Source organism: Oncorhynchus nerka, linkage group LG18, assembly GCF_034236695.1.
Source record: "Oncorhynchus nerka isolate Pitt River linkage group LG18, Oner_Uvic_2.0, whole genome shotgun sequence".
NCBI classification, from domain to species: domain Eukaryota; kingdom Metazoa; phylum Chordata; class Actinopteri; order Salmoniformes; family Salmonidae; genus Oncorhynchus; species Oncorhynchus nerka.
This window is the reverse complement of record NC_088413.1, coordinates 31,067,397-31,119,142: the sequence shown is the minus strand read 5'-3', so window position 1 is coordinate 31,119,142 and position 51,746 is coordinate 31,067,397. Positions and strand designations below refer to the sequence as shown.

The following is a 51,746-nucleotide window of genomic DNA, read 5'->3' as shown; positions in this document are numbered from 1 at the left end:
AATGAATTTGGTTCAATTTCAAATTGATCACAGAATGTAGGATAACCAGATGGAATTCAGTTATATCTAACAATATGCTGTTCAGGCAATCAAATAATGTTTGATCATATGAATTTGGAGCGTACACATTCATATTTTTATGGGGGAGGGTACACATTAATAAGAAGGCAGAATCACTTTCCATAAATGTATCCATAATGGAAAGAAACTATTTATTAAGTCTGGGTCTTTACCCAAGATGGTGATTTTGAGTTTGCATCATTATGATTACACCTTTAGATTTGTTTGGGGCTGATGGAAAAAGCAGACAGTTTGTACAAATGGTTCTGCATTCTATGTGAGTCCTTATAGAGCAGGTGTGTTTCTGGGAGCGTTGCTATATCAATATGGTTTCTTGCTAGAATATCAAAGACGGCGAGACCATTTGATAGGAAAATGTATCCGTTTCAAATTCCATGAGAGAATAGCTAGCGTTGACATTTGTTTTTCAGAAAGGAATGTTTTATTGATGATAAAATGGTTCTTTAGTGTTGATAAGCCCATGGATGTGTAACAAAAAGCAGGATCCACAGGGAAACTCACCCATTGGTCGTTCCCCACACAGAAGAAGCACTACACAGCTGATTCAAATGAGCAACTCATCGTCAAGCTTCAATGGGAATTTATGTATTCATTTGTGACGCTATCCTTGATATGATCCTGCTGTTGTCACATACTACACGTGTGTGCACATGCAGCTATCTATCTGATGTTATCAAATAAAATAAAATGTCACATGCTTATTTACAAGCCCTTAAACAACAATGCAGTTTTAAGTAAATAGAGTTAAGAAAATATTTACTAAATAAACAAACATTTTTGTTTAAAATAACACAATAAAATAACAATAATGAGGCTATATACAGGGGGTACCGGTACCAAGTCAATGTGCGGGTTACAGGTTAGTCAAGGTCATTTGTACATGTAGGTAGAGGTCAAGTGACTATGCATAGATAATAAACAGCGAGTAGCAGCAGTGTAAAAAAACGGCAGGGGGGTGTCAATGCAAATAGTCCAGGTGGCCATTTGATGAATTGTTCAGCAGTCTTATGGCTTGAGAGTAGAAGCTGTTAAGGAGCCCTTTGGACCTAGACTTGGCGCTCCTGTACCGCTTGCTGTACGGTGGCAGAGAGAACAGTCTATGACTTGGATAACTGGAGTATTTGACCATTTTTGGGGCCTTCCTCTGACACCGCCTGGTATATATTTCCTGGATGGCAGGAAGCTTGGCCCAGTGATGTACTGGGCTGTACGCACTACCCTCTGTAGTACCTTACGGTCTGATGCTGAGCAGTTGCCATACCAGGCGGTGATGCAACCGGTCAGGATGCTCTTGATTGTGCAGCTGTAGAACCTTTTGAGGATCTGGGGACCCATGCCAAATCTTTTTAGTCTCCTGAGGGGGAAAAGGTGTTGTCGTGCCCTCTTCACAACTTTCTTGGTGTGTTTAGACCATGATAGTTTGTAGAGGATCAGTGTGGCAGATATGTTGTTGCCTAACCTTACCACCCGACTGACAGCCAGGAGCCAATATTATTATCCCTTACGACATGCATTTGTCAGCTAAATTGAACTTTCATTCTGTGCCACTCAACTCCCATTTATAATGAGTCTCATTTGTAATAAGAGGGATATAGCTGGATATTGGCCTATGTATTGTTGATGTGTTGCTATAGTCGTGGATGGATCAGTGATAGAGATACAACATGCACAATTTCAAAGTGGACAAAAAAATTCACTTTTTTTTCAACATTAATGAAAAATAAAACACTAATATTAGGGATGTCCCGATATGACATTTTGGGCCGATATCCAATATTTTCCGTGCCCAAAAAAACAATACCTATAACCAATATTTTTTAAGCATTCTAGTACAATTAAATAGTTAACACACACATGGACCCAGCGGTCTAAGGCACTGCATCTCAGTGCAAGAGGTGTCTCTACAGTCCCTGGTTCGAATCCAGGCTGTATCACATCCGGCCGTGATTGGGAGTCCCATAGGGCGGCGCATAATTGGCCCAGTGTCTTCCAGGTTTTGTCGGGTTAGGCCGTCATTGTACATAAGAATTTGTTCTTAACTGAATTGCCTAGTTAAGTAAAGGATACACACACACAACACCACTCTGACCAAAAAGTTATTTTGTTGGTATTTACATTAGAGGTCGACCGATTAATCGAAATGGCCGATTAATTGGGGCCGATTTCAAGTTTTCATAACAATCGGAAATCGGTATTTTTGGATGCCGATTTTAGCCAATTATTTTTTAATTTAATTTTTTTAAATAAAAAAATATATATTATTACACCTTTTATTTAACTAGGCAAGTCAGTTAAGAACACATTCTTATTTTCAGTGATGGCCTAGGAACGGTGGGTTAACTGCCTTGTTCAGGGGCAGAACGACAGATTTATACCTTGTCAGCTCGGGGATTCAATCTTGCAACCTTACAGTTAACTAGTCCAACGCTCTAACCACCTGCCTCATGAGGAGCCTGCCTGTTACAGGAATGCAGTAAGAAGCCAAGGTAAGTTGCTAGCTAGCATTAAACTTATCTTATAAAAAAACAATCAATCATTCATAATCACTAGTTATAACTATACATGGTTGATGATATTACTAGTTTATCTAGCGTGTCCTGCGTTGCATATAATCGATGCGGTGCGCATTCGTTAAAAAGGACTGTCGTTGCTCCAACGTGTACCTAACCATAAACATCAATGCCTTTCTTAAAATCAATACACAGAAGTATATATTTTTAAACCTGCATATTTAGCTAAAAGAAATCCAGGTTAGCAGGCAATATTAACCAGGTGAAATTGTGTCACTTCTCTTGCGTTCATTGCACGCAGAGTCAGGGTATATGCAACAGTTTGGGCCGCCTGGCTCTTTGCGAACTAATTTGCCAGAATTTTACGTAATTATGACATAACATTGAAAGTTGTGCAATGTAACAGGAATATTTAGACTTACGGATGCCACCCATTAGATAAATTACGGAACAGTTCTGTATTTCACTGAAAAAAATAAATGTTTTGTTTTCGAGATGATAGTTTCGCGATTCGACCATATTAATGACCTAAGGCTCGTATTTCTGTGTATTATGTTATAATTAAGTCTATGATTCAATAGAGCAGTCTGACTGAGCGATGGTAGGCACCAGCAGGCTTGTAAGCATTCATTCAAACAGCACTTTCGTGCGTTTTGCCAGCAGCTCTTCGTTGTGCGTCAAGCATTGCGCTGTTTATGACTTCAAGCATATCAACTCCCGAGATGAGGCTGGTGTAACCGATGTGAAATGGCTAGCTAGTTAGCGGGGTGCGCGCTAATAGCGTTTCAAACGTCACTCGCTCTGAGACTTGGAGTAGTTGTTCCCCTTGCTCTGCATGGGTAACGCTGCTTCGAGGGTGGCTGTTGTCGATGTGTTCCTGGTCCGAGCCCAGGTAGGAGCGAGGAGAGGGATGGAAGCAATACTGTTACACTGGCAATACTAAAGTGCCTATAAGAACATCCAATAGTCAAAGGTATATGAAATACAAATCGTATAGAGAGAAATAGTCCTATAATAACTACAACCTAAAACTTCTTACCTGGGAATATTGAAGACTCATGTTAAAAGGAACCACCGAGCAAGGAACTTAAATGTTAGCTTTCTTACATGGCACATATTGCACTTTTACTTTCTTCTCCCCAACACTTTGTTTTTGCATTATTTAAACCAAATTGAACATGTTTTATTATTTATTTGAGGCTAAATTGATTTTATTGGTGTATTATATTAATTTAAAATAAGTGTTCATTCAGTATTGTTGTAATTGTCATTATTACAAATAAATAAAAGAAATCTGCCGATTAATCGGTATCGGCTTTTTTTTGGTCCGCCAATAATCTGTATCGGTATCGGCGTTGAAAAATCATAATCGGTCGACCTCTAATTTACGTGTCCCCATTACCAGTAAAACATAATCAAAACCTATTTCTTTCACTTACTTGCTGTGCTGTTTCGTTGTTCATTTGTTCAGTCGTTTCATTCTCAACCAGTATTTCATCATACATGTCAAGCAGTGACGTTTCAGCTTTGTCTGTCCATGGCATCTCTTCTTCGGTGCACACTGTCACTGTGTCCGTTTCCATCTTGGCCAGCTGTGTATGTAACATTTCACGTAAACCCTGTTTCTTGTCTGCATCGAAGTAGCGGCCTTTGTACCTAGCATCGAGCATGGTGGTGACACCGTAAAGAGGCTCAGAGATAATGCCACCGAATCACTTGTTCACAGCCTCGAGTACTTTTGTAAGTTTTAACCCCACGGTCTGTGTCGGCAGTTTTGTTGAGCAGGCGTTTCAGTGCCATGACAGAGGGTGTCACGTCTGCTGCATACGCAGTTGATGAGCTTATTTCTTGAGTCAGTTGTTCGAATGGACCTAGCTAGTGTGTTTCAAACATGTTCTCAAATGCCATTGAAATGGCAGCAGCGGTATGTGAACTGGCACATTCTTGAGCATGCAATACAGCTTTCCTCAGTATGAAATCCTCGTCGACCCACTGTGCTGTCAGACTCCGCATGCCTATGGGGCTGACATTACTGGTCCAAATGTCAGTCGTGAAGCTAATAGCAGTGACGCCCATAGCAAGTAGCTCATAGATGTACGTTTCAACAATACTGTGTAACTCCGATAGGGCAATATCTGAAAAATAGTGTGTACCGGGGCTCGACCAGTCGGCGAAAGCCAACATCATCCACAACAGAGAACAGTTGATTGTCAAGGGCAATGAATTCCATTATCTTGACGTTAATGGATTTCGCCTTTGAGTTGTCTCGCTGAAATGTTCTTACTCTTTCAAATGACTGCTTGACTTGAACTTGTTTAGTTGTTGGAAGTGTGCGCTGAGTATTTATTTATTTTTTGCTTTTGTTCGGTAGCGCGGTATTTTTCGCGGCGTCATTACATCATCTAGGTATGCACGTCAGCTTTGACATCGGTTTTGCACATCGGCTTTAAACTAGATATCGGGCCCGATGCCGATGTTGGCATTTTTAGCTAATATCGGCTGATTCTGATATGCTCACCGATATATTGTGCATCTCTAACTTTATATATATATACACACACACAGACAGTGGGCTCCAAAATTACTGGCAATACACAAACAATACTTAAAAAAAATATAAACAATATAATTATAGAGAAACTCAAAATAACAACATGTGAAAAATACTATACTTTATTAATGTTTCAATGGAAACCAACAAAATCATTTATTGATTTAATTAAAAATCAATGTCCTCCAAATCAAAGTTTCACAATTAATGGCACCCTTAAATGTTATTGTAAATAACATCTACCAACATTAAACCAGGAATTAAATTCCACTTAAGTTTATCTAATTGAATAACTTAATTGTATTACTTCCGGCCACCCCCCCACACCCCTCATAAATCACAAGGTGTGAACCACATTTTGACAGATTGGACCCTATAGGAACTACTGATGCATCATGGGTGAATAAACTTTATTTAAAAACTGATTGGAGATTTTACAGGAACTTGAAACATTTTTACAGTAATGAGAAATGTGTTTTTCCGTGATAAATATAATGGTTTTATGTCAACTTCAAATAATATATCATTTTTATGATTTAGGGTGAATTCATAATAAGTGGGACACTTTTTGCATTTCCATCTTCTGTAACCTCTTTCGACATCTATCCAACATATTAGCCCAACACATGATACATTTCTGAAATCCTCAAGATGTTTTCTAATCACACAAAAATGACGGATGTTGATATCATATTCACAGGAGGCATGACACACCCATTTGTGTACACTGAGCCAAAACCATATTTTCAGTTTGCATTTGGTAAACTAGGACAGCAGGTTAGATAAACTGGGATAGTTGTAATTGTACCCCAATGACAATTAATTTCAATGTTGTGTGAATAGGAAACATCTTGAGGATTTCAGAAATCTATCGAAAGAGGTGACAGAAGCCTGAGCCAAAACCGGGTATGAAAAAAGTGTCCCACTTTTTCCGAATTTACCCAGCGATAGTTCTACTTGGTGCCAAAAATGAACAGTACAACAAGTACTACAAGAACCAGAGCCCTGCCTAACCAAAGTACAGGTTCCTAATGTAAACTGGATGTCTTTCCTCCATTGGAAAAGCCTATAAAGACTGTCCCACTTTAACTACTCCTTGCTGTACTACTTTAGCTAGCTACAGTTGGTAAAGCAGGACAACTAAACACATGACTGAATTACTCAATTGAAATATAATATTGCAACTTTTATTTATTTTGATGTACCAGTACATAGTATGCACTATAATACATGATTTTGCACGGTGCATTATTTATGACAGTTTTATAACCTCAAAGGGATATTTCAGGATTTTGGCACTGAGACCCTTAATCTATTTCCCCAGAGTCAGATGAACTCGTGGATGCCATTTTTATCTCTTTGTGTCCAGTATGAAGGAAGTTGAAAGTAGTTTCACAAGCCAACTAGCATTAGTGCAACGACTGGAAGTCTATGGGTATCTGCTAGCATGCTAGAAGATACCTGACTTGACCAAAGGGATCTGCTCAAACGTGCACATTAGTTTTGATTTTCACTTGTCAGAACAAGAAATATTCTTCAGGATTAACCCTTTAAAGCCCAATGTTATATATCTGTAACATTGTCTTTAAACACCTGGTTACGCGTCTGTACATGATTAATACATAAAAGGAAACCACTATCTTCCAGAAGGCAATGAGCTTGATGCCTTGATAAGCTCCTTGATGCCTTGATAAGCTCCTTTCCTGAGGACGGCTCACCTCTCACAGTTCTGGGCGACTTTAACCTCCCCACGTCTACCTTTGACTCATTCCTCTCTGCCTCCTTTCCAATCCTCTCCTCTTTTGACCTCACCCTCTCACCTTCCCCCTCTACTCACAAGGCAGGCAATACGCTCGACCTCATCTTTACTAGATGCTGTTCTTCCACTAACCTCATTGCAACTCCCCTCCAAGTCTCCGACCACTACCTTGTATCCTTTTCCCTCTCGCTCTCATCCAACACTTCCCACACTGCCCCTACTCGGATGGTATCGCGCCGTCCCAACCTTCGCTCTCTCTCCCCCGCTACTCTCTCCTCTTCCATCCTATCATCTCTTCCCTCTGCTCAAACCTTCTCCAACCTATCTCCTGATTCTGCCTCCTCAACCCTCCTCTCCTCCCTTTCTGCATCCTTTGACTCTCTATGTCCCCTATCCTCCAGGCCGGCTCGGTCCTCCCTCCCGCTCCGTGGCTCGACGACTCATTGCGAGCTCACAGAACAGGGCTCCGGGCAGCCGAGCGGAAATGGAGGAAAACTCGCCTCCCTGCGGACCTGGCATCCTTTCACTCCCTCCTCTCTACATTTTCCTCTTCTGTCTCTGCTGCTAAAGCCACTTTCTACCACTCTAAATTCCAAGCATCTGCCTCTAACCCTAGGAAGCTCTTTGCCACCTTCTCCTCCCTCCTGAATCCTCCTCCCCCTCCCCCTCCTCCCTCTCTGCAGATGACTTCGTCAACCATTTTGAAAAGAAGGTCGACGACATCCGATCCTCGTTTGCTAAGTCAAACGACACCGCTGGTTCTGCTCACACTGCCCTACCCTGTGCTCTGACCTCTTTCTCCCTCTCTCTCCAGATGAAATCTCGCGTCTTGTGACGGCCGGCCGCCCAACAACCTGCCCGCTTGACCCTATTCCCTCCTCTCTTCTCCAGACCATTTCCGGAGACCTTCTCCCTTACCTCACCTCGCTCATCAACTCATCCCTGACCGCTGGCTACGTCCCTTCCGTCTTCAAGAGAGCGAGAGTTGCACCCCTTCTGAAAAACCTGCACTCGATCCCTCCGATGTCAACAACTACAGACCAGTATCCCTTCTTTCTTTTCTCTCCAAAACTCTTGAACGTGCCGTCCTTGGCCAGCTCTCCCGCTATCTCTCTCAGAATGACCTTCTTGATCCAAATCAGTCAGGTTTCAAGACTAGTCATTCAACTGAGACTGCTCTTCTCTGTATCACGGAGGCGCTCCGCACTGCTAAAGCTAACTCTCTCTCCTCTGCTCTCATCCTTCTAGACCTATCGGCTGCCTTCGATACTGTGAACCATCAGATCCTCCTCTCCACCCTCTCCGAGTTGGGCATCTCCGGCGCGGCCCACGCTTGGATTGCGTCCTACCTGACAGGTCGCTCCTACCAGGTGGCGTGGCGAGAATCTGTCTCCTCACCACGCGCTCTCACCACTGGCGTCCCCCAGGGCTCTGTTCTAGGCCCTCTCCTATTCTCGCTATACACCAAGTCACTTGGCTCTGTCATAACCTCACATGGTCTCTCCTATCATTGCTATGCAGACGACACACAATTAATCTTCTCCTTTCCCCCTTCTGATGACCAGGTGGCGAATCGCATCTCTGCATGTCTGGCAGACATATCAGTGTGGATGACGGATCACCACCTCAAGCTGAACCTCGGCAAGACGGAACTGCTCTTCCTCCCGGGAAGGACTGCCCGTTCCATGATCTCACCATCACGGTTGACAACTCCATTGTGTCCTCCTCCCAGAGCGCTAAGAACCTTGGCGTGATCCTGGACAACACCCTGTCGTTCTCAACTAACATCAAGGCGGTGGCCCGTTCCTGTAGGTTCATGCTCTACAACATCCGCAGAGTACGACCCTGCCTCACACAGGAAGCGGCGCAGGTCCTAATCCAGGCACTTGTCATCTCCCGTCTGGATTACTGCAACTCGCTGTTGGCTGGGCTCCCTGCCTGTGCCATTAAACCCCTACAACTCATCCAGAACGCCGCAGCCCGTCTGGTGTTCAACCTTCCCAAGTTCTCTCACGTCACCCCGCTCCTCCGCTCTCTCCACTGGCTTCCAGTTGAAGCTCGCATCCGCTACAAGACCATGGTGCTTGCCTACGGAGCTGTGAGGGGAACGGCACCTCAGTACCTCCAGGCTCTGATCAGGCCCTACACCCAAACAAAGGCACTGCGTTCATCCACCTCTGGCCTGCTCGCCTCCCTACCACTGAGGAAGTACAGTTCCCGCTCAGCCCAGTCAAAACTGTTCGCTGCTCTGGCCCCCAATGGTGGAACAAACTCCCTCACGACGCCAGGACAGCGGAGTCAATCACCACCTTCCGGAGACACCTGAAACCCCACCTCTTTAAGGAATACCTAGGATAAGATAAAGTAATCCTTCTCACCCCCCCCCCTTAAAATATTTAGATGCACTATTGTAAAGTGGCTGTTCCACTGGATGTCATAAGGTGAACGCACCAATTTGTAAGTCGCTCTGGATAAGAGCGTCTGCTAAATGACTTAAATGTAAATGTAATCCCCATAAACAACTTTGGCACCCGCTGGTGGCCAATCGTTGTAATTACACTATCAGAGATGCGCTGAAAATCCCAAATCCTCCTCCGAATGGTCTCGGACATTGTCAAAAAGTTGAGTTTCTGAAATTCAATGCATGCAAAATGCTTATACAATGTCCAGAGACGGCTGAGTACATTTTCTAAGAATAATGTTAATTTTTAGGAAAGTAAAGCCACTTGAAAGTGTGTTACCTATATGTAACATCGGGGTTTAAGTGATGCAAACCAAACCCCACAGAAATATGTTATTTGGGGTCTCCTTGAGCATTCCTATCACTCTTGATTTTTTTTGTTGCAAGGAAACTGGATCTGGGTACTGAAATGTTAAACTGTCGCAGTTTGTATGATGCCCCATGTTTTTTTCAAGTAACATTGTATAAAATGACTTAATTTTAACGCATTTCGGTAAGAATTTTGGGTGAAAATGTACAACATTCTGGTGAAAATGTAGACACAGTGCCATAAACTAGGCATCTTAGACTTCAGAATGACAGATGATTTTTGCAGATGCATCATGGTTTTGTAACTCAATTTGCTACCATGATTAAAACTGGGCTGCGTTCAGTATTTTTGATGGATAATTGCTGTACTGAATGACCAATTGAAAACGTGGAGGGGGTGAGGTTGTGGTTTGGTGAACACTGTCAGCATGGCCACTGCCCTTTAAATACAGTACCTCGCTTATTGCTTTAAGGCACACCTTGTCACTCCCACCAAACCCGAGCAAACGTATCTCAAAGACTGTTCAAGAACGTTTTGGGTAAACGTGTTGTTCAGTACAAACCCTTCTGCAACGTAGCAAACGTGCAGCAAACTGAACGCTCCTCTGGTTTCATGAGCGTCACCAGCGCAACCCCTTTTAATTTAGCCACAACCTTTGAACTATGACGCCAATCATCCATGTAAACGGAAGTAAACGACCAAGAACAATTTTCACGTTAGCGTTTTTATTTAGACGTTTATTAACACCATGGATCTAAGATTATGACTAATTTAACCGCACAGCATCACATATTTACCCCACGTAGTATTTAATTCGCGTTGGATACCAGTCTTGGTTGATATACGTTATTTAGGTAATGCTAGTTAGCTGCTAACGTTAGCTACAATGGCCAACTCTAACTGTATGGTTTTTCACACTCAAATAGCCTCCATCATGGAGGTGCTAGCGAATGCAGCCGTGGCAGAAATCTGTAAACTCGTAGACGACGACTATGCAGTGTTTGGATTGGAAATCACTCAAAGCCAGAAAGAAAACAGGGGATTGCGGAGGAAACTACAACTACTGGAACTGAAGGTGGCACGGGAGCGCGTCGTTGCCAGTCGTCCCAGTAGTGTCAAGATCCTCGACCGATACAGAGGAATGGCAAGAGGTACATTTTGCAGTAGGCCCGAGGTGCGCGGCCTGCCGCGGTTCATAGATGGCTCAGTGCCTCTCGCCCCATTCCCTCTGCACATGTGTGACTGTAGATGTGTATGTATGTATGCAATAATTTCTTGCACAAAGACACAATATCATATTCTAACTAGATGCATGTTTAATGCATTTCCTATGATTTAATAATTTAATACAATGAGGCATGATATATGAAGTTATGCGAAGTGTTACTTTACATCCTTGCCAATTCTAGACGTGTCAATAGTGTACAATATATAGTTGAGCATTGACAGTCCCTAACCTAAACACTCCCCCCCCCCCCCCCCCCTCCCAATTTACTCTCGCAGGTGAAGGACATTTCACTGGAGGCCACAGGAGTTTTGTGAAGCCAGCGGGACACAATACACGGGGAGATGACCAACCAATCACTGTTGATGAGGGGAGTGGAACCACAACCCAACATGTTATCGTGATAGAGGTTAGTATAATAGTATTTAGATCAAATGTACATCCAATGTAGCCTCTTTATTTCACAATGGCTCCCCTATTCATGAACATCTTTATTTATATGCCATGGGAGCTTGTGAGACTTCCTGACAATATTGTTATCCAATTAAACTCCTGTACCAGTAATAACCTCTTCTCTTCTTGTGTCAGTCTACAGATGCAGAGGCTGCAGGTCCTGGGGTTAAGCAGGAGAGGTCTGAAGGAGAGGATGACTTACGGCACAGCAGAGACATCCAGACTGGAGAGGCGGCTGTAGCCATGGAGGACACCGCCCCAGCGCAGCCCAGGACCCGGCGCAGTATCACGGAGGTCAGTGGAACGCTGAATGCCATCCTCAAGTCACAGACAGACACCAAGACATTAACTGTAACACACAGACACAGACTCTTACACACAGGAGGTTATAATGATGAGGTGACTGTGAAAGTGGAGGGTGACGCTCCTCCTGCATGGAATGCAGATAGTCACCTAGGAGACAGTCACAGGGCACAGATTTCTTAGATTACAGGGAAAGCTTAGAGACAAATCCAAATGTCACTACCCTCTTCCCTTTATACACGCTCAGGGATCACGACCCAGTGTCCACGTCGATGGGGACTTCCGATTCACACGGCCGCGTCCTTTTCGATCAGGTATTGAACTCAAACGACATGGCTAGAGCTCAGGCTCAGGGAGGGGGAGCCACATCAGGCAATAGTAAAGAGAAAAGGTTCCTCCGCGTGTTCTGTAACAAAGGCTTCAGCTGACCCAAAAAGGTGGAGATTCACCAGAGGGTTCACACAGGGGTGAAATCCTTTAGCTGTACCCAGTGGCATATGTGCTTTGCCCAGGCTGGCGACATGAAAAAGCACCAGAGGGTCCACACAGGGGAGAAATCCTACAGCTGTACACAGTGTGAGAAGAGGTTCTCCCGCCAGGACCACATGAAGGTCCACACAGGAGAAAGGCCGTTCGCCTGTACGCACTGCGGAAAGAGGTTCTCTGAGAAGAGATATCTCAGGATACACCAGCAGAAAAACCATTCCACTCTATAACATAGAAAGTAACCATTCCACTCGACAGCTTAGATCTAACCCTGAGACAAAGATTCATTTTCATTGTCAGTAGAGAAGATCCACAGATGCATTTGGAATAATGAGAGTAACAAATTTCAGTGTTGAATATTCCGGGGTAGAAATTGCATCCAGACATTGTGTGATTTATAAGGCATATATAAGCCTAAAAAGTCTGTTACATATTGTGTTTGTACTGTGTAGGATATATTATGTTGTCATATGGTTTATTTAACACTTGTTTATGTTTAATAAACATAAAATGGGACTTTTCATTCCAAGACTGTAATTAACAAGGTTTCAATCCAATCTTTTTATGTGAGAAAAGTACATGCCGGATAAAAAATGTAACAACAGGCCTGATGGAAACAGACACATTTTCGGTAAACTTTCCAAATGTCGACAAAACAAAGTACGCTAAACAAGATGGGATCTTTTTGTGACTGATTAAAGTCAATTATGCGAGAAATGTCGGTGGAAACATTTATGTTGTGTGGTCATCCCGCTACAACTTGTCAGAAACAGTTTAGGCAAAATATGAAATAAATAATGATGGATTTCACAGGGTGGTGAAAGTGCATGGTGATGAACTAGATGGTCCTTTCCGATAAATATTGAGGGTCTTATTCTGGTGACATGATGATGGATGCTTGGCTGCCGTTTGACAAATACAAATAATATCGCTCTTTTGTCCATAATAATAATCTCATCATGTAGGCTATATGTGCGATCTAGCCAACAGTGTTGCTCTGCCAATACCAGAGTGGGCATACTGCCTACATTCCTTTTTGAGAAAAACATCAATAGAGTTGAAAATGTGATGGAAACCCATTTAACTTGTATTTTTTATTCAGTACATGGAATTTAACTGTAAAGGGTATTTTTATGTGCGCTACATCATCACACACAGCCTTCATCCGCAACAAGTCAATTTGATGGAAACGCATCTCTGGTGGGAAAATGCGCATTTTGTTTTTCGGATATTCGCATGAAAATGTGTCTTCAGTTGGATGGAAACATGGCTACGGAGACACTCTTTAATATCTGATCTCACCCTTATTCTGCATACACCCGACGAGGCTTTATAACCAATTTACACTTACTAAATATACCTACACACTAACGTATACCTACTGTACACATCAAAATAGTTTAGTCAGGTTTGTCTGACTTTTGACTTGACTTGTTTTTACCCACATCATATCAATGTCCACCATGATGGGTTTAACAACAATGAAGTCATTCTGTAACTACAGTATAGGACTCAAAAATAGTGGGGATGGGTAAACACTCCATGTTGAAAGTGTGTTTATTATCTGTGTGTACGTAATTGAGGGAGTGTATGTCTGTGTAATCTGTATCACCTCTCTCTTCCTGAGGAGGGTCCAGAGGTGCTGCTGGGGAAGGAGGAGTGTCTGGGAAACCCTGAGGAGAACATGGTCATGGAGGACAACCAGACTACACCTCCTGAACCCACAGAGGAACCAGCTGAGCAGCACAGGACCACACACAGTCTCACTGAGGTAAACCCACTGTGAACTGCTGTCTGAATGGTATTAGGTTAGGGCCTGATTCCACAAAGCCTCTCAGAGTAGGAGTGCTGATCTAGGATCAGTTTTGCCTTTTAGATAATAATGAATAAGACTATATAGACAGGTGGGGACCTGATACACGATCAGCAATCTTACTATTTTACGGGCCCAGGTCTTGACCATGCATTTGAATTATAAAACTATTAAAGAGTGTAAGTAATCAAATTAAGTGACATGTTTGCATAGGTATCAAATCAACTAATATGTTTGCATAGTACTCATAGCAATCCCTCATTGCCCAATCAGAAGATGCTCCATAGCAGGGTGTTCATATCAGATTTCTGTATCCAACATCCTCTCACTCTGTATCTCTTACAGTCAGTAGACATGGAGGATGGGAAGCCTGATCTGCTGCTGGTCAAAGAGGAGACAATAGAAGATGAACCAGAGAGCATTGATCTGCTGAGTGGACTAAAGGTGGGGGAACAAGGTAAGGTAATACATGGGTCTTTCTATAAATAATGGGGCCAATGTGTGACATTAGGATCAACATTTCTAAATGGTTTGAAGCAAAATGAAAATGATTTTCATGCAGTTCCACATACCTGTACTTAGAGGAATATATGCAAATTGTCCCTTAACACCACCTATACAACATAGGCCCAATACTATACATCCTTTAAGCAGGGTTCATACAGACATTGGCAAGCCAAATTGAAGGACTTTCAGGGATATTTTCATGCACGTAATTGTAATTTTCAAGGACCCCATTACCACTTTAAGAATAATGGATTTTTAGGCCTTGTCAATGCATTGATATCCAAATTATTATTAACTTCTGACGCAGCCACACATAATACATCAATGAATAGCAGTAGCATTAATCTCACCATTTGTATCTCACCAGCTCTGTTTTTATGAAGAGAAAGCCACCAAAAACCAGGTTCCTTTTGTACGGGAAGGATTTGTATGGAAAGACAGGTTGAAGCCAACATTAGATGTTGTCGTCCTCATAATAACCACACGTGGTTTTACAGAAACAGAGTAGCACAACACCCTTCAATTGAAGCAGTGGGAAACAAACGAAAGTGGCCACATTTCTCACAGAAACGGGTCAAAAAAGAAATCAGGGATAAATATATGGGAGCAGGTGAACTTATAGATTGGTTACAATAATTACAAGGACATTAGTGCCAAGATGTAGCACCAAATTCAGGTAATGTCTGATTTTCAAGGTAGGCCAATTCCAAGTAGGCTAAACTTCCAGAATAATTCATAGGAATAGCATTGGGTGTTGCGCAATAGTCTATCCTTCACAGTAGACTCGGTGTCGATTCCGAGGCATGAAAACATGAACTCATTACCTAGATGGGTTCTCTGTTAAATCTAACTTGACCTTGCTGAAAATAAAGCAGAAAACAACTTATGATCAACATCAATTTGCCAAGGATATTGGATCCAACTTGGATCCAGGCACAACTGTATTCACCGGTGTATTGAATGAGACATTCTTCGCAAACACCTTTTTTCCAGCACTTGTTTTGTTGTTGCATCGCATATGCTATTACAACAGCTGTTTCTCACTCGACTGTCATTCAGAAAATTTCTCCCTGGATCAGATGATGATGTGTGAAAATATCACAGTGTAATTAAACAACTCGACACCAAAGGCACATCCAACAAGTATTATGTAATTATTGAAGAACCACGTTAATGACAGTATCGACTTAGGTTTTAAGTATCAAGGTGACTCATTCGGTTGGAAGCATTCGATTTTGCAATAGCATCCATTTTTGGGGATTTATGTGTCCATTAAAACGGGTTTCACCCCGTAACATACACTGTGTACAAAACATTAGGAACACCATCCTAATATTGAGTTGCACCCCCTTTTGCCTCAATTCGGGAGGGCATGGACTCTACAAGGTGTTGAAAGCGTTCCACAGGGATGCTGGCCCATGTTGACTCCAATGCTTCCCACAGTTGTTTCAAGTTAGCTGGATGTCCTTTGGGTCGTGGGATCATTGTTGATACACACGGGAAACTTGCAGTTCTTGACACACTCAAACCAGTGTGCCTGGCTAGGGCTGTTACGGTGACCGTATTACCGAGTCATGACCACAGTCAAATTCCATGTGACGGTAACTAGGCTTCTCCAAAACTGCGCTTTGTCGCTGATGGTCATTAGTAGCATACCAAACTTGCTAACTGCCAGTCGCCTATGGCCTGGTACTTAGCGCTCTATTGTCACTCTATTGCAAGGGGTCTCCAACCCTGTTCCTGGAGAGCTACCGTCCTGTAGGTTTTTGCGCCAACCCCAGTTAACTAAACTGGTTCAGTTTATCAACCAGCTAATTATTAGAATCAGTTGTGGTAGATTAGGGTTGGAGTGAAAATCTACAGGACAGTAGCTCTCCAGGAACGGGGTTGAAGTGAAAACCTACAGGACAGTAGCTCTCCAGGAACAGGGTTGGAGTGCCCTGCTCTAATCATTCTGACATCAATGCAATCAAAAATCAAGAGTTTTGATGGCCTCTATTAAAAAGAGGATCCCATCAGCTTTTCTAAAGGCTAGACCTACCATATTTATTTGTCAACTTTCATAATATTAAGCACATTACTTTGCTTTACAACAGGAGTAGCCTACCTGGCTGGCATGAAAATGAACCACAGGAAAAGCGTCTTCCATTTTCTATTTAAGTGAATACGATGACATGTATTTCTTTCTCCCCTTGTTCCAACAGGTGCATGATAGTGGTCCATTCTAAATAAAAACTAATTTCACACATATATATTATTTAGTATATGTAAAGACAAGGTTAAATTGAGAATAGTCCAATGGGTTACAATATTATAACTTGTGAATTATATATTATCACTTGTGAATGAGGCTCAATGTGTGCAGTCTCAAAGTCGTACACATCATGTTAAGTAACAAACACCTTTAGCATCTCCTGGCTTCCACTGATCCATTTAATATAGCCTACACCACAATACATCCATTATTTATTTTAGTCGGGTCTAAATAAACATGATGTGAAGAAAATGTAGCCTATTTCAGAAGAACATATTCTGAGTTGTCTTTGTTAGGTCTATGCCATATGGCTGTGGGCTACACTAGTTAATTTAGCAGACAAGATTTGCTTAGAATTCCATGGCATTATTTCACATCATTTAATAGTATGAAGAATACAATTGAACATAGCTGAATAAAATAGAAAGGATATTTTCCCCAAACGATTTCAGAGGGAGTGCGCACATGCGGCATCTGTGTTGAGTGGTTAATAAAGAAATAGGTCCTCCCATCTGCTTAATTTAGAGACATTTATGCAACTTTAGTGGTGATACAAAAATTAGGCTATACGTTAACATATTTTACACATTTCTAACCGCATGATGTGACTAATGAAGATTTTTAAAAAGTTGCATGAAAAGGCATGAGCTCTGCTCCGTTTCTTGCGCAGGCTGTACACTTCATCATCTCTCATTCACTATTTGACAAGCACTTGATCATATTCTCACCCATCAGACTATTCTTAATTTAATCTGGTCTTTACATATATTGTCGAGTCTGTGAAGAGTAGAGGCCACGCCAGGCATATCTCAATATTTCAAAATACAATCGCGGGAAAACATCGTTTGGAAAGCAAATGGTTATTGCTGTAAAGAGAAGACAATGAAAAGACTAATCTGTCTTTCAGTTATCAAAATTCTCAATTTCATTGAACGAACAACAGTATATCTTATTGGCACCAACCGATAGAATCGGCAATATCCCTGGTGAGTCCTCACTGCGCATATTCACTATTTATCATTGTTGGGTCAGTGCTACTTAAGTTTGTTTTTGGACAATAATTTCCTCTTTTGAGTCTCCCCTTCTCGTATGCCTATTATATGGACAATTCTTTGTTTTTTGATCTGTTTGTCAGTATCAAGCTTTATGTTTCCCGTGCAAAGAAAGAAACGTATCTGATATATCGTATAGTCTAGTCCTACTCTACGCGCTCAGCCATGCATTGAGCGGTCTTTTTTTGAGAACAGTGGTTGAGTTATATTGTTAACCTAAATTATGACTATCCAATCTACTCATCACATAACGAATAGTAGGCTCTCTCACATAAGTCTGCAAATGCGATGATGCATGGATTGCATTTTTATGGTGAAAATTAGCTTCCCCAAACTTGACACTCACGCACCGCCTTTGTGTGCTAGGTAGGCTACACCAGTTGTAAAGAGGATTAATGTGCTTAACTTTAAGAATTTAGCAATAAATCTAGCAGCACAAGAAAGCTGGGATCCTCTTTTGAATAGTTTTCTTCACATCATGTTTATTTAGACCTGACTAAAATAAATAATGGATGTATTGTGGTGTAGGCTATATTAAATGGATCAGTGGAAGCCAGGAGATGCTAAAGGTGTTTGTTACTTAACGGTCAATTGCCGTGAGACCGGCAGGTATTTGCATGACAATCGCAGGCTGACAAATTTTCATGACCGACACAGCCCTAGGCCTGGCACCTGCTACTATACCCTGTTCAAAGGCACTTCAATCTTTTGACTTGCCCATTCACCATCTCAATTGCACACATACACAATCCATGTCCCAATTGTCTCGAGGTTTAAAAATCCTCTCCTCTTTTTCATCTACACTGATTGAAGTGGATTTAGCAAGTGACATCAACAAGGGATCATAGGTCTTTCACCTGGTCAGTCTGTCATGGAAAGAGCAATGTTCCTAACACTATACTCAGTGTAAGGAGGCACAAAATGTTACGTAGTTACACTGAATTTCTAATATCTCTGTACAAAAAAACTGTCCGACAGCTAGATCAAGGTAGATCTTACAGGGTTCAAGTTTAAAGTATAATTGAACTGATTAATGCTTATTATATGATACAACAACTGACACAGCCATAAATGCAAGGACAGAAAAGTAATGTCACCCGATTTTGGACAAATCCATTAAGACACCCACCATGAGAATGGTTAAACAGGTTTTAAATTAACTTGTGAATTGTATTGAATATAGAGCTATGTTCCCCCCTTATCTTAATGTAATGACATGGTCTGATTATTAGCAGGGACTTATCAACAGCTGTAACTTAATAGAAAGACCCACATATAGCCTACATACAGTATTATATATTCAATGGGAATAGTGGCTATTGGTTTTTCTTTAATGAAATCAATATAACTTATGTTTACATACAAAAACACATTGTAATTGACAACAACAACTCCATATGTAGAGTTCTCTGCCGTGTTTGTAAAGTCTATTTTCTAAACTCTTCCTGTAGGTGGTTGGCTGGAGGCTAACAGAGAAGAATGGGTGGCCATTTTGGATTCCCAGACCCAGGCGGGTGCTGCCAAGGGCCCAGTGAACAACATCACCGAGCAGACCTGGCCCAGAGGTGACATAGTGGAGGTCAGGGGATGGGACAGCGTCCTCAACTCTGGGCTGGGGAACAACACTGTTAACCACAACCAGAAACAGACGGTCGAACCCAAAACAACATCTGAACATAGTCTCCATGACAACAGACTGGCTGAGACCAGGGCGAGGCGTAGATTTGGTCTGCGGGGACAGGAAAGGGAACGTATGCGGCGGGAGAGTACAGACTTGGCTTACGATGCTCCGTCCTGCTCCTATAATTGTGATTCGGAGAGACTGATCGCGCCTCATGTTGACCCCCTAACAGGTGCTTCCTTCAGTCTGCCTTTTATAGGATCTATTAACTGTAATATGGATCCTGCGATAACACAGACACTCCCTGGCCTTAATCCTCCTCACACTCTCCTTATGTTAAACCAGACCTCAGACAATGCCAATGCCTCAACACTAAATAGCTACACAAGCCCATTGACAAATGACAGTAGTGGAGATAGAATCAGTAAAGGTGGTGGCGCCAAAGAGAAGCGCTTCCCGTGTTCTTTCTGTGGGAAAGCCTTCAGTTTCCCCCAACAGGTGGAGATACACCAGAGGATGCACACGGGGGAGAAACAATTCAGCTGCCACCTGTGCCAGGCCAGTTTCTCTCACTCCTTCAGCCTGAAGAGGCACCTGAGAGTCCACACAGGGGTGAAACCCTTCAGCTGTACCCAGTGTCACATGCGCTTCGCCCAGGCTGGTCACCTGAAGAGGCACCAGAGGGTCCACACAGGGGAGAAACCCTACAGCTGTACGCAGTGTGAGAAGAGGTTCTCCCGCCAGGACCAGCTGAAGATGCACCTGAAAATCCACACAGGAGAACGGCCCTTCGCCAGTACTCACTGCGGGAAGAGGTTATCAGAGAGGAGCTACCTCAGGATGCACCAGCAGAAAAAACATTCTACTCTAACATAATAGTAACCATTCCCCTGGATAGCTTCTGACATTTAGATCAAACCCAGCATTAAAGACAAATATACATTTTCATTGTTGTCAGCAGAAAAGACCCACAGATGACCCACAGATTTCAGTGTTTAATATTCCTGGGTAGAATATTTCATCCAGACATTGTGTGACATATATGCCTTAAGTCTAAAAAGTATGTTACATATTGAGAGTTTAGGACTATAAGGTTCTATCTGCAAAAAGATGATTCTGAGATAATTGGCTTTATATTTCTGAACCCTCATTGGTTTGAATGGTGTCATCTATTTTTATCTTGTATTCTTTTTAACTAAACATGAATTGGGTTATTAAGAGTACTAAATAGGTAGAGAACAGAACAAGGCTATATCAATAACACAATTTTGAAAAAACATTCAGATAGAACCAAAGTTCGTGATTTTGTTTGTATCCGGGACAAGTCTGGTGCTTTTAGATAGAATGCAAGCTATATTAGATCAAATCCAGCCAGGAACTTTTTTTAGGGCAGGTGACCCACATTACAAGTTCGATAAGATTGACAGACATAGTAATAAAGAGGCTGGAATGAGTCATCGCTACAAATAATTTACAGTACACCTAGAGATTACTATTCCCAACTAAGATTTACTTTTTTTTCTCAAAGTAAGAAAAGCTATTCAAGAATTGACCATTTTTATTCCCATAAATGCACGATATAGTGATATCGGATCGTTGTCCGGTATCATGCCTAATTACATCAACAGAAAATACACTTAGCGACAGAATCTGTAGAATGAACAGAGTGCATCTTCTGGACCCGGAATGTATTAAATACCTAAATGAAACCATTAAAAAAACATTACCAATTTAGAAATAGCAGACAAAGAAAAGCCAACCCCCAATATAATTTGGGATGCCTTTAAGGCGTACATTAGGGGAATGATAATCTCATACTCGGCAAAAGTTAAATCTTATTTAGTGACTTATTTTTCTTTCATTTTAATTTCTATCCTAGAAAAAGCCAATGTAAAGACTCCTAAGTTAAACAAGAAAGACATTTCTGAACTTAATTAGGAATACGATATTTTACTTTTGAAGAGAGCCAACAACTACAGGTTAAACTCAAATAAAGCATACTACTTAATGGCAAATAAATATGGTAACTATCTGGCAGCTCTCACAAAATACTACATTTATGTTTTAAAAGATACAAATGCGGTAATTAGAAACAGTGCGATTAATGACAATTTTAAAAGCTTCCATGAAAATGTATATAAATCCGAATTAAAAAATAGTTGGACGGATCCTCTAGCCTTAGACTCAAGAACCCTGAAGCAATTATCAGCAGTCAAAACAATCACTAAAAACAGATCACCCAAAAATAAATATTGGATACTATTAAAACATTAGCATGGAGAAAAGCACAATTTTAGGGCAAAGTACACCTATTTACACAAATGACAACACTCGTCGCTCAGTACGTCCTAGTTCCATGTACCAAACTGTTATTTCAGATATAATAAAACCAGGAAAATCTGGAGAGTCCCCTGCTGATTATAGACCCAAAAGCTTGATAAATTGTGACAATACAATAAGTGCAAATGCTTATAAGCATTAGCATGGCAAAAGTCTTACCAGACTTGATACATAGCAAACAGGGTTTATTAAAAATAGACAAACAAATACAAGGACATGTTTAATGCAATACGCAAAAAAACTAGATAAATATTTATCAATAATGGCTGTTGAAGCAGAAAAGGCTTTCGACCGTCTTAAATTGCATATTCTATTCAAAACTTTGGAAGCTTTCAATTTTCCAGCTGAGATAATACATTTAAATGAATTATATCAATGTCATGAATCAAAAATACATTACCTGATGAAATTGCTTTAGAAAGGGGCACAATACCCAGATCAGACTGGCTTCATAATTAATAGATTGTCCTCCAATAATCTCAGAAGGTTCTTCGATATAATTCACCTTGCTAACAAAAACAAAATACCTAGTGTCACAGTCTCCTTCGACGCTGAAAAGGCCTTTGATAGGGTTGAATGGCCATACCTCTTTCGCGTCTTGGAAAAGTTTGGTTTAGGTACCGTGTTTGTAAATTTGATAAAATCACTCTACAAATCTCCTAAAGCTAGGATTGCTACCAATGGGATTACTTCCTCCTCTTTCCCTCTTTATAGTGGGAACAGACAAGGTTGCCCAATTAGCCCCCACCTCTTTGCCCTCGTCATCGAACCGTTGGCTGAGGCTATTAGAACGTGCCCTGATATACATGGCTTTGAGGTGGGCCCCCATACCCATAAATTATCACTCTTTGCGGACAAGCTTATCTTATTTCTAACAAACCCAGAACACTCCCTCTCTCACTTGCAGATCCTACTACAGTGTTATAGTTATTTCTCTGGATATAAGGTCAATTTTGATAAAAGCGAAATCTTACCATTGTCTGTCTTTGACCATCATACCATCAAGCACAAGTTTCCTTTTAGATGGTCGCCTATGGGCTTCACATATTTGGGCATAATGGTGGATGGTAATCTAAACAACCTCTATAAACTAAATCTGGCCAGTTTGTTGCAAAAGGTGGAGGGTGACCTTTGTAAATGGATGGACTTACCTCTCACTCTACTGGGTAGAATCAATGTAATTAAAATGAATGTCCTGCCCAGATTTCTATATCTGTTTCAATCTCTCCCTATCCCTGTTCCCGCAGCATTTTTTTCCTCTCTCGACAAGCTGACCAGACGTTTTTTCTGGCACGGCAAAACCCCTAGGGTTGGCCTGGATAAACTGACCCTTAATTACAGTCAAGGGGGCTTAAACCTCCCCAATTTTAGAATGTACTACTGGGCTGCACAGTCTAGGTTTCTGGCTCAGAGGTTTGACAATGGTCCCTCTCCCTCATGGGTGAACATTGAAAAGATTGAGGTAAATGATGACACTGGGGCAGAATTGTTTTACTAATGGGACAGAAAATCTATAAAAAAACATCACAGACAACCCTTTAATCATACATTCTGTCCTGGCATGGTGCAAACTGCATGAGCTGTTTGGACGAGGGGGATTCCTTTCCCCTAAAAACCCCTTTATGGAACAATAGATTGATTCATATGTTTTTCCAGAATAGTAACTTTAGACCATGGTCTGATAAGGGGATCACTCTTTCTGGAACATTGTTACGAGGAGGAAGTTCTTATGTCTTTTGATCAGCTGAAACAGAAATACCACTTGCCTAACAGGGACTTCTTTAGCTACCTACAACTACGAAACTTTATTAGGGTGACTCTCAAGGGACAATGGAACCTACCTAAGATGTCACCTATTGAACAACTCTGCCACGCAGACCAACCACTGTTCAAGACCATTTCCCGTGTATACGATGCTCTTATGTCAGGACTAACATTGCCTGGGCTAGATAAACCCCGACTTAGATGGGGAAAAAGATCTGGGTATTGATCTTGATGAGGGTCTATGGAGTGACCTATGCAGGGATGGTGTTACATCCACATTGAACTCCAGATACAGACTGATCCAGTTTAATTTCCTCCATCAGCTCTATATCACCCCATCTAGACTGCACAAGTTCAACACAGATATCTCCTCCCTATGTTTTAGATGTGGCTCAGATGAAGGAACATTCCTCCATTCCACTTGGCAGTGTTCAAAACTACACGGTTTCTGGCAGGGGGTATGCGATACCATATCCTCAATTCACGGGGTTGTAACTCCCTTTAGACCCGGAGGTCTGTCTACTGGGTAACTTTACTAACACCAATCTTAGGCAAAGCCATACTATAAAGCTAACAGAGATATTGCTAGCGATTGCCAAGAAATGGAAATTGGATTCCTCCCTGGCAGTTGCAATGTGGCTATCGGAAGTTAATAGTTGTATCCCCTTGGAGAAAATCACTTACTGCTTGAGGAATAAGTTGAAGACATTTTACAGAATTTGGCAACCTTTTATTGACTATATGGAGAATCTCCCCCCACATCTCATTGATTGAATCTCTATATAATCCTCACATAATGTTTCACACATAATGTATAATATGTAGCCTACGGCAGGTGATACAATGTCTCATTATTTTTTTTTTCTTATTGTATGTTTGTATATATACTTTTTTTAATCTTTTTGTTACGCTCGTCTGTTACTGTCACTTTGTGCTATCGTTGTCTAATATCTTTTCACTTTTGTTTTGAATGTTCTTAATTGGAAAATGCAAAAAGAAAATATATAAAAAAGAAGAAAAAAAGAAAGGGGCACAATATCTCCCCCATCCTGTTGACGGAATTAAAAAGAAACTTAAGTTACATATCACAATAATGTTTGGGACATCAGAGAAACCTTGGGGGAATCTTATTTGAGTCAGAAAAGCGTGTTCATATGATAAGATACACAAAACCTTGCAGAGAGCATATCCAGCTGACAATCTCTTAGAAACAAATATAAACTATGGGAACCAAGACTTAAAAATAACTGATGTTGGCACAAGATGGAGGGAATGTTGGTGCATAACTAATTAAATTACAGTTAACAAATGTACACTTAATCCAGTATAAACTAATGGATAAAATGTACTATGCAAGAGACAAAATTCACAAATGACTCAATAATCCATGCTTTCTGGGAATACTATGACGTCCAAAAGTTATGGGCTGAGTTAGAAAGTTGGCCGTCAGAAGTATTACAATGGTAATTACATTTTTATCTGTCAAATTTTAAGACATGGGATATGGGGGTGTAGTGAGATACCCAATGGGCTGGACGATTCTCCTCTCATCACTCATCTTGAAAAAATATATACGAAAAAAAACCTGGAAATCAATCAATCCGCCATCATTACACATTGAAATAGCATGGTTGACCTAGAAAAACAAATTGGTACAATTTAAGGCCAATGTAGCAAACAACAATGCCGGCACTAGGGATGGGGGTGTGAGCATGTGCGTCTCGGCAGATGAGCTGTAGTCATTTTTGGGTGCGTCTGTAAGTTGTTGTTAATATGTGTATGTTTGTATTTGGTGTTGGGGAAAATACACAAATATACAGTACCCTCAAAGTATTCACACCCCTTGACTTTTTCCACATTTTTATTGTGTTAAAGCATGAATTAAAAATGGATTACATTGAGATGTTTTTGTCACTGGCCTACACACACAATATGCCATAATGTTATGTTTTTTTAAATGTTACAAATTAATAAAAAATGAAAAGCTAAAATGTTGAGTCAATACGTATTCAAACCCTTTATGGCAAGCCTAAATAAGTTCAGGAGTAAAAATGTGCTTGAGTAACAATACATCGCATGGACTCTGTGTGCAATAATACGATTTAACGTGTTTTTTATGACTGCCTCATCTCTGTATCCCACACATACAATTATCTGTAAGTTCCCTCAATTTTCAAACACAGATTCAACCATAAAAACCAGGGAGGTTTTCCAATGCCTCGTAAAGAAGGGCACCTATTTTACCCATCTATTGGTAGATATATCATATAAATTAAAGCTGACATTAAATATCCCTTTTAGCATGGTAAAGTTATTAATTATACTTTTGATGGTGTATCAATACACCCAGTCAACCTTAATAACTCAGTTGCCAGAGAGGAAGGAACCGCTCAGGGATTTCACCATGAGGCCAATGATGACTTTGAAAGAGTTTAATGGCTTTGATAGAAGAAAACTGAGGATGGATCAACACCATTGTAGTTATTCCACAATACAAACCTAATTGACAGAGCGAAAAGACAGAATTTAACACTGGAATACAAATATCCTAAAACATTCATCCTGTTTGCAACAAGGCACTAAAGTAATTCTACAAAAATGTTGCAAAAACACTTTTTGTCCTAAATACAAAGTGTCATGTTTGGGGCAAATACAACACATTACTGAGTACCACTTTCCATATTTTTAGTCATCGTGGTAACTTCATCATGTTATGGGTATGCTTGTAATCGTTAAGGACTGGGGAGTGGAATGGAGCTAAGTACAGGCAAAATCCTAGAGGGAAAAACCTGGTTCAGTCTGCTTTCCACCAGACACTGGGAGACTGGGAGACCCCCATCCCACCTTCAGCAGGACAATAACCTGAAACACAAGGCCAAATCTGCACTGGAGTTACTTACCAAGAAGACTGAATGTTCCTGAGTGGCCGAGTTACAGTTTTATCTTTCATTTGCTTGAAAATCTATGGCAAGACCTGAAAATGGTTGTCAAGCAATGATCAACAACCAATTTGACAGAGCTTGAAGAATTTTGAGAAGAATAATGTGCAAATGTTGCACAATCCAGGTGTGGAAAACTCTTAGAGACTTACCCAGAAAGACTCACAGCTGGGTTCAATTTTCCACATTCTGTTACGTTACAGCCTTATTCTAAAAGAAAATTTGTCCATTAAAATAACATCAAATTGATCATAACTTGGATTAGCTAACAACGTGCCATTGGAACACAGGAGTGATGGTTGCTGATAATGGGCCTCTGTACGCCTATGTAGATATTCCATTAAAAATCTGTTTCCAGCTACAATATTAATTTACAACATTAACAATGTCTAAACTGTATTTCAAATCAATTTGGTGTTATTTTAATGGACCAAAATGTGCTTTTCTTTCAATAACAAGGATAACAATAACAAGGACATTTCTAAGAGACCCCAAACTTTTGAACGGTAGGTTGTATTGTGTGTAGATCAGTGACAGAAATCTGTAAATTTAGTCAATTTTAAATTCAGGCTGTAACACAACAACATTTCCTGGCTGCAGTTGTCCTTGCAGTGCTTCTGCTGTTAAGTCTTGGAGGCCCAAAATCGTCTTGGCTACAGATATAATGATGTCCAGCTTATTGGACACTTGTGCAGTACAGTTAATAACTGTAGCTATAAATGCTACAAAATACACCTTATTCACAATAAGTGTATCCAGATCACTTGATTGACATATAACATTTGCATCCACTGCCATATCTTCTTCAGAACTGTGGCCTCTTCCCCTTCAACTTTCTTCACCGCCTCCACATAGGAGATTTGCTGTACAGCCCTGATCCTTGACACCTCAACCTCTTTCACCCTAACAGGGCACTCAGGGAATTCGTAAATATGATCCCCACCAGAAAGTGTTTAGCTTGTCTGGGAGCAAGACGTTGGTGTCCGCGACTTGGCTGGTTTTCCCTTTGTAATCCGTGATTGTCTGTAGATCCTGTCACATATGTCTCGTGTCTGAGCCGTTGAATTTCGGGCCCCGCCATCTATCACCGGATATCAGCAAATCCTCATGGACTGCAGACTGTAAACCCAAATTGCACAGAAGAGAATATGAAGGTTTTTATAAGAAATTCTTTGCTGTACACACAGAAACATGATATTATAACCACAGTCAAGCCTATCTATCACAGTGATTTAAGTACCTAACATTATGGAGCCATTGGAGTTTATTTTCAAGTTAGTATTTTTAAACTCGGGAGAAGCGAAGGTCATTCGTCCTCTGAAACACAACCCAGCCAAGCCGCACTGCTTCTTGAGACAATGCCCGCTTAACCAGTCGCACCAATGTGTCAGAGGAAACACCGTACACCTGGCGGGCCGGGCGCACCTGTGGCGGGCCGGGCGCATGTCAGCGTGCATGCACACGGCCCGCCACTGGAGTCGCTAGTGCGCGATGGGACAAGAACGTCCCTGCCGGCCAAACCCTCCCCTAACATGGACGACGCTGGGCCAATTGTGCGCCGCCCCATGGGTCTCCCGGTCGCGGACGGCTGCGACAGAGCCTGGACTTGAACCAGGATCTCTAGTGGCACACTGCTCCATAACCAGGATCTCTTAGACCACTGCGCCACTCAGGAGACCTATTTTTAAGTTTTGATTCAAGAATTAAGTATAATGTTTTGTTTCGACTGTAATAAGTCAAACTCAGTCCCTGCAAAGACAAACAAAAAACTAGTCAGTTAGTACAGTCAATTTTGTATTTAATTTAAACAAAATGGTCAAAGAGTCAACTACATTACTTTTATTGCACAAAACGATAAATTAAAACATTCATTTTAGAATACTTTGGAAAAGGTTCAACATTACATTACACACAGCTTCAAGACTTCAAGTAAACATTAATTAAGGCACTGTCATTATCTCACTATAAAACAGTATCAACCTAAAGGGACAAAGCATTTTTACAGACACCATCACACCAACCATCACCATAATCATCTACTCTGCCTCATCATCCTCAGTTCATCTCATCCACTTTCCTATACATCCAAATCCAACAGAATTCATTACAATCTAACTAGTTCTACATTATACACGCGTAGTGTGTATTTTTTGCATTTTCAGTGCGTACAGGCAAACGGCCTCTCTCTCGTGTGGACCTTCTGGTGCCTCTTCAGGTGGTGCTGGTGGGAGAACCTCTTATCACACTGGGGGCAGCTGTATGGTTTCTCCCCTGTGTGGACTCTCTGGTGCCTCTTCAGCTTGGAGGAGTGGGAGAAACTGGCCCGACACAGGTGGCAGCTGAAAGGTTTCTCCCCTGTGTGCATCATCTGGTGGATCTCCACCTGTTGGGGGAAACTGAAGGCTTTCCCACAGAACGAACACAGGAAGCATTTCTCTTTGCCACAAGATCTGTTGATAGCGTTACTACTACTGTCATTTGTCAATAGGCTTGTGTAGCCATTTAGTGTTGAGGCACTGGCATTGTCTGAGGTTTGGTTTAACATAAGGAGAGTGTGAGGAGGATGAAGACCAGGGAGTGTCTGTGTTGTTGCAGGGTCCATGTTCCAATTGATAGATCCTATAGAAGGCAGGCTGAAGGCAGCATCTGTTAGGGGGTTAACCTGAGGTGCCATCAGTCTCTCTGAATCATAACTATAGGAGCAGGACAGAGCATCGCTAGCCGAGTCTGTGTCTGTTCTCTCCAGCTGCATACGAACACTTCCCCGCAGACCAAATCTAAGTCTCGCCCTCGTCTCAGCCAGTCTGTTGTCATGGAGACTGAGTTTGGATGTTGTTTTGTGTTCAACTGTCTGTTTCTGGTAGTGGTCAACAATGTTGTTCCCCAGCCCAGAGTTGAGGACGCTGTCCCATCCGCTGACCTCCACTATGTCACCTCTGGTCCTTGCCTGCACAGTGATGTTGTCCACTGGGCCCTTGGCTGCACCAGTCTGGGTCTGGGAATCCAAGATGGCTCCCCAGTCTCCTCTGTTAGCCTCCAGCCAACCACCTGCAGGAAGAGTTTAGAAAAATACTTTACAAACATGGCAGAGAACTCGACATATGAAGTATTTGGTCAATTACCTGCTGAAGTTAATACATTATGTTTGTGTGGTTTTTTTTGTATGTAAACACAAGTTGTTTCATTTTATGAATGAAGAAAAAAGTATAGCCAGGCGCATCACTATTCCCATTGAAAATCTATTACTGTATGTAGGCTATATGTATTTCTCCCTTACTTTGCTCCCTCATCTTTAGTCCACTCAGCAGATTAATGCTTTCTGGTCCGTCTTCTACTGTCTCCTCTTTTACCAGCAGCAGATCAGGCTTCCCATCCTCCATGTCTACTGACTGTAAGAGATACAGAGTGAGAGGATGTTGGATCAAGAAATCTGATATGAGCACCCTGCTATGGAGCATCTTCTGATTGGGCAATGAAGGATTGCTATGAGTATTATTAGTTGATTTGATCATTCAAATACATGTTCCCACACTTAAAAAATCAATCAAGACCTTTGAATCAAATTTTCTTGGTTGAGTACACATATTTTGCAGATGTTATCGCAGGTGCAGCGAAATGCTTATGTTTCTAGCTCCAACAATACCTAACAATACACACAAGAAAAAAATAATAATAATTAAGAAGGATCAGAACGTGTAATGTCAGAATCCGGAAAACAGTGTGATGGTTTGGGGATGTTTGCCGCCTCAGGACCTGGACGGCTTGCCTTAATAGAAAGGAACCATGAATTCTGCTCTGTATCAGAGAATTCTACAGGAGAATGTCAGGCTATCCGTCTGTGAGCTGAAGCTGAAGAACAGCTGGGTCATGCAGCAAGACAGTGATCCAAAACATACAATCAAGCCTCGATGAAAATGTTTAAAAAGCAACAAATATGAAGTTTTGGAATGGCCTAGTCAAAGTCCAGACCTAATCCCAATTGAGATGTTGTGGTCGGACTTGAAACGAGCAGTACATGTTTGAAAACCCACAAATGTTGCTGAGTAAAAGCAGTTCTGCATGCAAGAGTGGGCAAAAATTCCTCCACAGCGACATGAGAGACTGATCAACAACTACAGGAACCATTTGGTTGCAGTCATTGCAGCTAAAGGTGGCACAACCAGTTATTGAGTGGAAGGGGGCAATTACTTTTTCACACAGTGGAATTGGGTGTTGCATAACTTTGTTCATTAAATAAAATATATATTTTGGGGGGTTATTTGTAAACTCAGGTTCCCTTTATCTAATATTAGTTTTGGTTGAAGATCTGATGACATTAAATATCAAACATATGTGGAAATAGAAAATCCAAAAAGGGGCACATACTTTTTCACGACAAAAAAATAGGTAAAACATTTTTATAAAAAATAAAAACAGATTAAAATATATATATATATCAGAACGAGCCTATCAGAATGTCCCTTGTTTCATGAGCTGTTATAAAAGTTCCCAGAAATGCTCCATACACACAAAATGTTTATTTCTCTAAAATGTGCAGTTTTGTCACACAACGTCCAACCGGCCTCACAAATGCAGACCATGTGTAACCACGCCAGCCCAGGACCTCCACATCCGGCTTCTTCACCTGCCGGATCGTCTGAGCCACACAGACAGCTGATGAAACTGGGGGTTTGCACAACCAAAGAATTTCTGCACAAACTGTCAGAAACCACCTTGTCGCCCTCAACAGGGTCTTGACCTGCCTGCAGTTTGTCGTTGTAACCGACTTCAGTGGGCAAATGCTCACCTTGGATGGCCACTGGCCCGCTTGGGAAGTGTGCTCTTCACAAATTAATTCCAGTTTCAACTGTACCGGGCAGATGGCAGACAGTGTGTACGGCGTCTTGTCTGCAAGCGGTTTGCTGATGTCAACGTTGTGGAGTTATGGTATGGGCAAGCATAAGCTATAGATAACGAACAGAATTGCATTTTATTGATGGCAATTTGAATGCACAAAGATACCGTGACGAGATCCTGAGTCCCATTGTTGTGCCATTCATCCGCCACCATCACCTCATGTTTCAGCATGATAATGCATAGCCCCATGTCACAAGGATCTGTACACGATTCCTGGAAGCTGAACATTTCCCACTTCTTCCATGGCCTGCATACTCACCAGACACCATTGAGCATGTTTGGGATGCTCTGGATTGATGTGTAAGACCGCGTGTTACAGTTCCCGCCAATATCCAGAAACTTTGCACAGCCATTGAAGAGGAGTGGGACAAAATTCCACAGGCCACAATCAACAGCCTGATCAACTCTATACGAAGATGTGTCGTACTGCATGAGGCAAATGGTGGTTCTCATCCACACACTTACTTTTTTTTAAAAAGGTATCTGTCACCAACATATCCCCGAGCTGACAAGGTACAAATCTGTCGTCCATGTCTCATTTTTCTCAAGGCTTAAAAATCCTTCTTTAACCTGTCTCCTCCCCTTCATCTACACTGATTGAAGTGGATTTAATAAGTGACATCAATAAGGGATCATAGAATTCACCTGGTTAGTCTATTTAATGGAAAGAGCCATGTAAAGGGGAGTGGGTTGCGACATTTGGATGTCTCTAAGCTTCCCTGTTGTTTAAGAAGTCACTGGTGTTGCCCTGCGAGTGTCCTTTTCCTAAGTGACTCTCGTCTGAATTCCATGTCAGAGAAACGTCACCCTCCACTTTCACAGTCACCTCATCTACGACCAGACCCTCCCTACGACCAGGGCCCTTTCTTTCCCCTTCAGAGTATACACTACTACTGTACCGGTTCCAGTCCCCTCTCAATGGATTAGACTACAGTGCCTTCAGAAAGTATTCATACTCCTTGACTTATTCCACATGTTGTTGTGTTACAACCTGAATTCAAAATGTATAAAACATAAAAGCTTACCCATCCACACGCAATACCCCATAATGACAAAGTGAAAACATGTTTTTTAATTTTTTTTATTGAAAATAAAGTACAGAACTGTCTTATTTACAATGGTATTCATACCCAAGACAATACTTTGTAGAAACACTTTTGGCAGTGATTAAACCTGTGAATGTTTCTGGGTAAGTCTCCAAGAGCTTTCTAAACCTGCATGTAAACTGCATCAAATTGTTTGTTAATCAATGCTAGATAACCATTTTCAGGTCTCGCCATAGATTCTCAAGTAGATGTAGGTCAAAACTGTAACTCGGCCACTCAGGAAGATTCACCGTCTTCTTGGTAAGGAACTCTAGTGTAGATTTGGCCTTGTGTTTTAGGTTACTGTCCTGCAAAGGTGAATTCATCTCCCAGTGTCTGGTGGAAAGCAGACTGAACCAGGTTTTATGCTAAGATTTTGCTTAGCTCCATTCCGTTTCTTTTTTATCCTAAAAAACACTGCAATCCTTAACGATTACAAGCATACCCATGACATGATGCAGCCACCACTATGCTTGAAAATGTGGAGAGTTGTACTCAGTAATGTCTTGTATTGTTTTTGCTGCAAACATAACACTTTATATTCTGGACAAAAAGTTAATTGCGTTAAGACATTTCTTGCAGTATTACTTTAGTGTATTGATACACCATCCAAAGTGTAATTTAATAACTTCACCATGCTCAAAGGGATATTCAATGTCTGCTTTTTTTTACCCATCTACCAACAGGTGCCCTTCTTTACGAGGCATTGGAAAACCTCCCTGGTCTTTGTGGTTGAAATTCATCGCTCACATGCGGGACTCTTACAGATAATTGTTTGTGGGGGGGTATTCATTCATAAATCATGTTAAACACTATTGTTGCACACAGAGTGTGTCCATGCAACTTATTATGTGACTTGTTAAGCTCATTTTTACTCCTGAATGTATTTAGGGCTTGAATAGTTATTGACTGCTTTTAATTTTTTTGAAAACATTTCTAAAAACATTATTCCACTTTGACATTATGGGTCATTGTGTGTAGGCCAGTGACAAAAAAAAGAAATTTTAAATTCAGTTAGGAACACAACAAAATTGGGAAAATGTCAAGAGGTGTGAATACTTTCTGAAGGCACTGTATATGCCTGACATATTACTAAATGTCTGGATACAATATAGACTATTCAGGAATATTCAACACATCTGTTACTCTCGTAATTCCAAATGCATCTGTGTAACACTCACCACTGCATAAAAATGTTGGCTGGTCCTCATTAACGTCCCTTTTTGTTTACAAAGCTTTACTACACAAGTTTCCAACTTACCTAACTTTGTTGGTTAACTCAAGGTTCCTCGGGTCTCCACCAAACTAGGTAAATCCACTTTTAGTTATAAATGCACCTCATTGCTGGAACCAACTACATAATACATTACAATTGGATGTTCTGGTGCCGTTTGTGCAATTCTTACTGAGGAATGTAACTGTTTATCTTGGATATTTGTGTTGTGCTGTATTTCTTTGTTTTACATTGTCCTATTCATTGTATATGCAGAGCTCCCTTGTGAAAGAGACCCTGGTCTCATTGTTAACTCCCTGTTTAAATAAAAGTCAAATCAAAAATGTATTTTCTGCTGACAATAATGACCATTCATGTTTGTCTTTAATGCAGGGTTTAATCTAAACCGCAGACGCTATTAAGTGGAATGGTTACTTTCTATGTTATAGAGTGGAATGTTTTTTCTGCAGGTGTATCCTGAGGTAGCTCCTTTCTGAGAACCTCCTCCTGCATTACGAACCACCTCTCTCCAGTGTGGACCTTCAGCTGGTTCTAGCAGGAGAATCTTTTCTCACTCTGGGGTCAGCTGTATTGTTTCTCCCCTGTGTGGACCCTCTGGTGTCTCTTCAGGTTGCCAGCATGGGCAAAGCGCATGTTACACTGGGTACAGCTGAAGGGTTTCTCCCCTGTGTGGACTCTTTGGTGCCTATTCAGGCTGGACGATTGGGAGAAAGTGGCCCGGCACAGGTGGCAGCCGTATGGTTTCTCCCCCGTGTGCATCCTCTGGTGGATCTCCACCTGTTGGGGGAAACTGAAGGCTTTCCCACAGAACGAACACGTGAAGCGCTTCTCTATGGCGCTGCCACCTTTACTGATTCTGTCATTTGTCAATGGTCTTGTGTAGCCATTTAGTGTTGATGAACTGGCATTGTCTGAGGTTTGGTTTAACATAAGGAGATTGTGAGGAGGACGAAGGCCAGGGAGGGTCTGTGATGTCACAGGGTCAATGTTCCAGTTGATAGATCCTATAGAAGGCAAGCTGAAGGCAGCATCTGTTAGGGGGGTAACCTGAGGCGCCATTAGTCTCTCTGAATCACAACTATAGGAGCAGGACGGAGCATCACTAGCCGAGTCTGTGTGTGTTCTCTCCCGCGGCATACTGACACCTCCCCGTCCCCGCAGACCAAAGCTATGCCTCGCCCTGGTCGTAGCCAGTCTGTTGTCATGGAGACTATGTTCAGATGTTGTTTTGGGTTCAACTGTCTGTTTCTGGTTGTGGTTAACAGTGTTGTTCCCCGGCCCAGAGTTGAGGACGCTGTCCCATCCACTGACCTCCACTATGTCACCTCTGGTCCTGGCCTGCTCAGTGATGTTGTCCCTTAGGCCCTTGGCTGCACCCGTCTGGGTCTGGTAATCCAAGATGGTTGCCCAGTCTTCTCTGTTAGCCTCCAGCCAACTAACTGCAGGAAGAGGTTAGAAAATAAACGTTAAGAACATTTTTGAGTCAAGTTCAGACATTATAATGTCTGTTTTTCTATGCAAACATAAGTTCTATTGATTTCATTTGATGTATTGAATGAAGAAAAGAAATAGATACATCACTTCAATGTGCTGTATGTATTACTATTCCCATTGAAGATGTATTACTGTATGGAGGCTATATGTATTACTATTCCCATTGAAGATCTATTACTGTATGGAAGCTATATGTATTACTATTCCCATGGAAGATCTATTACCGTATGGAGGCTACATGCATTTCTCCCTTACCTTGCTCCCCCATCTTTAGTCCACTCAGCAGGTCAATGCTCTCTGGTTCATCTTCTATTGTCTCCTCTTTTACCAGCAGCAGATCAGGCTTCCCATCCTCCATGTCTACTGACTGTAAGAGATACAGAGTGAGAGGATGTTGGATCAAGAAATCTGATATGAGCATCCTGCTATGGAGCATCTTCTGATTGGGCAATGAGGGATTGCTATGAGTACTATGCAAACATGTTAGTTGATTTGATCACTTCATACTATTTAATGGTTTGATAATTCAAAGGCATGGTCCCACACAAAATTAATCAAGACCTGGGCCTGTATCCACAAAGAGTATTAGATTTGAAGTGCTGATCGAAGATCAGGTCCCCATATGTCTGCATAGTCATTCATTATTATCTAAAAGGAAAACTGATCCTAAATCAGCACTCCTACTCTGAGGCTTTGTGGATATAGACCATGATCTAATACCATACAGACAGTAGTTTACAGTGGGCTCACCTCAGTGAGACTGTGTGTGGTCCTGTGCTGCTCAGCTGGTTCCTCTGTGGATTCAGGAGGAGGTGTAGTCTGGTTGTCTTCCATGAACATGGTCCCCTCCGGTTTCCCTAAACCCTCCTCACACCCCTCCTCCTTCACCAGCAGCACCTCTGGACCCTCCTCCTCCTGGAAGAGACAGGTGATACAGATTACACAGACATACACTCCCTCAGGTACGTACACACAGATAATAAACACACTTTCAACATGGAGTGTTTACCCATCTCCACTACGTTTGAGGCCTGTACTGTAGTTACATAATTATTGTTGTTGTTAAGCCCATCATGGTGGACATAAATATGTTGTTGGTAAATATGAGTCGCCTATTATAATTCAAAAGTCGTCATCAGCCAAACCCAGCTAAACTATACTAAACAAAAATAAACGCAACACGCAACATTTTCAAAGATTTCACAGAGCTACAGTTCATTTAAGGAAATCAATCAATTAAAATAAATTCATTAGGCCCTAATCTACAGATTTCAAATGACTGGACAGGGGTGGAGCCATGGGTGGGCCTTGGAGGGCATAGGCCCACCCACTTGGCAGCCAGGCCCATCCAATCATAATGAGTTTTTTCCCCACAAAAGGGCTTTATTACAGACAGAAACACTCCTGGGCTGACGTGGTCTATAGTTGTAAGGCCAATTGGACATACTACCAAGTTCTCTAAAACGAAGTTGGAGTCGGTTTATGGTAAAGAGATTAACATTAGATTCTCTAGCAACAGCTATGGTGGACATTCCTGCAGTCAGCATGCCAATTGCACGCTCCCTCAAAACTTGAGACATCTGTCGCATTGAGACAAAATAGCACATTTTATAGTGGCCTTTTATTGTCCCAAGCACAAGGTGCACCTGTGTAATGACCGTGCTGTTTATTCACCTTCTTGATATGCCACACCTTTCAGGTGGATGGATTATCTTGGCAAATGAGAAATGTTCACGAACAGGGATGTAAACAAATTTGTGCATATGGAAAACATCTGGGATTTTTTTTCAGCTCATGAAAAATGGGACCAACACTTTATATTATATTTTTTTTCAGTGTGTTTTGACTTGTACAGTAGGTGTTTATGAGTGTGTGGGTTTGTGTAGGTATATTTAGTAAGTTTATAATGGTTATAAAGCACTGTTGTATGTATGCAGAACAGGGTGAGATCAGATGTGATGTGAACTAAAGAAAGTCTCAATGAAAGTCTTAAAAACAAAAAGGGACCCTTTTGTTCTATTAAACATAAACAAGTTTTAAAGCTGCAATATGTAACTTTTTGGGCAACCTGACCCATAGAAATGTGAGTTATAGGTCTGTCTATAAGTCTAAAAAGTGGTAGATCTGTTCTATGTGTGGTAGATCTGTTCCATGCTTCCCCTTCTTAAGTTAAATTTTTGCGTCTTTTACTTTCGGTTTTGTACACCAGCTTTAAACAGCTGAAAATACAACATTTGTAAAACATATTTCACAGCGGTTTAGATGGTACAATGATTCTCTACACAATGACTGCTTGTTTTGTCACAAACTGAAAATAGGCTTTTAAAATATAATTTTAGCAACCAGGAAATGGCAGAGTGATTTCTGCATATTGCATCTTTAAAACACACCATATGAAAACCACAAATACAAAAATCTGCATGAACTTGATCAACTGCATGAACTTTATTTTTAAAAGTGTCTTAGAAAAAATGTTAAGTAGTTGAACGGAAGTAATGAAAATAGGCATTTGGGAACATCATATAGCTTACACAGTACAAACACAATAGGTAACAGTATTATTAGGCGTATATATAAAGTGCCTGCTGAAAGTCTCCACACCTCTTGCACAGTGTATACACACAGTATTAAATTGAACGTTTTCCCTAGCGATCTACACAAGCTACTTCACATTTTCAAAGTGAATGAAAGATTATAGATCATAGTGTGACAGCGTTATGTTATGGGTATGCTTGTCACTGGCAGGGACTTTGTCAGGATCAAAATAAATATGAAAGGAGTAAAGCCCAGCTAACAAGTTAAAGGAAATCTCCCCTCAGTCTTCTAAAAACGCTGGGATAGTGTTTTATTTTTCAGCATTACAATTACACACATGTAATGCCAAAGACACACCAGAATAGCTTTCCAAGAGGTGTTGATTATTTGAGTAGTCCAGTCTTGAAAATCAGAGACAAGGTTTGAATATTGCTCACCATCAATGATTCCCAACCAAATTTACTGAGCTAGAGCAATTTTGACAAAAACAATGGATATGTGTTGCCCTAAGAGTTGTGCAAAGTTGGTAGAATCTTATTCAAAATTATTCACAGCTGTACTGACTGCCAAAAGTGCTTCCAAGTATGGGGTGGCACGTTAGCCTAGTGGTTAGAGTGTTGGACTAGTAACCGGAAGGTTGCAAGTTCAAACCCCCCAGCTGACAAGGTACAAATCTGTCGTTCTGCCCCTGAATAGGCAGTTAACCCACTGTTCCTAGGCCATCATTGAAAATAAGAATTTGTTCTTAACTGACTTGCCTAATTAAATAACAGTTAAATAAAAATAAACTCTGGTTTGTGAAGACATTTTTTGATCTATAATTTTTCTTTCACTTTGAAAATGTGGAGTAGGTTGTGTAGATAGGTAGGAAAGAAACTCATTTAATCCCTTTTTAGATTTAATTTGAAGGCAGCAAAATGTGAAGACTGTGCAAAGGGTGTGTATACTTTCATTAGAGACTGCATATCTCATAATGTCTGGATGCAATATTCCACACAGGAATATTCAACAATGAAATCTGTTAAACTCAGTTCACATACATAAGATGAGACATGACGGTCATATCAGCTATTTTGCTGATGTTTATCTGACAAGTTTCTAAGGCCGCGATTTAAGCGTATGTAAATGGAAGTTATGCGCTTTTCTCTCTATTTGTATTCTGACCTTGAACTTAAGCATTTGAATAGCATACTATTCACCCACTAATTTGTTTGAGGTTGAACAGAATAAATGAAGGTGTGGCGGAGCGGTGTCCAGACACGCCGTATTCTAACCTTGACTTAATTCCCATCATAATTCCAACACCTTTACGCACAAGGAAAGGTCGAGGAAACCATTCACAAGGTCGAGGAAACCATGCACAAGGTCGAGCCAACCTGCCATATTCCAAGTGGAAAAAGGATCTACTTTATTTTTACTTATCGAAATCACAGCATTCTCCCTGCACTGTGATTTATAAATTGATAAGAGCTATGTAAATTAGTCATCCGTTTGGAAAAGGGGATTGTAAATACACATGGCAATTGTTTTAGATTATTTTTCCCTTAGGATCCCTGGAGGCGAATGTGAAACCAGCCATATGGAAGCAAACTGAAAATTATATCAACATGACATGTATTGCGGCCCCTTTTCCACAGTGAAATAAGATGTAAATAGCTCTGCCGTTATTCCGAATTTTAATTGTGTGCCCTCATAATTTGCGTGGATGAAATTTGGAGACCCAAACTATAGGCTTCTGTGGGGCTGAACCTGCCGAGTTGATGTACTTTAGAATGTTTTGATTATATGCCCGGGCTTTCCTACATTTTATTTTTAAATTTTTTATCATGTTAAATATTAGCCAATATCGAGAGCCAACGTCAGTAATACCCACATACATTTATTTTGCATCATTCCATTCCGTTTACCTTTCTTTCCTCTCAGATCTGTCACACACTTGTTGTATTCGGCGCACGTGACAAATAAATGTTGATTTGATTAAATTGTTCCTGAGGGTCGCTAGCATTAGTGGCTCATAACAGCCTAACGTGGTGCAATAATTTGGGACATGTAGCCTAATTGAATCATTATGGAACTCAGGCCCCACGTAGCAGTTTAAACTTGGAGCACGGTTCACGATGACTGGACTCTTGTCATACAGCTCCACGATTAGTAAGACATTTGGGTACATTTATAGGATTACTGTTCAATCCCTATTGTACACTTTTTTCCCCACCTTCCAATATTTTATAGATTGAACCTGAATATGACAACTTTCAGGATGAATCGAACAACCGTTTTTTATTTATCAATATATTTTGCGCGTAAAGGCTGTCCAAAACGTTTATTTTTTATTTATACATACTTTCCTAACCCAAAAATGTGCCTAAATAATCTACAAGATTATTTTTAAACAGAAACAGAAACGAATAGGCATAGATGGCTTTCTTTCAATGATCCCTATATTCTGACCCCGTTCTCTCGATGTATTCTATTGATTCTGTCGACATAATAATTCAAAAGGTGCACCGTATTTAAATGGATGGTTTACGCGGAATAAAGTCCTGTGTGGCTCAGTTGGTAGAGCATGGCACTTGCAACGCCAGGGTTGTGAATTCGATTCCCGTGGGGGACCAGTAAGAAAAAGTATCAAAATGTATGCACTCACTACTCACTGTAAGTCGCTCTGGGTAAGAGTGTCTGCTAAAATACATGTAAGATTAATGTTTTGAAAACACCATTGAATGAAAACTCCCACGAGAAAATTTGTTGGGCAGCAAGTGGGAAGGTTTTCAGCAGTTGAATTAAATTTATTCAGAGCGTGCAAGGTAGCCACGCCTGCAGAGAGCATTATGCGACTGAATAAGGTAAGTCTGAATACCAAATACTGAGAAGTGCGTCGGAAAGGCATACATTCCTAAATCGGGATCAGGCCCAAAATGTACCCTGTTTCTGGTGCATGTACAGTTGAAGTCTGAAGTTTACATACACCTTATCCAAATACATTTAAACTCAGTTTTTCACAATTCCTGCCATTTAATCCTAGTAAAAAAGAGGTCAGTTAGATTCACTTTATTTTAAGAATGTGAAATGTCAGAATAATAGTGGAGGGAATTATTTATTTCAGCTTTTATTTCTTTCATCACATTCCCAGTGGGTCAGAAGTTTACATACACTCAATTAGTATTTGGTAGCATTGCCTTTAAATTGTTTAACCTGGGTCAAACGTTTCAGGTAGCCTTCCACAAGCTTCCCACAATAAGTTGGGTGATCTTTGGGCCATTCCTCCTGACAGAGCTGGTGTAACTGAGTCAGGTTTGTAGGCCTCCTTGCTCGCACACACTTTCAGTTCTGCTCACAAATTTTCTATAGGATTGAGGTCAGGGCTTTGTGATGGCCACTCCAATAGCTTGACTCTGTTGTCCTGAAGCCATTTTGCCACAACTTTGGAAGTATGCTTGGGGTCATTGTCCATTTGGAAGACCCATTTGTGATCAAGCATTAACTTCCTGACTGATGTCTTGAGATGTTGCTTCAATATATCCACAATTTTCCATCCTCATGATGCAATCTATTTTGTGAAGTGCACCAGTCCCTCCTGCAGCAAAGCACCCCCACAAAATGATGCTGCCACGTGGAAATGGTCTCAACTGCACGTCTCGTCTTCTTGATCTGAATACCCAGTCTTTGGTCAGCTGTTGTACAACATAACATTCTAAAACGTGTCTTATCTTGTCTCATGTCGGCTGTTGTATCTGAATTGGGCTTAACTCTCGTTATTCCAAATGCATCTGTGGATCTTTTCTGCTAACAACAATACAAAAACAATCTGTCTTTAATGCAGGGTTTTGTTCTATAAGCTATCCAGCGGAAATGGTTAATTTCTATGTTATAGAGTGGAATGGTTTTTCTGCTGGTGTATCCTGAGGTATCTCCTCTCTGAGAACCTCTTCCCGCAGTGCGTACAGGCGAACGGCCTCTCTCCTGTGTGGACCTTCAGGTGCATTTTCAGATGGTCCTGGCGGGAGAACCTCTTCTCACACTGGGGGCAGCTGTAGGGTTTCACCCCTGTGTGGACCCTCTGGTGCCTCTTCAGGTCACGAGCCTGAGCAAAGCGCATATGACACTGGGTACAGCTGAAGGGTTTCACCCCTGTGTGGACCCTCTGGTGGATCTCCACCTTCTGTGGGCAGCTGAAGCCTTTGTTACAGAACATGCAGAAGAACCATTTATCTTTACTACCACCTGATGTGGCTCCCCCTCCCTGAGACTGGGCTCTAGCCCTGTCGTTTGAATTCAATACCGGACTGAAAAGGACGCAGCCGTGTGAATCGGAAGGTGCCATTGATGTGGACACTGGGTCAAGATCCCTGAACACGTGCAAAGGGGAGTGGGTCGCAACATTTACATTTGTCTCTATGCTTTCCCTGTAGTCTAAAAAGTCACTGGTGTTGCCCTGAGAGTGTCCTTCCCCTACGTGAGTCTCGTCTGCATCCCATGTCAGAGGAGCGTCGCTCTCCACTTTCACAGTCACCTCATCTACGACTATAACCTCCCCTTTCTTATCTAGGGACCCTTCAGCGTATAGACTACTACTGTACCGGTTCCAGTCCCCTTTAGACAGATCAGTCTGTGTCTCTAAACCCAAGGGCATGTTGCCAGGGTCCATCTCTGTAGTGTAAGAGCAAGATGGCTCATCACCGCCAGCGTCTAACGCGTCACCATAGCCATCCCCACCGGAATGAACCATCCTCTGGCGAAATACCGGTAAATACTCTGAGCCAGGAGCAGGAGGACAGACCAGTCTTCCCAGCACTAGTCTCTCTGGGTCTGATCTGGGGTCTGATCCTGTGTGTAAGAGCCTGTGTGTTAAAGTTAAAGTCTTGGTGTCTGTCTCTGACTTGAGGTCGGAGTCGGGCCTTCCACTGACCTCCGTGACGCTACGTCGGGTCCTTGTCTGGGACGCAGAGGTGGTGGGGTCCTCCATGGCTTCATAGGGCACTCCAGCCACTCCAGTCTGGATGTCTCCGCTTTGCCTCGGGCCCTCCTCTCCTTCAGACATGTGCTGCTTGACCCCAAGACCTGCAGCCTCTCCATCTGCAGACTGACACAAGCATTGGATAACAATGTTGTAGGGAAGTCTCACAAGCTCCCCTACGGCAGATCAATTAGGATTTAAGCAAATTAATAGCGGAGGGGAACCTTTCTGAAATAAACTGGTCACATTTGATGTACTGTAATTTTAATGTAACACTATTACACTAACCTCTATCACGATAACATGCTGGGTTGACTCTCCATTCCCCTCATCAACAGTATCTGGTTGGTCATCTCTCCATGTATTGTGTCCCACTGGCTTCACAAAGCTCCTATTGCCTCCAGTGAGCTGTCCTTCACCCGAGAGAGTAATTGGGGTAAAAGAGGTGTTTATGTTAGCTACTGTGAATGCTCAAAGCTAGACTGTACACTATTGACAGTTGGAAAAAAGTATAGAATTGACAAGGATGTAAGGTAACAATTTGCATAACTTCTTGATATACTATTTACAGACTGATTGATTATGTTCCGGGCATCACATTGTTTTTACTGAGTAAATAATAGGACATGCAGTAAATCAAGAACATGGTTAGAATATGATAGTGTCATTGTGCAATATAGCTAAGTAATTAGGGGAATTACTGAATATTATCCAAAAACTGACCATGACCCAATTCTGGGTAACACATCAGAACACATGTGCAGAAGGGGCGACAGGCACTTAGCTATATATGAACAGCCACAGGCCGCTCAGCCTCGGCCTTCTGCTAAATGTACCTCTTGCCATTCCTCTGTAACGGTCGAGAATCTTGACACTACTGGGACGACTGGTGAGGACGCGCTCCCGTGCCATCTTCAGTTCGAATAGCTGTAGTTTCCTTCGCAATGCCCTGTTTTCTTTCTGGCTTTGAGAAATTTCCAAACGAAACACTGCATAGTCGTCGTCTACGAGTTTACAGATGTCTGCCACGGCTGCATTCGCTAGCACCTCCATAATGGAGGCTATTTGAGTGTGAAAAACCATACAGTTAGCCATTGTTAGCAACTAGCTAGCGCTACCTAGATAACATCTATCAAACATGCCCTGTCTTCAACGCGAATTAAACACTACCTTGTAAGTATGTGATGCTGTGCAGTTAAATTAGTCATAGTTTGAGTTCCAGGGTTTTAATAAACGTCTAAATAACAACGCTAACGTGGGAATTGTTCTAGGTCACTTTTCATTTCCGTTAACACTGAAGAGAAAGGATGTTATTGGGTGGAGTCATAGGTTGTGGTTAAATAAAAAACTATGTGCGCTGTTTTTTTATTTTTAAATACGGTACTATCAGTCAGTATTTTTTAAATCTGAGAGCAGACTTGTTTAGAAATAAGTGTGATAGCAAAAACAGAGTAGAATCAAATACAATTCCATCTACATCACCTCAGTAAGGTAAATAGTCAACGGTCTTAGCTTTAGATTACCCCCAAATTGCTACATTCCTACACAATCTAATATGACCCTTTTGGTGCCACTTATTGTAAATAAGAATAGACTGTTTCTAAACACTTCTATATGAATGTGGATGCTACCATGATTACGGATAATCCTGAATGAACCGACTATGTACAAAAAGTGCTGTAATTTCTAAATGGTTTACCCAGTATGAATGAAAATACACTCACATTAAAGCTGACAGTCTGCACTTTGACTTTATCAATCATTGTTTGATTTCAAATCCACACTGAGTACAGAGCCAAAAGAAGAAAACATGCCAGAGTGACTAACAACAGTAAGGCAGACCCCCAGGGCCAGGACTGAGCAGCCCAGCATCTAGGGATTGCATAAATATGTATCTCCCCTGACTTGGGCATGTTTTCAATACAGACTCCTTTTATTGTGCAGTATTCCATATAAGGCATCCAGACACTATAAAAGTTGCAGTATACCTTTAAACTTCTAATAAATCAAATCAAGTGATGCATAACTTGACATTTCTGCCATCATTGTGACATTGTGTGAGGATAACCAACCTTCCAAATAATGGCAATGGATTTCTTAGCCGCCATAAATGCTAGGTTACACAGTTTCTTATTAGTAGTATCTACAAAACAGGGAAAAGGGAGAATCTGTAGGCATGCTGAGATAAAAGAACACTCCTTGCCAGAATTCAGCCGGCCTTCACAAGATCATAACATATGCAAATATGTCCCCTTTTGTGTTTTACATGTCTGAGTGCATGATATTCAGTTTCTCTGGCATATAGAACGTTCTATGGAAGGTCTTAAACTGCAGAAGTTTGTCTGGGATTATCTGAACATGACTGGGCATTCTAACATATCTGTATCCACTCATCCTCAATAGTCTCGCAGGTCTTCCTCACATTGTTGTTTACATGTTTTGTGTCATCGGGAAAAGCCAATATCAACCCTTGATACAGTTTGGAAATCAACTAAGGTTTGTCAGTCTGCCTTAAAATATAGTGAACAAAAATAAAAGTGCAATATGCGCCATGTAAAAAAAAGCTAACGTTTAAGTTCCTTGCTCAGAACAAGAGAACATATGAAAGCTGGTGGTTCCTTTTAACATGAGTCTTCAATATTCCCAGTTAAGAAGTTTTAGGTTGTCATTATTATCGGCATTATGACGCGTTGACTATTTCGCTCTATACCATTTGTATTTCACATACCTTGGATATGAATGGATGTTCTTATAGGCACTTTAGTATTGCCAGCCTAATCTCGGGAGTTGACAGGCTTGAAGTCATAAACAGCGCTGTGCTTCAAGCATTGCTATGAGCCGTTGGCAAACCGAGTAAAGTGCTGTTGGAATGAATGCTTACGAGCCTGCTGCTGCCTACCACTGCTCGGTCAGACTGCTCTATCAAATATTAAATCATAGACTTAATTATAATATAATAAACACACAAAAATACGAGCCTTTGGTCATTTACAGTGGGGAGAACAAGTATTTGATAACCTGCAAAATCGGCAGTGTTTCCTACTTACAAAGCATGTAGAGGTCTTTATCATAGGTACACTTCAACTGTGAGAGACGGAATCTAAAACAAAACTCCAGAAAATCACATTGTATGATTAAGTAATTAATTTGCATTTTATTGCATGACATAAGTATTTGACACATCAGAAAAGCAGAACTTAATATTTCTGTTTGAAATCACAGAGATCATTCCTTTCCTGTAGTTCTTGACCAGGTTTGCACACACTGCAGCAGGGATTTTGGCCCACTTCTCCATACAGACGTTCAGGTTTCGGGGCTGTCGCTGGGCAATATGGACTTTCAGCTCCCTCCAAAGATGTTCTATTTGGTTCAGGTCTGGAGACTGGCTAGGCCACTCCAGGACCTTGAGATGCTTCTTACAGAGCCACTCCTTAGTTGCCCTGGCTGTGTCTTTCGGGTCATTGTCATGCTGGAAGACCCAGCCACGACCCATCTTCAATGCTCTTACTGAGGGAAGGAGGTTGTTGGCCAAGATCTCGCGATACATGGCCCCATCCATCCTCCCCTCAATACGGTGAGTCATCCTGTCCCCTTTGCAGAAAAGCATCCCAAAAGAATGATGTTTCCACCTCCATGCTTCACGGTTGGGATGGTGTTCTTGGGGTTGTACTCATACTTCTTCCTCCAAACACGGCGAGTGGAGTTTAAACCAAAAAGCTCTATTTTTGTCTCATCAGACCACATGACCTTCTCCCATTCCTCCTCTGGATTATCCAGATGGTCATTGGTAAACTTCAGACGGGCCTGGACATGCGCTGGCTTGAGCAGGGGGACCTTGCGTGCGCTGCAGGATTTTAATCCATGACGGCGTAGTGTGTTACTAATGGTTTTCTTTGAGACTGTGGTCCCAGCTCGCTTCGGGTCATTGACCAGGTCCTGCCGTGTAGTTCTGGGCTGATCCCTCACCCTCATGATCATTGATGCCCCACGAGGTGAGATCTTGCATGGTGCCCCAGACCGAGGGTGATTGACCGACATCTTGAACTTCTTCCATTTTCTAATAATTGTGCCAACAGTTGTTGCCTTCTCACCAAGCTGCTTGCCTATTGTTCTGTAGCCCATCCCAGCCTTGTGCAGGTCTACAAGTTTATCCCTGAGGTCCTTACACAGCTCTCTGGTCTTGGCCATTGTGGAGAGGTTGGAGTCTGTTTGATTGAGTGTGTGGACAGGTGTCTTTTATACAGGTAATGAGTTCAAAACAGGTGCAGTTAATACAGGTAATGAGTGGAGAACAGGAGGGTTCTTAAAGAAAAACTAACAGGTCTGTGAGAGACAGAATTCTTACTGGTTGGTAGGTGATCAAAAACTTGAAATAAAATGCAAATTACTTAAAAATCTTACAATGTGATTTTCTCTCACAGTTGAAGTGTACCTATGATAAATTACCTCTACATGCTTTGTAAGTTGGTGTTACGAATCCCTTTTGGCCCGACAGTCTAGGGGGGTGGTAATGAGACCCGTAACATAACTCATGCAAATTATAATTGTGACAAAGTGTGAACGAAATAACCAGGACAACTGAAATCTACCGTCAAACTCAAGGTTTATTTGAAAACACACGATAATGGGAGGGGAGGGAGAGGGGGGCAGGAAAAGGGGCTGAGCTGGACCCAAGAAAAGAAACAATAAGTATTCAAAAACACCCCTAAGCTAGACTAGCCTACTTTAACAACAGCTAACTAACTAACCAAAAATACAGTGGGTGGTCCACCCAGTTCTAACTAGTGTATTTAACAAAGTTTACCTACGGGTAGTGTATGCCCATGGGCGACTTGTCTTGGTTTCCCCTTTTCCCACCAGCAAACAAACACCATAACCAAAAACAATACTCACAGGTGAGGACAAAGTGCTATGGAGGTGCTCAAACAAAAGAGAGGTTAATACACAAAGAGCGCGTGATACACAGAAACCTACAGCCATGGCATTTACAGAGAGATTGAGCTCTAGAGCAAACAACTGACACAGGGTTTTTAAACCAAGAGAAAGGAACTGTGATAGGGTAGGAAACAGGAGGAGGTGTGTCTTCTGATTGATGATTGGATTGGTGACTGATTGGGGAGTGATGATTTTCACCTGTGAGGGGAGAAGGAGAGAAAAGAAACACACACACACACAGGATACACACACAGGATACTTGTATCCGTAACAGTTGGAAAACCTGCAAAATCATCAGTGTATCAAATACTTGTTCTCCCCACTGTATATGGTCAAATCTGGAAACTAGCATTTTTAAAAATTGAAATACAGAACCTTTCTGTAACGGGTGGCAACCCAAAGTCTAAATAGTGCTGTTACATTGCACAACCTTGTTGTTATGTCATAATTATGTAAAATTCTGGCAAATTAATTACAGTCTTTGTTAAGAAGAAATGGTCTTCACACAGTTCGCAATGACCCAGTTGGCCAAACTGCTGTATATATCCTGACTCTGCTTGCACTGAATGCAAGAGAAGTGACAATTTCAATAATTAATATTGTCTGCTAACATGCATCTCTTTAACTAAATAGGCAGGCAACTAAAGAGTAGCCAGTTTTTGCTCTGCTTGCTTTTACAACTCTGAGAAAAAGCGTAACACAGACAGCAGCTGCCTCTGATCATCTCTCCCATCCTGGTCCTGTCCGCATGCTCTGTGGTGTCTGTGCGCCCTAAATCCAGCCGGCTGAAACTGAAAAACATTCTGCACGACCGCTCTGAGGTGTCCACATGGTCCTAAAACACACTGGTGCTGCGTTTTGTATCACAGTGTGATTATAAAACTGTGGGGGGGGGACAAAAATGCATTGTCAGAATGTGGGGGGGGGGGTCCCCAGTGAAAGTTGCACCCCTGGTCCTACCCTAGGTTTACGGTCTCTCTAAAAAGGTATTTACAAGCCTTTTTCAAATGACATGTTAAAGGGTCAATGAGGGGTACAGTTGAAGTCAGAGGTTTACATACACTTAGTTTGGAGTCATTAAAACTTGTTTTTCAACCACTCCACAAATTTCTTGTTAACAAACTACAGTTTTGGCAAGTCGGTTAGGACATCTACTTTGTGCATGACAAGTAATTTTTCCAACAATTGTTTTCAGATTATTTCACTTATATTTTACTGTATCACAATTCCAGTGGGTCAGAAGTTTACATACACTAAATTGACTGTGCCTTCAAACAGCATGGAAAATTCCAGAAAATGTCATGGCTTTAGAAGCTTCTGATAGGCTAATTGACATCATGAGTCAATTGGAGGTGTACCTGTGGATGTATTTCAAGGCCTAACTTCAAACTCAGTGCCTCTTTGCTTGACATCATGGGAAAGTCAAAAGAAATCAGCCAAACGCCTGAAGGTACCACGTTCATCTGTACAAACAATAGTCCGCAAGTATAAACACCATGGGACCACACAGCCGTCATACTGCTCAGGAAGGAGACGCATTCTGACTCCTAGAGATGAACATACTTTGGTGCGAAAAGTGCAAATCAATCCCAGAACAACAGCAAAGGGCCTTGTGACGATGCTAGAGGAAACAGGTACAAAAGTATCTATATCCACAGTAAAACTAGTCCTATATTGACATAACCTGAAAGGCTGCTCAGCAAGGAAGAAGCCACTGTTCCAAAACATCCATAAAAGAGTCAGACTATGGTTTGCAACTGCACACGGGGACAAAGATTGTACTTTTTGGAGAACTGTCCTCTGGTCTGATGAAACAAAAATAGAACTGTTTGGCCATAATGGCCATTGTTATGTTTGGAGGAAAAAGGGGGAGGCTTGCAAGCCAAAGAACACCATCCCAACAGTGAAGCACGGGGGTGGCAGCATCATGTTGTGGGGTTGCTTTGCTGCCGGGGGAACTGGTGCACTTAACAATATTGATGGCATCATGAGGAGGAAAATTGTGTGGATATATTGAAGCAAAATCTCAAGACATCGGTCTGGGCGCAAATGGGTCTTCCAAATGGACAATGACCCCAAGCATACTTCCAAAGTTGTGGCAAAATCGCTTAAGGACAATAAAGTCAAGGTATTGGAATGGCCATCACAAAGCCATGACCTCAATCCTATAGAAGATTTGTGGGCAGAACTGAAAAAGCGTGTGCGAGTAGGGAGGCCTACAAACCTGACTCAGTTACACCAGCTCTGTCAGAAGGAATGGGCCAAAATTCACCCAACTTATTGTGGGAAGTTTGTGGAAGGCTACCCAAAACATTTGACCCGGGTTAAACGGGTTAAAGGCAATGCTACCAAATACTAATTGAGTGTATGTAAACTTCTGACCCACTGGGAATGTGAGGAAAGAAATAAAAGCTGAAATAAATAATTCCCTCTACTATTATTCTGACATTTCACATTCTTAAAATAAAGTGGTGATCCTAACTGACCTAAGACAGGGAATTTTTACTTGGATTAAATGTCAAGATTTGTGGAAAAACTGAGTTTAAATGTATTTGGCTAAGATTTATGTAAACCTCTGACTTCAACTGTATTTCATAAACAAAGTTATGCAAGATACAATGCTTCTGTGTAAAAAAGTAATTGCCCCCTTACACTCAATAACTGGTTGTGGCACCTTTAGCTGCAAAGACTCCAACCAAACACTTCCTGTAGTTGTTGATCAGTCTCTCATGTCACTGTAGAGGAATGTTGTCCCATTCTTGCATGCAGAAATACTGTAACTCAGCGACATTTGTGGGTTTTCAAGCATGAACTGCTCGTTTCAAGTCCTGCCTCAACATCTCAGTTGGGATTAGGTCTGGACATTGACTTGGCCATTCCAAAACTTCACATTTGTTGCTTTTTAACCATTTTCATATCAACTTGATTGTGTGTTTTGGATCATTGTATTGCTTTATGACTCAGCTGCGCTTCAGCTCACAGACAGATGCCCTGACATTCTTCTGTAGAATTCTCTGATACAGAGCAGAATTCATGGTTCCTTCTACTATGGCAAGTCGTCCAGATCCTGAGGCAGGAAAGCATCCCCAAACCATCACACTTCCGCCACCATGCTTGACCGTGGGTATGAGGTTCTTACTGTGGAATAAAGTGTTTGGTTTTCGCAAGGCATAATGGGACCTATTTAGTCCAAAACATAATACTTTTGAATCATCTGTCCATAGAACATTCTTCCAAAAGTTCTGATGATCATTCAGGTGCTTTTTGGCAAACTTGAGTACAGTTTTGTCCTGAAAACAAAGTGTTATGTTTGGGGCAAACCCAACACAATACGTCACTGAGTACCACTCTCCACATTTTCAAGCATAGTGGTTGCTGCATCATATTATAGGTATGCTTGTAATCGCTAAGGACTGGGGAGTTTTTCAGGATAAAAAAGAAACAGAATGGAGCTAAGCACAAGCAAAATCCTAGATGAAAACCTGGTTCAGACTGCTTTTCACCAGACACTGGGAGATTAAGTCACCTTTCAGCAGGTCAATAACCAAAAAACAAGGCCAAATCTCCACCGGAGTTGCTGAACAAGATAACAGTGATTGTTTCTGAGTGGCCGAGTTACAGTTTTGACTTAAATCTACGGCAAGACCTGAAAATGGTTGTCTAGCAATGATCAACAACCAATTTGACAGAACTTGAAGAATTTTGAAAATAACAATGGACAAATGTTGAACAATACAGGTGTGAAAAGCTCTTACAGGCTTACCCAGAAAGACTCACAGCTGTAATTGCTGCCAAAGGTGCTGCTACTAAGTATTGACGTTATTTAGATTTTGTGTATTTAATTTTCAATAAATTTGCAAACATTTCTAAAAACATGCTTTCACTTTGTCGTTATGGGCTATTGTGTGTAGATGGGTGAAGAAGGGGGTAGCTGCATCCCAATATGGCGACTGGAGTATGAGCGAGTGGGTGTGTTGAGATTGGGGTCCTTAGTGGTAATTTCCACGACAAAGTCAAGCTTAAATTAATTTGTTTATTCACGCCAGCAAAGCGATTACAGACAAACAGCACTTCACAGTACAAGTTTGTCAGAAGCTCGGAGGGGGTACTTCCCCCTCAGCATATTTATACTATCAGTACGGATCACACAAAGATAGCCAAGTGAATTCTATCTCAGTAAA

General features: G+C 41.5%; 2 protein-coding genes across 4 annotated transcripts; one reads left to right on the top strand and one right to left on the bottom strand.

Moving 5' to 3' along the window:
• The first annotated feature begins 8,964 nt into the window (after window positions 1–8,964).
• On the top strand, window positions 8,965–25,391 carry LOC115146718 (myoneurin-like). 2 transcript variants are annotated; one of them, XM_065003965.1, is made up of 6 exons: window positions 8,965–10,823; window positions 11,176–11,306; window positions 11,486–11,644; window positions 13,770–13,910; window positions 14,298–14,409; window positions 19,217–25,391. In XM_065003965.1, exons 1-6 carry the CDS (start codon window positions 10,559–10,561, stop codon window positions 20,260–20,262), a joined length of 1,854 nt encoding a protein of 617 aa, XP_064860037.1. In that variant the 5' UTR covers window positions 8,965–10,558; the 3' UTR covers window positions 20,263–25,391. The 2 variants fall into 2 exon arrangements, with proteins under 2 accessions (XP_064860037.1, XP_029544636.2); XM_029688776.2 differs by having other exon boundaries at window positions 13,767–13,910.
• A 2,819-nt stretch (window positions 25,392–28,210) lies between these two features.
• On the bottom strand, window positions 28,211–43,942 carry LOC115145644 (Wilms tumor protein homolog A-like). 2 transcript variants are annotated; one of them, XM_065003954.1, is made up of 8 exons: window positions 43,467–43,942; window positions 42,919–43,043; window positions 42,583–42,756; window positions 35,889–36,053; window positions 35,394–35,505; window positions 34,956–35,083; window positions 29,707–29,818; window positions 28,211–29,477 (listed from the first exon to the last, which is right to left on the bottom strand). In XM_065003954.1, the coding sequence occupies exons 1-8, from the start codon at window positions 43,723–43,725 to the stop codon at window positions 28,588–28,590; spliced, it is 1,965 nt and encodes a 654-aa protein (XP_064860026.1). In that variant the 5' UTR covers window positions 43,726–43,942; the 3' UTR covers window positions 28,211–28,587. The 2 variants fall into 2 exon arrangements, with proteins under 2 accessions (XP_064860026.1, XP_064860027.1); XM_065003955.1 differs by lacking the exons at window positions 29,707–29,818; window positions 34,956–35,083.
• Window positions 43,943–51,746: the final 7,804 nt, after the last annotated feature.

Excerpts from the sequence above, each read along its gene's own strand:
- LOC115146718 (XM_029688776.2), top strand. The coding sequence starts at position 10,559 with ATGGCCAACTCTAACTGTATGGTTTTTCACACTCAAATAGCCTCCATC. Across the intron at positions 11,307-11,485 it reads AACATGTTATCGTGATAGAG|TCTACAGATGCAGAGGCTGC; the intron begins GTTAGTATAATA and ends TTCTTGTGTCAG. Across the intron at positions 13,911-14,297 it reads CCACACACAGTCTCACTGAG|TCAGTAGACATGGAGGATGG; the intron begins GTAAACCCACTG and ends TATCTCTTACAG.
- LOC115145644 (XM_065003954.1), bottom strand. The coding sequence starts at position 43,725 with ATGGCTAACTGTATGGTTTTTCACACTCAAATAGCCTCCATTATGGAG. Across the intron at positions 42,757-42,918 it reads AGCATGTTATCGTGATAGAG|TCTGCAGATGGAGAGGCTGC; the intron begins GTTAGTGTAATA and ends TGCTTGTGTCAG. Across the intron at positions 29,478-29,706 it reads ACTAAAGATGAGGGAGCAAA|GTGGTTGGCTGGAGGCTAAC; the intron begins GTAAGGGAGAAA and ends CTCTTCCTGCAG.